Raw genomic sequence first — 72089 nt, forward strand, 5'->3', positions numbered from 1 at the left:
GTTTCCAACGTTGGCCTCAAAGCCCTTCAAATATCCACTTGCAGAATCTGCTAAAACAGTGTTTGAAAACTGCTCTATCAAAAGTATGGTTCACCCCCGTGAATTGAATGCACACATCAGAAAGAAGTTTCTGAGAATTCTTCTGTCTAGTTTTTATGTGAAGTTACTGCCTTTTCCTCATGAGCCTCAAAGCGATCCAAATATCCTCTTACAAATAATAGAAAAAGAGTTTTTTGAAAACTGTTCCTTCAAAAGAAAGGTTCCCCTTTTCTACTTGAATGCACACATCACAAAGAACTTTCTGAGAATGCATCTGTTTAGTTTTTATGTGTGGATATACTCGTTTCCAATGTAGACATCAAAACGCTCCGAATATCCAAATGCAGATTCTACAAAAAGAGCATTTAAAAACTGCTGTATCAAAAGAAAGGTTCAACACTGTGCGTTGAATGCACACATCACAAAGAAGTTTTTCAGAATGCTTCTGTCTAGTTTTTATGTGAAGATATCCCCTTTACCAACATAGACCTCAAAGTTCTCCAAATATACACTTGCAGATTCTGCAAAAACAGTGTTTGAAAACTGCTATATCAAAAGAATGGTTCAGCTCCGTGAGTTGAATACACACATCGCAAAGAAGTTTCTGAGAATGCTTCTGTCTAGTTTTTATGTGAAGATATTCCCGTTTCCAACATAGGCCTATAAGCGCAACTAATATCAACTTGCAGATAATATAAAAAGAGTGTTTCATTACTGCTCTATCAAAAGAAAACTTCAGGTCTCTGAGTTGAATGCACACATCACGAAGAAGTTTCTGAGAATGCTTCTGTCTAGTTTTTATGTGAAGATATTCCCTTTGCCCACATTGTAATCAAAGCGATCCAAATATCCACTTGCAGATTCAACAAAAAGAGGTTTTCAAAATTGTTCTATCAAAAGTAAGGTTCAACTCTGTTAGTTGAATGCACACATCACAGAATAGTTTCTGAGAATGCTTCAGTCCAGTTTTTTTGTGATGATATCACCGTTTCCAATGTAGGCCTCAAAGCGCTCCAAATATCCAATGATAGATTCTGCAAAAACAGTGTTTCAAAACTGCTCTATCAAAATAAAGGTTCAGCTCCGTGAGTTGAATGCACACATCACAAAGAAATTTCTGATAATGCTTCAGTCTAGTTTTCACGTGATGATATTCCCGTTTCCAACGTAGGCCTCAAAGCGCTCCAAATATCTACTTGCAGATACTGCAAAACAGTGTTTCTAAAATGCTCTATCAAAAGAAAGGTTCAACACTGTGAGTTGAATGCACCCATTACAAAGAAGTCTCTGAGAATGCTTCTGTCTAGTTTTTATGTGATGATATTCCCGTTTCCAACGTGGGCCTGAAAGAGCTCCAAATATCCACTTGCAGATTGTGCAAAAACAGTGTTTCATAACTGCTCTATCAAATGAAAGGTTCAACTCTCTGAGTTGAATACACACATCACAAAGAAGTTTCTGAGAATGTCTCTGACCAGTATTTATGTGAGGTTATTCCTTTTCCCCTATAGGCTTCAAACTGTTCCAAATATCCACATGGAAATAATTGAAGAAGGGAGTTTCAAAACTGTTACATCAAAAGAAACGTTCCACTCCGTTACTTCAATGCACACATCAGAAACTAATTTCTCAGAATGCTTCAGTCTAGTTTTCATGTGAATATTATTTCCTTTTCAACTATAGACCTCAAAGCACTAGAAATATCCACTTGCAGATTCTACAAAAAGACTGTATCAAAACTGCTCTATCAAAAGAAAGGTTCAACTCTGTGAGTTGAATGCACACATCAAAAAGAAGTTTCTGAGAATGCTTCTCTCTAGTTTTTCTGTAAAGATATCCCAGCTTCCAAAGTAGGCCTATAAGAGCTCCAAATATCCACTTGCACATTCTACAAAAAGAATGTTTCAAAACTTCTGTATCAAAAGAAATGTTCAGATCTCTGAGTTCAATTCACACTTCACAAAGAAGTTTCCGAGAATGCTTCTGTCTAGATTTTATGAAAAGATATTTCCTTTTCCACCATAGGTCTCATAGCACTCCAAATATCCACCTGCAGATTCTACAAAAAGAGTGTTCCAAATCTGCTCTATCCAAAGAGAGGTTCAACTCTGTGATTTGAATGCACACATCAAAAAGGAGTTTCTGTGGATGCTTCTGTCTAGTTTTTACATGAAGATATTCCCGTTTCCAACGTAGGCCTCAAAGCTTTGCAAATATCCACTTGCAGATTCTGCAAAAACATTGTTTGAAAATTGCTCTTCCAAAAGAATGGTTCAGATATGTGATTTGAATGCACACATCACAAAGAAGTTTCTGAGAATGCTTCTGTCTAGTTTTTATGTGAAGTTATTCCCTTTTCGCCATAGGCCAAAACGCGCTGCAAATATCCACTTGCAAATACTAGAAAAAAGTGTTTCAAAACTGTTCCCTCAAAAGAAAGGTTCCACTCTGTTACTTGAAGCACACATCACGAAGAAGTTTCCACGAATGCCTCTGTTTAGTTTTTATTTGAGGATGTACCCGTTTCCAAGGTAGGCATAAAAACGCTGTAAGTATCCACTTGTAGTTTCTGCAAAAACAGTGTTTGAAAACTGCTATATCAAAAGAAAAGTTCAACTCTGTGAATTGAATGCACACATCACAAAGAAGTTTCTGAGAAGGCTTCTGTCTATTTTTTATATGATGATATTCCCGTTTCCAATGCAGGACTCAAAGTGCTGCAAATATCCACTTGCAGATCTTGCAAAAACAGTGCTTCAAAACTGCTCTATCAAAAGAAAGTTTCAACTCTGTGAGTTGAAGGCACACATCACAAAGAAGTTTCTGAGAATCCTTCCGTCTAGTTTTTATTTAAAGATATTCCCGTTTCCACCGTAGGCCTATAAGCGCTCCAAATATCCACTTGCAGATTCTACAAAAAAGAGAGTTTCAAAACTGCTCTAGTAAAAGAAATATTCAGCCCTGTGAGTTAAATGCACACATTACAAAGAAGTTTCTGAGAATGCTTCTGTCTAGTTTTTATGGGAAGATATTTCCTTTTCCACCATAGGCCTCAAATCACTCCAAATATGCATCTGCAGATTCTACAAAAAGAGTGTTTCAAAACTTCTCTATCAAAAGAAATCTTCAACTCTCTGAGTTGAATGCACACATCACATAGAAGTTTCTTTGAATGCTTCTGTCTAGTTTTCATGTGAATATATTCCCATTTCAAAAGCAGACCACAAATCTCTTCAAATATCCACTTCTAGATTCTGCAAAAACAGTGTATGAAAACTGCTCTATCAAAAGAATGGTTCAGCTCTGTGAGTTAAATGCACACATCACAAAGAAGTTTCTGAGAATGCTGCTGTCTAGTTTTTAAGTGAAGATATTTCCTTTTCCACCATAGGCCTCAAAACACTCCAAATATCCAAGTGCAGATTCTGCAAAAACGGTGTTTGAAAACGGCTCTGTCAAAAGAGTGGTTCAGCTCAGTGAGTTCAATGCACACATCACAAACAAGTTTCTGAGAATGCTTCTGTCCAGTTTTTATGTCAAGTTATTCCCTTTTCACCATAGGTCTCATAGCACTCCAAATATCCTCTTGCAAATAATAGAAAAAGAGTGTTTCAAAACTATTCCATCAAAAGAAAGGTTTCACTCTGTTACTTGAACGCACACATTGCAAAGAAGTCTCTGATTATGCTTCTGTTTAGTTTTTATGTGATGATAAACCCCTTTCCAAGGTAGGCATCAAAACCCTCCAAATATCCACTCGCAGCTTCTGCAAAAACAGTTTTTGAAAACTGCTCTATCAAAAGAAAGTTTCAACTCTGTTAGCTGAATGCACACATCACAAAGATGTTTCTGAGAATGCTTCTCTCTAGTTTTTATGAGAAGATATTTCCTTTTCCACCATTGGACTCAAAGCACTCCAAATGTCCACTTACATATTCTGCAAAAAGAGTGTTTCAAACCTGCTCTATCAAAAGAAATGTTCAACTCTGTGAGTTGAATATATACATCACAAAGAAGTTTTTGAAAATGCATCCGTCTAGTTTTTATGAGAAGATATTTTCATTTACCCCTTAGGCCTCAAAGCATTCCAAATATCCACCTGCAGATTCAACAAAAAGAGTGTATCAAAACTGCTCTATCAAAAGAAACATTCAACTCTGTGAGATGAATTCACACATCTCTAAGAAGTTTCTGTGAATGCTTCTCTCTAGTTTTTATGTGAAGATATTCCTGTTTCCAACGAATGCCTCAAAGCGCTCCAAATATCCACCTGCAGATTCTGGAAAAAAAGTGTTTTAAAACTGCTCTATCAAAAGAAATATCAGCTCTTTGAGTTGAATGCACACATCACAAAGAAGTTTCTGACAACGCTTCTGTCTAGTTTTTAAGTGAAGATATTTCCTTTTCCACCATAGGCCTGAAAACACTCCAAATATCCACTTGCAGATTCTGCAAAAACAGTGTTTGAAAACTGCTCTAACAGAAGAAAGTTCAACTCTGTGGGTTGAAGGCACATATCACAAAGAAGTTTCTGAGAATGCTTCTGTGTAGTTTTTATGTGAAGTTATTCCCTTTTCCCCTTAGGACTCAAAGTATTCCAAATATCCACTTGCAAATAATAGAAAAAGAGTGTTTCAAAACTGTTCCATCAAAAGAAAGGTTTCACTCCTTTACTTGAATGCACACATCACAAAGAAGCTTCTGAGAATGCTTCTGTTTAGTTTTTATCTGATGATATACCCTTTTCCATCGTAGACAACAAAACGCACCAAATATCCACTTGCAGATGCTGCAAAAACAGTGATTCAAAGCTGCTCTCTCCAAAGAAAGGTTTAACTCTGTGAGTTGAATGCACACATCACAAAGAAGTTTCTGAAAAGGCTTCTGTCTAGTTTTTATGTGATGATATTCCCGTGTCCAATGTAGGACTCAAAGCACTCCAAATATCCACTTGCACATTCTGCAAAACCAGTGTTTGTAAACTGCTCTGTCAAAAGAAAGGTTCAGCTCTGTGAGTTAAATTCACACATCACAAAGAAGTTTCTGAAAATGCTTCTGTCTAGTTTTTATGTGAATATATTAACTTTTCCTCCATAGGCCTCAAAGCGCTCCAAATATACACTTGCCGATTCTACAAAAAGAGTGTTTCATAACTGCTGTATCAAAAGAAATGTTCAAGTCTGTGAGTTGATTGCACACATCACAAAGACGTCTCTGAGAATGCTTGTGTCTAGTTTTTATGTGAAGATATTCCCTTTTCTCCGTAAGGCCTCAAATCGCTCCATATATCCACCTGCAGATCCTACAAAAAGAGTGTCTCAAAACTGTTCCATCAAAAGAAAGGTTCCACTCTGTTGCTTGAATGCACACATCATGGAGAAGTTTCTGAGAATTCTTCTGTTAGTTTTTATGTAATGATATGCCTGTTTCCAACATAGGCATCAAAACGCTCCAAATATCCACTTGCAGATTCTGCAGCAGCACTGTTTGAAAACTGCTCTATCAAAAGAGAGGATCAGCTCTATGAGTTCAATGCACCCATCACTAAGAAGTTTCTGAGAATGCTTCTGTCTAGTTTTTATGTGAATATATTTCCTTTTCCACTATAGGCATCAAAGCAATCCAAATATCCACTTGCAGATTCAACAAAAAGAGTGATTCCAAACTGCTCTATCGAAAGAAAGGTTCAACTCTGTGAGTTGAATGGACACATCACAAAGTAGTTTCTGAGAATGCTTCTGTCTAGTTTTTATGTAAAGATATTCCCTTTTCCAACATAGGCCTATAAGCACTCCAAATATCCACTTGCAGATTCTACAGAAAGAGTGTTTCAAAAGTGTCACAAGAAAGGTTCAACTCTGTTAGTTAAATGCACACATCAAAAGAAGATTCTGAGAATGCTTCTTTGTAATTTTTATACGAAGATATTCCCGTTTCCAATGTAGAACCATAAAAGCTTCATATATCCACTTGCAGATTCTACAAAAGAGTGTTTCAAATCTGCTCTATCAAAGGAAAGGTACAACTCTGTGAGTTGAATGCACACATCACAAAGAAGTTTCTGAGAATGCTTCTGTCTAGTTTTTATGTGAATATATTCCCGTTTCCAACGTAGGCCTATAACCGATCCAAATATCCAATTGCAGATTCTACAAAAAAGAGTTTTTCAAAACTTCTCTGTCAAAGGAAATGTTCAGCTATGTGAGTTGAATATATAAATCACAAAGAAGTTTCTGAGATTACTTCAGTCTAGTTTTTATGTGAGTATATTCTCTTTTCCCCCATAGGCCTCAAACTGCTCACACTTTTTATGTGACGATATTTCCTGTTCCACTATAGGCAAAAAGCACTCCAATTATCCACCTGCAGATTCTAAAAAAGAGTGTTTCAAATCTGCTCTATCAAAAGAAATGTTCAACATTGTGAATTCAATGCACACATCAAAAAGATGTTTCTGAGAATGCTTCTGTCTAGCATTTATATGAAGATATTTCCTTTTCCACAATAGGCATCAAAGCACTCCAAATAGTCACTTGCGGATTCCACAAAAAGAGTGTTTCAAAATTTCTGTGTCAAAAGAGAGGTTCACCTCAGTGATTTGAATGCGCACATCACAAAGATGTTTCTGAGAATGCTTCTGTCTAGTTTTTATGTGATGATATGTCCATTTCCAAAATATCCCTCAATGCGCTCAAAATATACCTTGCAGACACTGCAAAAAATTGTTTCAAAACTGCTCTATCAAAAGAAAGTTTCAGCTCTGTGAGTTGAATGCACACATCCCAAAGAAGTTTCTGAGAATGCTTCTCTCTAGTTTTAATGTGATGATATTCTCCGTTCCAACGTAGACCTCAAAGTGCACAAAATATCCACTTGCACATTCTACAAAAAGAGTGTTTCAAAACTACTCTATCAAAGGAAATGTTCAACACTGTGAGTTCAGTGCACACATATCAAAGAAGTTTCTGAGAATGCTTCTGTCTAGTATTTATGTGAAGATGTTTCCATTTCCATAATAGGCCTCAAAGCCCTCCAAATATCCACTTGCAGATTCTACAAAAAGAGTGTTTCAAAACTGCTCTATCTAAAGAAAGGTTGAATTCTGTGATTTGAAGGCACACAACACAAAGAAGCTTCTTAGAATGCTTCTGTCTAGTTTTATGTGATGATATTCAGGTTTCCAACGTAGGATTAAAACAGCTCCAAATATCCACTTGCGTATACAGCAAAAACAGTTTTTCACAACTGCTCTATCAAAGGAAAGGTTCAGCACTGTGAGTTGAATGCACACATCACAAAGAAGTTTCTGAGAATTCTTCTGTCTAGTTTTTTTGTGATGTTATTCCCGTTTCCTACGTAGGACACAAAGCGCTCCAAATATTCACTTGCAGATTCTGCAAAAAGAGTGTTTCAAAACTGCTATATCAAAAGAAATGTTCAGCTCTGTGAGTTGAATTCACACATCACAAAGAAGTTTCTGAAAATGCTTCTGTCTTGTTTTTAAGTGAAGATACTCCCTTCTCCTCCTTAGGACTAGAAGTGCTCCAGATATCCACGTACAGATTGTACAAAAAGAGTATTTCAAAACTGTTTTATCAAAAGAAACTTTCGGCTCTGTTAATTCAATGCACACATCACAGAGAGGATTCTGAGAATGCTTCTGTCTAGTTTTTATGTGACGATGTTCCCGTTTCCAATGTAGGCATATAACCTCTCCAAATATACACTTGCAGAGTCTACAAAAAGAGTGTTTCATAACTGCCCTACCAAAAGAAAGGTTCAGCTCTGTGAGTTGAATGTACACATCAGAAAGGAGTTTCTGACAATGATTCTGTCCAGTTTTAATGTGAAGATATTTTCTATTGCACTATAGGCCTCAAATCACTCCAAATAGTCACTTGCCAATTCTACAAAAAGAGTGTTTCAAAACTGCTCTTTCAAAAGAAAGGTTCAACTCTGTGAGTTCAATGCAAACATCACCAAGAAAATTCTAAGAATGCTTCTCTCTGATTTTTAAGTGAAGATATTTCCTTTTCAACCATAGGCCTCGAAGCATTACAAATATCCACTTGCTGACTCTGCAAAAAGAGTGTTTCACAACTGCCCCATCAAAAGAAAAGTACAATTCTGTGAGCTGAATGCACACATCACAAAGAAGTTTCTGAGAATGCTTCTGTCTAGTCTTTATGTGAAGATATTTCCTTTTCCAACGTAGGCCTATAACCTCTCCAAATATCCACTTGCAGATTCTACAAAAAGAGTGTATAAAAACTGCTCTATCAAAAGAAAGTTTCAACTCTGCGATTTTAATGCACACGAAAAATAGAAGTTTCTGGGAATGCTTCTGTCCTATTTTCATGTGACGATATTCCAGTTTCCAACGTACGCCTCAAAACGCTCAAGATATCCACCTGCAGATTCTACAAAAAGTGTGTTTCAAAACTGTTCCATCAAAAGAAATTTTCAACTCTGTGAGATGAATACACATATCAAAATGAAGTTTCTGAGAATGCTTCTGTCTAGTTTTTGTGTGACGATATTCCCGTTTCCAACGTAGGCCTCAAAGAGCTCCAAATATCCACTTGTAGATTCTGCAAAAACATTGTTTCAAAACTGCTCTATCAAAAGAAAGTTTCAGCTCTGTGAGTTGAATGAACATATTACAAAGCAGTTTCTGAGAATTATTCTGTCTAGTTTTTGTGTGATGATATTCCGTTTCCAACGTAGGACAAAAAGCGCTCCAAATATCCACTTGCAGATTCTTCAAAAATAGTCGTCCAAAACTACACTATCAAAGGAAAGATTCACCTCTGTGAGTTGAATGCACACATCACAAAGAAATTTGTGTGAATGCTTGTGTCTAGTTTTTAAGTGAAGATATTCCCTTTTCCCCCACCGCTCTCAAAGCGCTCCAAATAACCACTTGCAGATTCTAAAAAAAGAGTGTTTCACAATCCTTCTATCAAAAGAAAGGTTCTAGTCTGTGAGTTGAATGCACACGTCACATAGAAGTTTCTGAGAATGCTTCTCTCTAGTTTTTATGTGATGATATTCTCGTTTCCAATGTAGGCCACAAAGCGCTCCAAATATCCACTTCCAGAATATGGAAAAATAATGTTTCAAAACTGCTCTATCAAAAGAAAGGTTCAGCCCTGTGAGTTGAATACACACATCCCAAAGAAGTTTCTAAGAATGCTTCTGTCTAGCTCATATGTAAAGATATTCCCGTTTCCAACGTAGGCCTCAAAGATGTTGAAATATCAGTTTGCAGATTCTGCAAAAAGAGTGTTTCAAAACTGCTATATCAAAAGAAATGTTCAGCTCTGTGAGTTGAATGCACACATCACAAAGAAGTTTCTGAGGATGCTTCTGTCTAGTTTTTGTGTGAAGGTATTTCCTTTTCCACCATAGGCCAGAAAGCACTCAAAATATCCACCTGCAGATTCTCTAAAAGAGTGTTTCAAAACTGCTCTATCAAAAGAAAGGTTCTACTCTATGATTTGAATGCACACATCTCAAAGAAGTTTCTGTGAATGCTTTTGTCTAGGTTTTATGTGAAGATATTCCTGTTTCCAACGTAGGCCTCAAAGCCCTCCAAATATCCACTTGCAGATTATGCAAAAACAGTGTTTGAAAACTATTCTATCAAAAGAATGCTTCAACTCTGTTGGTTAAATGAGCACATCACAAAGAAGTTTCTTAGAATGTTTCTGTCTAGTTTTTATGTGAAGATATTTCCTTTTCCACTATAGCCCTCAAAGCACTCAAGATATCCACCTGCAGAATCTACAAAAAGAGCATTCCAGAACTGCTCTACAAAAGAAATGTTCAACTCTGTGAGTTGAATGCACACATCACAAAAAAGTTTTTGAGAATGCTTCTTTCTAGTTTTTATGTGAAGACATTCCCTTTTCCCACAAAGGTCTCAAAGCTCTCCAACTATCCACCTGCTTATTCTACAAAATAGTGTTTCAAAACTGTTTTATGAAAAGAAAGGTTCAACTCTCTTAGTTGAATGTGCAAATCACAGGGAAGTTTCTGAGAATGCTTCTGTCTAGTTCTTTTGTGAAGTTATTCCCTTTTCCCTATAGACCTCAAATCGTTCCAATTATTCTTTTGCAAATAATAGAAAAAGAGTGTTTCAAAACTTTTCCATCAAAAGTAAGTTTCCACTCTGTTACTTGAATGCACACATCAAAAAGAAGTTCCTTAGAATGCTTCTGTTTAGTTTTTATGTGATGATATACCCATTTCCAACGTAGGCATCAAAACACTCCAAATATCCACATCCAGATTCTGCAAAAACCGTGTTTAAAAACTGCTCTATCAAAATAAACATTCAACACTGTAAGCTGAATGCACACATCACAAAGTAGTTTCTGCGAAGGCCTCTGTCTAGTTTTTATGTGATGATATTCCAGTTTCCCATGTAGGAATCAAAGCACTCCAATTATCCATTTGTAGATACTTCAAAAACTGTGTTTCAAAACTGCTCTATCAAAGGAAAGGTTCAGCACTGTGAGTTAATGCACACTTCACAAAGAAGATTCTGAGAATGCTTCTGTCTATTTTTTAAATGAAGATATTCCCTTTTCCCCATAGGCGTCATAGTACTCCATATATCCACTTGCAGATTCCACAGAAAGAGAGTTTCAGAGCTGTTATATCAAAAGAAATGTACAGCTCTGTGAGTTGAATACACCTATCACAAAGAAGTTTCTGGGAATTCTTCTGTCTAACTTTATGGGAATACATTTCCTTTTCTATTGTAGGCCTCAATTCACTCCAAGTATCCACTAGCAGATTCTACAAAAAGAGTGTTTCAAAACTACTCTAGCTAAAGATAGTTTCGTCTCTGTGAGTTTAATGCACATATCACAAAGAAGTTTTTGAGAATGCTTCTGTCTAGGTTTTATGTGAAGATATTCCCAATTCCAACACAGGCATATAACTGCTCCAGATATCCACTAGCAGATACTTCAAAAAGAGTGTTTCATAACTACTCTATCAAAAGAAAGGGTCAGTTCAGTGAGTGGAATGCACATATCACAAAGAAGTTTCTGAGAATGCTTCTATCTAGTTTTTATGTGATGATATTCTCCTTTCCAACGTAGACTTCAAAGCACTCCAAATATCCACTTACCGATTCTAGAAAAACAGTGTTTCAAAACTGCTCCATCAAAAGAAAGTTTCATCTCTATGAGTTGAATGCACACATCACAAAGAAGTTTCCGAGAATGCTTCTGTCTAGTTTTTAATCGAAGATATTTACTTTTCCAACATAGGCCTCAAAGCACTCCAAATATCCACCTTCAGATTCCACAAAAAGAGCGTTTCAAAACTGCTCTATCAAAAGAAATTTCAACTCCGTGGGTTAAATGCACACATCACAAAGAAGTTTCTGTGAATGATTCTGTCTATTTTTTATGTGAATATATTCCCGTTTCCAACGTAGGCCTGAAAGCTCTTCAAATATCCGCTTGCAGATTCTGCAAAAACAGCGTTTCAAAACTGCTCTATCAAAAGAAATGTTCAGCTCTGTGGGTTGAATGCACTCATCAAAAAGAAGTTTCAGAGAATGCTTCTGTCTAGATTTATGTGAAGATATTTCCTTTTCCACTACAGGCCTCAAAGCACTCCACATATCCACTTGCAGATTCTACAAAAAGAGTGTTACAAATTGCTCTGTCAAAAGAAATGTTCAACTCTGAATGCTGAACACATACATCACAAAAACATTTCTGAGAATGCTTCTGTCTAGTTTTTTTGTGAATATATTCCCATTTCCAATGTAGACCTCAAAGTTATCCAAATATCCACTTGCAGGTTCTACAAAAAGTGTGTTTCAAAACTGATCTATCAATATAAAGGTTCAAACCTGTGATTTGAATGCACACATCACAAAGAAGTTTCTGAGAATGCCTCTGTCTAGTTTTTATGTGATGATATCCCCGTTTCCAAAGTAGGCCTCAAAGCGCTCCAAATATCCACCCGTAGATTATTGAAAAACAGTGTTTCAAAAATGCTCTATCAAAAGAAAAGTTCAACTCTGTGAGTTGAATGCATACATCGCAAAAATGTTTCTGAGAATGCTTCTGTCTAGTATTTATGGGAAAATATAATCTTTTCCCCATTAGGCCCCAAAGCACTCCAAATATCTACTTGCAGATTCTACAAAAAGCGTGTTTCAAAATTGCTGTATCAAAAGAACGGTTCAACTCTGTGATTTGAGTACACACATCCTGAAGTAGATTCTGTGAATGTTTCTGTCTCGTTTTTATATGAACATATTCCCGTGTCCAATGAAGGCCTCAATGCTCTGCAAATATCCACTTGCAGATTCTGCAAAAACAGTGTTTGAAAACTGCTCTATCAAAAGAATTGTTCAGCTCTTTGAGTTGAATGCACACATCAAAAAGGAGATTCTGAGAATTCTTCTGTCTAGTTTTTATGTGACGTTATTCCCTTTTCCCCTATATGCATCGTGGCCCTCCAAATATGCACTTGCAAATAATAGAAAAAGAGTTTTTCTAAACTGTTCCATCAAAAGAAAAGTTCCACTGTGTTTCTTGGATGCACACATCACAAAGAAGTTTCTGACAATGTTTCTGTCTAGTTTTTATGTGAGGATATTTATTTTTCCACTATCGGCCTCAAAGCATTCCAACTCTCCACTTGCAGATTCTACAAAAAGAATGTTTCAAAACTGCTGTATCAAAGGAAAGGTTGAACTCTGTGAGTTAAATGAACACATCACAATCAAGTTTCTGCGAATGCGTCTCTCTAGCTTTTATGTGAAGATATTCCCGTTTGCAAAGTAGGCTCATAGGCGCTCCAAATATCCACTTGAAGATTCTACAAAAAGTGTTTCAAAACTGATGTATCAAAAGAAAGGTTCAGCTCTGTGAGTTGAATGCACACAGCACAAAGAAGTTTCTGTGAATGCTTCTATCTAGTTTTTATGTGAAGTTACTCCCGTTTCCAACGTAGGCCTCCAAGCTCTCCAAATATCCACTTCTAGATTCTGCAAAAGTAGTGTTTCAAAACTACTCTATCAAAAGAATGGTTCAGCTCTCTGAGTTGAATGCACACATCAAAAAGAAGTTTCTTAGAATGCTTCTGTCTAGTTTTTATGTGATGATAAAAAAGTTTCCATTGTAGGCCTCAAACCGCTACAAATATCCAAATGCAAATACTAGAAAAACAGTGTTTCAAAACTGCTCTATCAAAAGAAAGTTTCAGCAATGTGAGTCGAATGCACACATCTCAAAGAAATTTTTGAGAAAGCTCCTGTCTTGTTTTTAAATGAAGATATTTCCTTTTCCAAAACAGACCTCAAAGCATTCCAAATATCCACCTGCAGAGTCTAAAAAAAGAATGTTTCAAAACTTCTCTATCAAAAGGAAGTTCAATTCTGTGAGTTGAGTGCAAAAATCACAAAGAACTTTGTGAGAATGCTTATGTCTAGTTTTTATGTGTTGATATTACCGTTTCCATCATAGGTCACAAAGCACTCCAAATATCCACTTGCGGGTTCCAGAAAAACAGTGTTTCAAAACTGGTCAATCAAAAGAAAGGTTAAACTCTGTGAATTGAATGCACACATCACAAAAAAGTTTCTGAGGATGCTTCTCTCCAGTTTTTATGTGAAGATATTTCCTTTACCACTATAGGCCTGAAAGCAATCCAAATATCCACTTGCAGATTCTACAAAAAGAGTGTTCCAAACTGCTCTTTCAAAGAAAGGATCAACTCTGTGAGTTCATTGCACACGTCAAAGAAGTTTCTGATAATGCTTTTGTCTTGTATTTATGTGAAGATATAATCTTTTCCACAATAGGCCCCAAAGCACTCCAAATATCCCCTTGCAGATTCTACAAAAAGATTGTTTCAAAACTGCTCTATCAAAAGAAAGTTCAACTCTGTGAGTTGAATGCACAAATCTGAAAGAAGTTTCTGTGAATGCTTCTGTCTGGTTTTTATGAGAAGATATTCCTGTTTCCAATGTTCACCTCAAAGCTCACCAAAGATACACATTCAGATTCTGCAAAAACAGGGTTTCACAACTGCTCTATCAAAACAATGGTTCAGCTTTCTGAGTTGAATGCACACATCACAAAGGAGTTTCTGAGAATGCTTCTGTCTAGTTTTTATGGAAGCTATTCCCTTTTCACCATAGGCCTCCCAGCGCTCCAAATATCCACTTGCAAATACTAGAAAAAGAGTGTGTCATATCTCTCCCATCAAAAGAAAGGTTCCACTCTGTTACTTGAATGACCACATCAAAAAGAAGTTTCTGGGAATACTTCTGCTTAATTTTTATATGATGATATAACCTTTTCCAAAGTAGGCTTCAAAACGCTCCAAAAATCCACTTGCTGATTCTGCAAAAAAAGTGTTTCAAAACTGCTCTATGAAGGGAAATGTTCAGCTCTATGAGTTGAATGCACACATCACAAGGAAGTTTCTGAGAATGCTTCTGTCTAGTTTTTATGTGAAGATATTCCTGTTTCCAATGTAGACCTATAACCGTTCCAAATATCCACTTACTGTTTCCACAAAAAGAGTGTTTCATAACTACTCTATCAAAAGAAAGCAACAGGTCTGTGAGTTGAATGCACACATTCAAACGAAGTTTCTGAGAATGTTTCAGTCAAGTTTTTGTGTGAGGATATTTCCTTTTCCACTGTAGGCGTCAAAGCAATCCCAATATCCACTAGCAGATTCTAAAAAAAGAGTGTTTCAAAACTGCTCTATCAAAAGAAAGGTTCAAATCTGTGATTAGAATACAAACATAACAAGTAAGTTTCTGAGAATGCTTCTGTCTTGTTTTTATGGGATGATATTCCAGTTTCCAACTTAGGCCTCAAATTGCTCCAAATATCCACATGCAGATACTGCAAAAACAGTGTTTCAAAACTGCACTATCAAAAGAAAGATTCAGCTTTGGGAGTTGAATGCACACATCACAAAGAAGTTTCTGAGAATGCTTCTCTCTAGCTTTTATGTGAAGATATTCCAGTTTCCAAAGTAGGCCCAGAAGGGCTCCAAATATTCACATGCAGATTATACAAAAAGAGTGTTTCAAAACTGATGTATCAAAAGAAAGGTTTAGCTCTGTGCATTGAATGCACACATCACAAACAAGTTTCTGAGAATGCTTCCGTCTAGTTTTTATGAGATGATATTCCCGTTTCCAACGTAGGCCTCAAAGAGCTCCAAATATCCACTTGCAGATTCTGGAAAAACAGTGTTTCAAATCTGCTTTCACTAAAGAAAAATACACCTCGGTGAGTTGAATGCACACATCAAAAAGTAGTTTCTGAGAATGCTTCTGTCTAGTTTATAAGTGAAGATATTTCCTTTTCCACCATAGGCCTCAAAGCACTCCAAATATCAACCTGCATATTCCACAAAGAGTGTTTCAAAACTGCTCTATCAAAAGAAAGTTCAACTCTGTGATTTCAATGCACACATCACAAAGAAGTTTCTGTGAATACTTCTATCTAGTTTTTATGTGAAGATATTCCTTTTTCCAACGTAGGCCTCAGAGTTCTCCAAATATCCACTTGCAGATTCTGGAAAAACAGTGTTTCAAAACTGCTCTATCAAAAGAATGGTTCAGCTCTGTGAGTTCAATGCACACATCACAAAGAAGTTTCTGAGAATGATTCTGTCTAGCTTTAATGTAAAGATATTCCCGTTTCTAACGTAGACCTTTAGGCACTCAAAATATCCACTTGCAGATTCTAGAAAAATAGTGGTTCATAACTGCTCTATGAAAAGAAATGTTCAGCTATGTGTGTTGAATACACTCATCACAAAGAAGTTTCTGAGAATGCTTCTGTCTAGTTTTTATGTGTAGTTATTTCCTTTTCCACTAAAGACCTCAAAACGCTCCAGATATCCACCTGAAGAAACTACAAAAAGAGTGTTTCAAAACTGCTCAATCAAAAGAAAGTTTCAACTCCGTTAGTTGAATTCAAACATCACAAAGAAGTTTCTGAGAATGTTTCTGTCTAGTTTTTATGTGATGTTATTACCGTTTCCAATGTAGTCCTCAAAGCGCTCGTAATGTCCACTTGTGTATTCTACAAAAACAGTTTTTCAAAACTGCTCTAGCAAAAGAAAGTTTCAGCTCTGTGTGTTGAAGGCACACATCACAAAGAAGATTCTGAGAATGCTTCTGTCTAGTTTTTATGTGAAGATATTTCCTTTTCCAGCGTAGGCCTCAAAGCGCTCCACATATACACCTGCAGATACTACAAAAAGAGTGTTTTAAAACTTTTCTATCAAAACAAAGTTTCAACTCTGTTAGTTGAATGCACACATCAGAAAGAAGTTTCCGGGATTGCTTCTGTCTAGTTTTTATGTGATGATATTTCCATTTCCAACGTAGTCCTCAAAACCCTCCAAATATTCACTTGCAGATTCTGCAAAAGCAGTGTTTCAAAAATGCTCTAGCAAAAGAAAGTTTCAGCTCTGTGTGTTGAAGGCACACATCACAAAGAAGTTTCTGAGAATGCTTCTGTCTAGTTTTTATATGAAGATATTTCCTTTTCCAATACAGGCCTCAAAGCACTCCAAATATCCAATTGCAGATTCTACACAAAGAGTGTTTCAAAACTGCTCCATCAAAAGAAGATTTCAACTATGGGACTTGAATGCACGCATCACAAACAGGTTTCTAAGAATGCTTCTGTCTAGTTTTCATGTGAAGATATTCTTTTTTCCCCAATAGGCCTCAAAGCGCTCCAAATATCCACATGCAGATTCTACAATTAGAGTGTTTCAAAACTGTTCTATCAAAAGAAATGTTCAATTCTGTGAGTTGAATGGACACAAGACAAAGAAGTTTCTGAGAATGCTTCTGTCTAGTTTTTATGTGAAGATAGTCTTGTTTCCTAGATAGGCCTGAAAGTGCTGCAAATATCCACTTATAGATACTACAAACAGAGTGCTTCATAACCGTTCTACCAAAAGAATGATTCAGCTCTGTGAGTTGAATGCACACATCACAAAGAAGTTTCTGAGAATGTTTCTGTCTGGTTTTTATGTGAAGATAGTCCTGTTTCCTAGATAGGCCTGAAAGCGCTCCAAATATCCACTTGCAGCTTCTGCAAAAAGAGTGTTAAAAAACTGGTTTTTCAAAAAAAAATTCAGGTCTGTGAGTTGAATGCACACATCACAAAGAAGTTTCTCAGAATGCTTCTGTCTAGTTTGTATCTGAAGATATTTCCTTTTAAACTATAGGCCTCAAAGCACTCCAAATATCCACTCGCATATGCTACAAAGAGAGTGTTTCAAAACTCCTCTATCAGAAGAAAGGTTCAACATTGTGAGTTGAATGCACACATCACAAAGAAGTTTCAGAGAATGTTTCTGTCTAGTTTGTATCTGAAGATATTTCCTTTTCCACTATAGGCCTCAAAGCACTCCAAATATCCACTTGCATATTCTACAAAGAGAGTGTTTCGAAACTGCTCTATCAGAAGAAAGGTTCAACTCTGTGAGTTGAATGCACACATCAAAAAGAAGTTTCTGAGAATGCTTCTGTCTCGTTTTTATGTGAAGATATTCCTCTTTCTAACGTAGTCCAATAACCGCTCCAAATATCCCCATTTAGATTTTACAAAAAGAGTGTTTAATAACTGCTCTATAAAAAGAAAGGTTCAGCTCTGTGAGTTGAATGCTCAAGTCACAAAGAAGTTTCTGAGAATGCTTCTGTCTAGTTTCTAAGTTATTTCCTTTTCAACAATAGGCCTAAAATTACTTCAAATATCCACTTGCAGATTCTATAAAAAGAGTGATTCAAAACTGTTCTATCAAAAGAAAATTCAGCATTGTGAGTTGAATGCACACATCACAAAGGAGTTTCTGAGAATGCTTCTGTCTGGTTTTTATGTGAAGATATTCCCTTTTACACCATAGGCCTCAAAGCGCTACAAATATCCACTTACAGATTCTACAAAAGGAATATTTCAAAACTGTTCTATCAAAAGAAACTTTCATCCCTGTAAGTTAAATGCTCACATTAGAAACAAGTTTCTGGGAATGCTTCTGTCTAGTTTTTATGTGAAGACATTCCCGTTTCAAACATAGGCCACAAAGCGCTCCAAATATCCAATTGCAGATTCTGGAAAAACAGTATTTCAAAACTTCTCTATCTAAAGAAACTTTCAGCACTGTGAGTTGAATGTGCACATCACAAAGAAGTTTCTGAGAATGTTTCTATCTAGTTTTTATGTGGACATATTTCCATTTCCACTATAGACCTCAAAGCACTCCAAATATCCATTTGCAGATTCTACAAAAAGAGTGCTCCAAAACTACTCTATCAAAAGAAAGGCTCAACTCTGTGAGTTGAATGCACACATCACAGAGAAGTTTCTGAGAATGCTTCTGTCTAGTTTTTCTGTCATGATATTCTCGTTTCCAACGTAGGCCTCAAAGCGCTCCAAATATCCAATTTCAGATTCTGCAAAAACAGTGTTTCAAAACTGTTCTATCAAAAGAAAAGTTCAACCCTGTAAGTTGCATGCACACATCACAAATTAGTTTTTCTGAATGCTTCTGTCTAGTTTTTATGTATAGGTATTCCCTTTTCCACCATGGGCTTCAAAGCGCTAAAATTATCCACATGCAGATTCTACAAAAATAGTGTTTCAAAACTGTCTTATCAAAAGAAATGTTTAATTCTGTGAGTTGAATGCACACATCACCAAGAAGTTTCTGAGACTGTTTTTGTCTAGTTTTTATGTGAAGATATTTCCTTTTCCACTATAGTTCTCAAAGTACTCCAAATATCCACTTGCAGATACTTCAAAAAGAGAATTTCAAAACTGCTCTATCAAAAGAAAGATTCAACTCTGTGAATTGCATGCAGACATCACAAACAAGTTTCTGAGAATGCTTTGATCTAGTTTTTATGTGAAGATATTCCCTTCTCCACCATAATCCAGAAAAAGCTCCAAGTATCAACATAAAGATTCTCCAAAAAGGATGTCTCAAAACTTTTCTATCAAAAGAAAGATTCAACACTGTGAGTTGAATGTGCACGTCACAACGAAGTTTCTGAGAATTCTTCTGTCTAGATTTTGTGTGATGACAATCCCATTTCCAACGTAGGACATAAAGCTCTCCAAATATCCACTTGCATATTCTGCAAAACCAGTGCTTCAAAATGGCTCTATCAAAAGAAAAGTTCAGCTCTGTGAGTTGAATGCACACATCACAAAGAATTTTCTGTGAATGCCTCTGTCTAGTTTTTATGTGCACATATTCACTTTTCCCCCACAGGACTCAAAGTGTGCAAAATATCCACTTACAGATTCTACAAAAAGAGTATTTCAAAACTCTTATATCAAAAGAAAGGTTCCATTCTATTATTTGCATGCACACATCACAAAGAAGTTTTTGAGAATGCTTCTGTCTAGTTTTTCTGTGAAGATATTCCCTTTTCCAACGTAAGCCTCAAAGCTCCTCAAATATTAACTTGCAGATTCTGCAAAAACAGTGTTTCAAAACTCTATCAAAAGAAAACTTAAAATCTGTGAGTTGAATGCACACAGCACAAAGGAATTTCTGTTAATACTTCTGTCTAGTTTTTATGTGAAGATATTCCAGTTAACAACATAGATCAATAAGCGCTCCAAATATCTACTTGCAGAATCCACAAAAAGAGTGTTTCATAACTGCACTATCAAAAGAAATATTCAGCATTGTGAGTTGGATGCACACACCATATAAGAGTTTCTGAAAATGCTTCTCTCTAGTTTTTATGTGAAGATATTTTTTTTTCCACTGTAGGCCTCAAAGCACTCCATATATTCACTTGCAGATTCTCTGAAAAGAGTGTTTCAAAACTGTTCTATCAAAAGAAATTTCAACTCTGTGAGTTGAATGCAAATATCACAAAGAAGTTTCTGAGAATGCTTCTGTCTAGTTTTTATGTGATGATAATCCCATTTCCAATGTTGGCCTATAAGCACTCCAAATTTCCACTTGCAGATTCTATTCAGCTCTTTGAGTTGAATGCACACATCTCAAAGAAGTTTCTAACAGTGCTTCTGTGTAGTTTTTATGTGAAGATATACCTTTTTCCCCCATAGGCCTCAAAGCACTCCAAATATTCACTTGCAGATACTTCAAGAAGAGTGTTTCAAAACTGCTCTACCAAAAGAAAGGTTCAAATCTGTGAGATGAATGCACACATCACAAACAAGTTTCTGAGAATGCGTTTGTCTAGTTTTTATGTGAAGATATTCCCTTTTCTCCCATAAGCCACAAAAAGCTCCAAATATCCACATACAGATACTCCAAAAAGAGTGTCTCAAAACTATTCTATCAAAAGAAATGTTCAACTATGTGAGTTGAATGTACACATCACAACAAAGTTTCTGAGAATGCTTCTTTCTAGATTTTATGTGATGATAATCCCGTTTCCAACATAGGACACAAAGCGCTCCAAATATCCACTTGCAGATTCTGCAAAAACAGTGTTTCAAAACTGCTCTATCAAAAGAAAAGTTCACCTCTGTGAGTTGAATGCACACATCAAAATGAAGTTTCTGTGAATGCCTCTGTCTAGTTTTTATGTGAACAAATTCCCTTTTCCCCCACTGGCCTCAAAGCACTCAAAATATCCACTTACAGATTCTACAAAAAGAATGTTTCAAAACTGTTCTATCAAAAGAAGGTTCCACTCTATTAGTTGTACGTGCACATCACAAAGTGATTTCTGCGAATGCTTCTGTCTAGTTTTTACGTGATGATATTCCCGTGTCCAAAGTATGCCTCAAAGCTCCTCAAATATTCACTTGCAGATTCTGCAAAAACAGTGTTTCAAAACTGTTCTATCAAAAGAAAAGTTCAACTCTGTGAGTTGAATGCAGAAATCACAACGGAATTTCTGGAAATGATTCTGTCTTGTTTTTATGTGAAGATATTCCTCTTTCCAACGTAGACCAATAAGCGCTCCAACTATCCACTTGCAGATTCTACAAAAAGAGTGTTTCATAAATGCTCTATCAAAGGAAATGTTCAGCATTGTGAGTTGAATGCACACACCACAAAGTAGTTTCTGAGAATGCTTCTGTTTAGATTTTATTTGAAGATATTTCCTTTTTCCACTATAGGCCCCAAAGCACACCACATATTCACTTGCAGATTCTCCAAAAAGAGTTTTTAAAAACTGCTCTATCAAAAGAAATTTCTACTGTGTGAGTTAAATGCACGCATAACAAAGAGGTTACTGAGGATCCTTCTTTCCAGTTCTTATGTGATGATAATCCCGTTTCCAACGTAGGACTATAAGCACTCCAAATATCCACTTCAGATTCTACAAAAAGCGTGTTTCCTAACTGCTCTATCAAAAGGAATGTTCAGCTCTGTAAGGTGAATGCACACATCACAAAGAAGTTCCTGAGAAAGCTTCTGTCTATTTTTTTATGTGAAGATATTCCCTTTTCCCCATAGGCCTCAAAGCACTCCAAATATCCACCAGCAGATTCTTCAAAAAGTGTGTTTCAAAACTGCTCTATCAGAAGAAAGGTTCAACTCTGTGAGTTGAATGCACACATCAAAAATAAGTTTCTGTGAATGCATCTGACTAGTTTTTTTTATTTATTTATTTACTTATTTATTTATTTATTTATTATTATTATACTTTAAGTTTTAGGGTACATGTGCAAAATGTGCAGGTAAGTTACATATGTATACATGTGCAATGCTGGTGCACTGCACTTACTAACTCGTCATCTAGCATTAGTTATATCTCCCAATGCTATCCCTCCCACTTCCCCCCACCCCACAACTGTCCCCAGAGTGTGATGTTCCCCTTCCTGTGTCCTTGTGTTCTCATTGTTCAATTCTCACATATGAGTAAGAATATTCAGTGTTTGATTTTTTGTTCTTGCGATAGTTTACTGAGAATGATGATTTCCAATTTCATCCACGTCCCTACAAAGGACAAGAACTCATCATTTTTTATGGCTGCATAGTATTCTATGGTGTATATGTGCCACATTTTCTTAATCCAGTCTATCATTGTTGGACATTTGGCTTGGTTCCCAGTCTTTGCTATTGTGAATAATGCCACAATAAACATACGTGTGCATGTGTCTTTATAGCAGCAGGATTTATAGTCCTTTGGGTATAGGCCCAGTAATGGGATGGCTGGGTCAAATGGAATTTCTAGTTCTAGATCCCTGAGAAATCGCCACACTGACTTCCACAAGGGTTGAATTAGTTTGCAGTCCCCATCAGTGTAAAAGTGTTCCTATTTCTCCACATCCTCTCCAGCACCCATTGTTTCCTGACTTTTTAATGATTGCCATTCTAACTGGTGTGAGATGGCATCTCATTGTGGTTTTGATTTGCATTTCTCTGATGGCCAGTGATGGTGAGCATTTTTTCATGTGTTTTTTAGCTGCATTAATGTCTTCTTTTGAGAAGTGTCTGTTCATGTCCTCCACCCACTTTTTAATGGGGTTGTTTGTTTTTTTTCTTGTAAATTTGTTTGAGTTCATTGTAGATTCTGGATATTAGCCCATTGTCAAATGAGTAGGTTGCGAAAATTTTCTCTTTTATATCCTTGAGCAGTGGTTTGTAGTTCTCCTTGAAGAGGTCTTCATGTCCCTTGTAAGTTGGATTCCTAGGTATTTTATTCTCTTTGAAGCAATTGTGAATGGGAGTTCACTCATGATTTGGCTCTTTGTCTGTTGTTGGTGTGTAAGAATGCTTGTTAGTTTTGGACATTGATTTTGTATCCTGAGAATTTGCTGAAGTTGCTTATCAGGTTAAGGTGATTTTGGGCTGAGATGATGGGGTTTTCTAGATGTACAATCATATCATCTGCAAACAGGGACACTTTGACTTCCTCTTTTCCTAGTTGAATACCCATTATTTCCTTCTCCTGCCTAATTGCGCTGGCCAGAACTTCCAACACTATGTTGAATAGGAGTGGTGAGACAGGGCATCCCTGTCTTGTGCCAGTTTTCAAAGGGAATGCTTCCAGTTTTTGCCCTTTCAGTATGAAATTGGCTGTGGGTTTGTCATAGATAGCTCTGATTATTTTGAGATATATCCCATCAATACCTAATTTATTGAGAGTTTTTAGCATGAAGCATTGTTGAATTTTGTCAAAGGCCTTTTCTGCATCTATTGAGATAATCATATGGTTTTTGTCTTCGGTTCTGTTAATATGCTGGATTACATTTATTGATTTGCATATATTGAACCAGCCTTGCATCCCCGGGATGAAGCCCACTTGATCATGGTGGATAAGCTTTTTGATGTGCTGCTGGATTTGGTTTGCCAGTATTTTATAGAGGATTTTTGCATCAATATTCATCAAGGATATTGGTCTAAAATTCTCTTTTTTGGTTGTGTCTCTGCCCGGCTTTGGTATCAGGATGATGTTGGCCTCATAAAATGAGTTAGGGAGGATTCCTTCTTTTTCTATTGATTGAAATAGTTTAGTTTCAGAAGGAATGGTACCAGTTCCTCCTTGTACTTCTGGGAGAATTTGGCTGTGAATCCATCTAGTCCTGGACTTTTTTTGGTTGGTAAGCTATTGATTATTGCCACAATTTCAGCTCCTGTTTTTGATCTATTCAGAGATTCAACTTCTTACTGGTTTAGTTTTGGTAGCTTATATGTGTCGATGAATTTATCCATTTCTTCTAGATTTTCTAGTTTGTTTGCATAGAGCTGTTTGTAGTATTCTCTGATGGTAGTTTATATTTCTGTGGGATCGATGGTGATATCTCCTTTATCATTTTTTATTGCATCAATTTGATTCTTCTCTCTTTTCTTCTTTATTAGTCTTGCTAGTGGTCTAACAATTTTATTGATCGTTTCAAAAAACCAGCTCCTGGATTCATTGATTTTTTGAAGGGTTTTTTGTGTCTCTATTTCCTTCAGTTCTACTTTGATTTTAGTTTTTTCTTGCCTTCTGCTAGCTTTTGAATGTGTTTGCTCTTGCTTTTCTAGTTCTTTTAATTGTGATGTTAGGGTGTCAATTTTGGATCTTTCCTGTTTTCTCTTGTTTGCATTTAGTGCTATAAATTTCCCTCTACACACTGCTTTGAATGCATCCCAGAGATTTTGGTGTGTTGTGTCTTTGTTCTCATTGGTTTCAAAGAACATCTTTATTTCTGCCTTCATTTTGTTATGTAACCAGTAGTCATTCAGGAGCAGGTTGTTCAGTTTCCATGTAGTTGAGCAGTTTTGAGTGAGTTTCTTATTCCTGAGCTCTAGTTTGATTGCACTGTGATCTGAGAGATAGTTTGTTATAATTTCTGTTCTTTTCCATTTGCTGAGGATAGCTTTACTTCCACGTATGTGGTCAATTTTGGAATAGGTGTGGTGTGGTGCTGAAAAAAATGTATATTCTGTTGATTTGGGGTGGAGAGTTCTGTAGATGTCTATTAGGTCCGCTTGTTGCAGAACTGATTTCAATTCCTGGGTATCCTTGTTGACTTTCTGTCTCGTTGATCTGTCTAATGTTGACAGTGGGGTGTTAAAGTCTCCCATTATTAATGTGTGAGAGTCTAAGTCTCCTTGTAGGTCACTCAGGACTTGCTTTATGAATCTGGATGCTCCTGTATTGGGTGCATATATATTTAGGATAGTTAGCTCTTCTTGTTGGATTGATCCCTTTACCATTATGTAATGGCCTTCTTTGTCTCTTTTGATCTTTGTTGGTTTAAAGTCTACTTTATCAGAGACTAGGATTGCAACTCCTGCCTTTTTTTTGCTTTGCATTTGCTTGGTAGGTCTTCCTCCATCCTTTTATTTTGAGCCTATGTGTGTCTCTGCACATGAGATGGGTTTCCTGAATACAGCACACTGATGGGTCTTGACTCTTTATCCAATTTGCCAGTCTGTGTCTTTTAATTGGAGATTTTAGTCCATTTACATTTAAAGTTAATATTGTTATGTGTGAATTTGATCCTGTCATTATGATGTTAGCTGGTTATTTTGCTCATTAGTTGATGCAGTTTCTTCCTAATCTCAATGGTCTTTACATTTTGGCATGATTTTGCAGTGGCTGGTACTGGTTGTGCCTTTCCATGTTTAACGCTTTCTTCAGGAGCTCTTTTAGGGCAGGTATGGTGGTGACAATCTCTCAGCATTTGCTTCTCTGTGAAGTATTTTATTTCTCCTTCACTTATGAAGCTTAATTTTGCTGGATATGAAATTCTGAGTTGAAAATTCTTTTCTTTAAGCATGCTGAATATTGGCCCCCACTCTCTTCTGGCTTGTACAGTTTCTGCCAAGAGATCCACTCTTAGTCTGATGGGCTTCCCTTTGAGGGTAACCCGACCTTTCTCTCTGGCTCTCCTTAACATTTTTTCCTTCATTTCAACTTTGATGAATCTTACAATTATGTGACTTGTAGTTGCTCTTCTCGAGGAATATGTTTGTGGAGATCTCTGTATTTCCTGAATCTGAATGTTGGCCTGCCTTACTAGATTGGGAAGTTCTCCTGGATAATATCCTGCAGAGTGTTTTCCAACTTGTTTCCATTCTCCCCGTCACTTTCACTTACACCAATCAGACGTAGATTTGCTCTTTTCACATAGTCCCATATTTCTTGGAGGCTTTGCTTGTTTCTTTTTATTCTTTTTTCTCTAAACTTCCCTTCTCACTTCATTTCATTCATTTCATCTTCCATCATTGATACACTTTCTTCCAGTTGATCACATCGGCTCCTGGGGCTTCTGCATTCTTCACGTAGTTCTCGAGCCTTGGTTTTCAGCTCCATCAGCTCCTTTAAGCACTTCTCTGTATTGTTTATACTAGTTATACATTTTTCTAAGTTTTTTATTTAAAGTTTTCAACTTCTTTACCTTTCGTTTGAGTATCGTCCCGTAGCTCGGAGTTATTTCATTGTCTGAAGCCTTCTTCTCTCAGCTTGTCAAATTCATTCTCCGTCCAGCTTTGTTCTATTGCTGGTGAGGAACTGCGTTCCTTTGGAGGAGGAGAGGTGCTCTGCTTTTTAGAGTTTCCGATTTTTCTGCTCTGTTTTTTCCTCATCTTTGTGGATTTATCTACTTTTGGTCTTTGATGATGGAGAAGTACAAATGGGTTTTTGGTGTGGATGTCCTTTCTGTTTGTTAGTTTTCCTTCTAACAGACAGGACACTCAGCTGCAGGTCTGTTGGAGTACTCGGTCATGTGAGGTGTCAGTCTGCCCCTGCTGGGGGGTGCCACCCAGTTAGGCTGCTCGGGGGCCACTTGTCAGGGAGCCACTTGAGGACCCAGTCTGCCCGTTCTCTGATCTACAGCTGCATGTTGGGATAACCACTTCTCTCTTCAAAGCTGTCAGACAGGGACATTTAAGTCTGCAGAGGTTACTGCTGTCTTTTTGTTTGTCTGTGCCCTACCCCCAGATGTGGAGCCTACAGAAACAGGCAGGCCTCCTTGAGCTGTGGTGGGCTCCACCCATTTCGAGCTTTCTGGCTCCTCTGTTTGCCTAAGCAAGCCTGGGCAATGGCGGGCACCCCTCTCCCAGCCTCACGGCCACCTTGCACTTTGATCTCAGACTGCTGTGGTAGCAATCAATGAGGCTCCATGGGCATAAGACCGTCTGAGCCAAGTGTGGGAAGTAATCTCCTGGTGCGTCTTTTTCTAAGCCCGTCAGAAAAGCGCACTATTAGGGAGGGAGTGACCCGATTTTCCAGGTGCCTTGTGTCACCCCATTCTTTGACTAGGAAAGGGAACTCCCTGACCACTTGCACTTCCCGAGTGAGGGAATGCCTCCCCCATCTTCGGTTCGCACACGGTGTGTGCACCCACAGACCTGCACCCACTGTCTGTCACTCCCTAGTGAGATGAACCCAGTACCTCAGATGGAAATGCAGGAAGCACCAGTCTTCTGCGTTGCTCACACTGGGAGCTGTAGACCGGAGTTGTTCCTATTCGGCCATCTTGGCTCCCGACCACTTCTGACTAGTTTTTATGTGAAGATATTCCTGTTCCCAACGTACGCCTCAAAGCTCTCCAAATATCCACTTGCAGATTCTCCAAAAACAGTGTTTCAAAACTCCTATATCAAAAGAATGGTTCAGCTCTGTGAGTTGAATGCACACATCACAGAGAAGTTTCTGAGAATGCTTGTATCTAGTTTTTATGTGAAGATATTCCCTATTACACCGTAGGACTGAAAGCACTCCAAATATCCAATTGCAAATACTACAAAAAGACTGCTTCAAAACTCTTCCATCAAAAGAAAGGTTCCACTCTGTTTCTTGAATGAACACATCACAAAGAAGATTCTTAGAATGCTTCTGTTTAGTTTTTATGTGATGATATACCCGTTTCCAACGTAGGTCTCAAAGCGCTCCAATTATCCACTTGCAGATCTTGTAAAAAGAGTGTTTCAAAACTGCTCTATCAAAAGAGGGGTTCAACTCTGTGAGTTGAATGCACACATTTCAAAGAAGTTTCTCAGAATGCTTCTTTCTAGTTTTCAGGTGATGATATTCCAGTTTCCAACGTAGGACTCAAATCGCTCCAAATATCCACCTGCAGATTCTGCAAAAACAGTGTTTCAAAACTGCTCTATCAAAAGAAAGGTGCAGCTCTCTGCATTGAATGCCCACATCACAAAGAAGTTTCTGAGAATGCTTCTGCCTAATTTTTAAGGGAAGATATTTATTTTTCCTCTATAGGTCTGAAAGGACTCCAGATATCCACTTGCAGATTCTACAAAAAGTGTGTTTCTTAACTGATCTTTCAAAAGAAACGTTCGACTCTGTGAGTTGAATGCACAATCACAAACAAGTTTCTGAGAATGCTATTGTCTAGTTTTTATGTGCAGATATTCCCTTTTCCATCGTAGGCCTATAACAGCTCCAAATATCCACTTGCAGATTCTACAAAAAGAGTGTTTCAAAACTGCTCTATCAAAAGAAACGTTCAGCTCTGTGAGATGAATGCACACATCACAATGGAGTTTCTGAGAATGCTTCTGTCTAGAATTTATGTCAATATATAACCTTTTACCCATATGCCTCCAAGCGCTCCAGATATCCAACAGCAGATACTACAAAAAGAGTGTTTCAAAACTGTTCTATCAAAAGACAGTTTCAACACAGTTAGTTGAATGCGCACATCAGAAAGAAGTTTCTGAGAATGCTTCTGCTTAGTTTTTATGGGAAGATATTCCCTTTTCCCCTATAGGCCCCAAATCGCTCCAGATATCCAGCTGCAGATTCTACAAAAAGAGTATTTCAAAACTGTTCTATCAAAAGAAAGTTTCAATTCTGTTAGTTGAATGCACACATCAAAAAGAAGTTTCTGAGAATGCTTCAGTCTAGTTTTTAAGTGAAGATATTTCCTTTTCCACTATAGGCCTCAAAGCATTTCAAATATCCACTTGCAGATTCTACAAAAGAGTGTTTCAAAACTGCTCTTTCAAAAGAAACGTTCAACTCTGTGGGTTAAATGCACACATCACAAAGAAGTTTCTGAGAATGCTTCTGTCTAGTTTTTATATGAACATGTTCTCATTTCCAATGTAGATCTATAAGCGTTCCAAATATCCACTTGCAGATATTACAAAAATAGTGTTTCAAAACTGCTCTATCAAAAGAAACGTACAGCTCGGTGAGTTGAATGCACACATCACAAAGAAGTTTCTGAGAATGCTTCTGTCAAGTTTTTCTGTGAAGATATTTCCTTTTCCACTCTAGTCCTCAAGTCACTCCAAATATCCACTTGCAGATTCTACAAAAAGATTGTTTCAATACTGCTATATCAAAAGAAAAGATCATCTCTGTGAGTTGAATGCAAACATCACAAAAAAGTTTCTGAGAATGCTTCTATCCAGTTTTCCTTTGAAGATAATCCCTTTTCTAACTTAGGCTTATAAGCACCCCAAATATCCCCATGCAGATTCTACAAAAAGAGTGTTTCATAACTGTTCTATCAACAGAAAGGTTCAGCTCTCTGAATTGAATGGACACATCACAAAGAAGTTTCTGAGAATGCTTCTGTCTAGTTTTTATGTGATGATATTCCCGTTTCCAATGTAGGCCTCAAAGCGCTCCAAATATCTACTTGCAGATTGTGTAAAAACAGTGTTTGAAAACTGCCTTATGAAAAGAAATGTTCAGCTCTGTGAGTTGAATGCACACATCACAAAGAGGTTTCTGAGAATGCTTCTGTTTAGTTTTTTTGTGAAAATATTTCCTTTTCCACTATAGGCCACAAAGCACTCCAAATATCCATTTGCAGATTCTACAAAAAGAGTGTTTCAATACTGCTCTATAAAAAGAAAGGTTCAACTCTGTTAGTTGAATGCACACATCACAATATACTTTCTGTGAATGCTTCTGTCTAGTTTTTAAATGCAGATATTCCCGTTTCCAATGTAGCACTAAAAATTCTTCAAAAACAGTGTTTCAAATCTGCTCTATCAAAAGGAAGTTTCAGCTCTTTCAGTGGAATGCACACAGCACAAAGAAGTTTCTGGGAATGTTTCTGTCTAGTTTTTATGTGAAAATACTCCCTTTTCCCACATAGGCCTCAAATTGCTCCAAATATCCACTTGCAAATTCTATAAAAAGAATGTTTCAAAACTGTTCCATCAAAAGAAAGGTTCCAATCTGTTGCTTGAATGCAAACATCACAAAGAAGTTTCTGAGAATGCTTCTGTCTAGTTTTTATGTGATCGTATTCCTGTTTCCAACTTAGACCTAAAAGTGCTTTAATTATCCACTTGCAGATTCCGCAAAAACAGTGTTTCCAAACTTCTCTATAAAGGAAAGGTTCAATTCTTTTACTTGAATGCAAAAATCAGAAAGAAGTTCCAAAGAATATTTCTGTCTAATTTTTATGTGATGATATTCCTGTTACCAAAGTAGGTCTCAAAGCCCTACAATTATCCACTTGCAGATTCTGCAAAAACAGTGTTTCAAAACTTCTCTATCAAAAGAAAGGTTCATCTCTGTGAGTTTAATACACACATCACAAACAAGTTTCTGAGAATGACTCCATCTACTTTTTATGTGAAAATATTCCCTTTACCCCATAGGACCCAAAGTGCTCCAAATATCCAAATGAAGATTGTTCAAAAAGGGTGTTTCAAAACTGTTCTCTCAGAAGAAACGTTCACCTCTGTGAGTTGAATGCACATATCACAAAGTAGTTTCTGAGAATGCTCCTGTCTAGTTTTTACCTAATGATATTCCCGTTTGCAACGTAGGCCTCAAAGCACTCAAAATATCCACTTGCAGATTCTGCAAAAACAGTATTTCACAAATTCTCTAACAAAAGAAAGCTTCAGCTCTGTGAGTTGAAAACACACATCAGAGAGAAGTTTCTGAAAAAGCTTCTCTCTAGTTTTTATGTGAAGATAGTCTCATTTCCCCCAAAAGTCTCAAAACCCTCCAAATATCCCATTTGCAGATTCTACAAAAAGAGTGTTTCAAAACTGTTGTATCAAAAGAAAGGTTCAGCTCTGTGAGATGAATGTGCACATTACAAAGAAGTTTCTGAGAATGCTTCTGTGTAGTTTTTATGTGACGATATTCCCATTTCGAACATAGGCTTCAGAGGGCTCCAAATATCCACTTCCAGATTCTTGAAAAACAGTATTTCAAAGATGCTCTATGTACAGAAATGTTCAGCTCTGTGAGTTGAATGCACACATCATGAAGAAGTTTCTGAGAATTCTTCTATCTAGTTTTTATGTGACGATATCCCCGTTTACAACGTAGGTCTCAAAGCGCTCCAAATAGCCAATTGCAGATACTGCAAAAACAGCGTTTCAAAACTGCTCTATAATAAGAAAGGTTCAGCTCTGTGACTTAAATGCAGACATCACAAAGAGGTTTCTGAGAATGCTTCTGTCTACTTTTATATGATGGATATTCCCGTCTCCAACGGAGGCCTCAAAGCGCTAAAAATATCCATTTGCAGATTCTGCAAAAACAGTGTTTCAAAACTACTCTATCAAAAGAAAGGTTCAACTGTGTGAGTTGAATGCACACATCACAAAGAAGTTTCTGAGAATGCTTCTGTCTAGTTTTTATATGAAGATGTTTTATTTTCCACTGTAGGACACAAAGCACTCCAAATACCCACTTGCAGATTCTACAAAAACGGTGTTTTGAAACTGCTCTATCAAAAGAAAGTTTCAACTCTGTGAGTTGAATGCACAGATCACAAAGCAGTTTCTGTGAATGCTTCTGTCTGGTTTTTATGTGAAGATATTCCCGTTTACAACGTAGGCCTATACGCGCTCCAAATATTCACTTGCAGATTCTACAAAAAGAGTGTTTCATTACTGCTCTATCAAAAGAAATGTTCACCTCTGTGAGTTGAATGCACTCATCACAAAGAAGTTTCTGAGAATGCTTCTGTCTAATTTTGATTTGAAGATATTTCCTTTTCCATTGTGTGACTCAATGGACTCCAAATATACAGCTGCAGATTCTACAAAAAGAGTGTTTCAAAACTGCTCTATCAAAAGAAATGTTCAGCTCTGTTAGTTGAATGTACACCTCACAAAGAAGTTTCTGAGAATGCTTCTGCCTACTTTTATATGATGATATTCCCATCTCCAATGCAGGACTCAAAGCGCTAAAAATATCCATTTGCAGATTCTGCAAAAACAGTGTTTCAAAACTACTCTATCAAAAGAAAGGTTCAGCTCTGTGAGTTGAATGCACACATCAAAAAGAAGTTTCTGAGAATGCTTCTGTCTAGTTTTTATATGAAGATATTTTCTATTCCACTGTAGGACACAAAGCACTCCAAATACCCACTAGCAGATTCTACAAAAAGAGTGTTTCAAAACTGCTCTATCAAAAGAAAATTTCAACTCTGTGAGTTGAATGCACAGATCACAAAGCAGTTTCTGTGAATGCTTCTTTCTGGTTTTTATGTGAAGATATTCCGGTTTCCAACGTAGGCCTATAAGCACTCCAAATATCCACTTGCAGATTATACAAAAAGAGAGTTTCATTACTGCTCTATCAAAAGAAATGTTCACCTCTCTGAGTTGAATGCATACATCACAAAGAAGTTTCTGAGAATGCTTCTGTCTAATTTTGATGTGAAGATATTTCCTTTTCCATTGTGGGACTCAATGGACACGAAATATACAGATGCAGATTCTACAAAAAGAGTGTTTCAAAACTGCTCTATCAAAAGAAAAGTTCAACTCTGTGAGTTGAATGTGCACATCACAAAGAAGTTTCTGACAATGATTCTGTCTAGTTTTTATGTAAATATATTCCAGTTTCCAACGTAGGCCTATAAGAGCTATAAATATCCATTTGCAGATTCTACAAATGGAATGTTTCATAACTGCTCTATCAAAAGAAATGTTCAGCTCTGTGAGTTGAATACACACATCACTAAAAAGTTTCTGAGAATGCTGCTGTCTAGTTTTTATATAAAGATATTCCCGTTCCAATAGTAGGCCTATAAGCGCTCCAAATATTCACTTGCAAATTTTACCAAAAGAGTTTCATAACTGCTCTATCAAAAGAAGTGTTCAGCTCTGTGAGATGAATCCACACTTCACGAAGTAGTTTCTGAGAATGCTTCTGTATGTTTTTTATGAGAATATATTCCCTTACCCCCATAGGCCTCAAAGTGCTCCACATATCCACCTGCAGATACTGCAAAAAGAGTGCTTGAAAACTGTTCTATCAAAAGAAAGTTTCACATCTGTTAATTGAATTCACATATCACAAAGAAGTTTCTGAGAATGCTTCTTTCCAGTTTTTATGTTTAGATATTCCCTTTCCCTCAATAGGCCTCAAAATGCTACTAGTATCCCCTTGCAGATTCTAAAAAAAAGAATGTTTCAAAACTGCTCTATCAGTAGAAATGTTCAACTTTGTGAGTTTTATGCACACATCACAATGTAGTTTATGAGAATGTTTCTGTCTAGTTTTCATGTGAAGATATTTTCTTTTGCATTATAGGCCTCAAAGCAATCCAAATATCCACTTACAGATTCTACAAATAGAGTGTTTCAAAACTGCTCTATCAAAAGAAAGTTTAAACTCTATGAGTTGAATGCTCACATCGCAAACATGTTTCTGAGAATGCTTCGGTCTAGATTTTATGTGAAGATATTGCCTTGTCATACATAGGCCCATAAGTGCTTCAAATATCCACTGGCAGATTTTACAAAAAGAGTGTTTAAAAACTGGTCTATCAAAAGAAATGTTCAGCTCTCTGAGTTGAATGCACATATCACAAAGAAGTTTCTGGGAATTCTTCTGTCTAGTTTTTATGTGAAGATAGTTCTTTTTCCCCAAGAGGCCAAAAATCGCTCCAAATATCCACTTGCAGATTCTATTAAAATAGTGTTTCATCATTGTTCTATCAAAGGAAAGGTTCAACTCTATTAATTGAATGCACATATCACAAAGAAGTTTCTGAGAATGCTTCTGTCTAGTTTTTATGTGATGATATGCCCATTCCCAAAGTAGGCCTCAAAGCGATCCAAATATCCACTTGCAGAATCTGGAAAAACAGCGTTTCAAAACTGCTCTATCAAAAGAAATGTTCAGCTCTGTGAGTTGAATTCACACATCACAAAGAAATTTCTGAGAATGCTTCTGTCTAGTTTCTATGTGATGATATTCCCGTTTCTAACGTAGGCCTCAAAGCGCTCCGAATATCCACTTGCAGATTCTGCAAAAATAGTTTTTCTAAACTGCTCCATCAAAAGAAAGGTTCAACTATGTGAGTTGAATGACACATCACAAAGGAGTTTCTGAAAATGCTTGTGTCTACTTTTTATGTGATGATATTCGCGTTTCCAATATAGGCCTCAAAGCTCTCCAAATATCCACTTGCAGATTCTGCAAAAACAGTGTTTCAATACTGCTCTAACAAAAGAAGGTCCAGCCCTGTGAGTTGAATGCACACATCAAAAAGAAGTTTCTGAGAATGCTTCTGTCTAGTTTTTATGTGATCATATTCCCATTTACAACGTAGGCCTCAAAGCACTCCAGATATCTACTTGCAGAATCTGGAAAAACAGTGCTTCAAAACTGCTCAATCAAAAGAAATGTTCAGCTCTGTGAGTTGAATGCACACATCACAAATTAGTTTCTGAGAATAATTCTGTCTAGATTTTATGTGAAGATTTTTTTTTTTCCCACATAGGCCTCTAGACGCTCCAAATATCCACTTGCACATATTACAAAAAGTGTTTTAAAACTGTTCAATCAAAAGAATGCTTCAACTCTGTTAGTTGAATACAAACATCACAAAGAAGTTTCTGAGAATGCCTCTGACAAGTTTTTATGTGATGATATTCCCGTCTCCAAGGTAGTCCTCAAAGCGCTACAGATATCCAGTTACAGATTCTGCAATAATAGTGTTTCAAATCTGCTCTATCAAAAGAAAGATTCAGCTCTGTGAGTTGAACTCACATATCACAAAGCATTTTCTGAGGATGATTCTCTCTTGTTTTTGTGTGATGATATCCGCGTTTGCAACGAAGGCCTAAGAGCGCTTAAAAATCCACTTGCAGATTCTGAGAAAACAGTGTTTCAAATCTGCTCTATCAAAAGAAAGATTCAGCTCTGTGAGTTGAAGGCACAAATCACAAAGATGTTTCTGAGAATGCTTCTGTCTACTTTTTATGTGAAAATATTTCCTTTTCCTCTATGGGCCTCAAAGCACTCCAAATATCCACTTGCAGATTCCACAAAAATAGTGTTTCATAACTGCTCTAACAAAAGAAACGTTCATCTGTGTGAGTTGAATGCACACATCATGAAGAAGTTTCTGTGAATGCTTCTGTCTAGTTTTTATGTGAATATATTTCTTTTTCCACAATAGGCCTCAAAGCACTCCAAATATTCACTTGCAGATTCGGCAAAAAGTGTGTTTCAAAACTGATCTATCAAAAGCAAGTTTCAACACTGTTACTTGAATGCACCAGTCACAAACAAATTGCTGACAATGCTTCTGTCTAGTTTTTATGTGAAGATATACCCGTTTCCAACTTAGGCCTGTTAGCACTCAAAATATTCACTTGCAGATTCTACTAAAACAGTGTTTCTGAACTGATCTATCAAACTAAATGTTCAGCTCTGTGAGTTGAATGCACACATCACAAAGAAGTTTCTGAGAATGCTTCTGTCTATTATTTACATGAAGATATTTCCTTTTCCCTGTAGGCCTCAAAACATACAAAATATTCACTGGCAGATTCCACAAAAACTGTGTTTCAAAACTGTTCTACCAAAAGAAAGGTTCAACTCTGTGAGTTGAATTCACACATCACAGAAAAGTTTCTGAGAATGCCTCTGTCTGTTATTTATGTGAAGATATTTCCTTTTCCCCTGTAGGCCTCAAAGAACACAAAATATTCACTTGCAGATTCCACAAAAACTGTGTTTCAAAACTGTTCTATCAAAAGAAGGGCTCGAATTTGTGAGGTGAATTCACACATCACAAAGAAGTTTCTGAGAATGCTTCTGTCTACTTTTTATGTGATGATATACCCGTTTCCAATGTAGGCCTCAAAGCTCTCCAAATATCCACTTGCAGAGTCTGCAAAAACAGTGTTTCAAAACTGCTCTATCAAAAGAAAGGTTCGGCTCTGTGAGTTGAATGCATACATCACAAAGAAGTTTCTGAGAATGCTTTTGTTTAGTATTTATTTGAAGATATTCCCTTTTCCCCCATGGGCTTAAAAGCGCTCCAAATATCCACTTCCAAATTCTGCAAAAAGAATGTTTCAAAACTGTTGTATCAAAAGAAAGCTTCCACTCTGTTACTTGAATGCACACATCCCAAAGTAGTTTCTGAGAATGCTTCTGTTTAGTTTTTATGTGATAATTTTCCTGTTCCCAACGTGGTCCTCAAAGAGATCCGAATATCCACTTGCAGACTTTGCAAAAACAGTGTTTCTAAACTGCTCTATCAACAGAAAATTTCAACTCTGTGAACTGAATGCACACATCACAAAGAAGTTTCTGAGAATGCTTCTGCCTTGTTTTTATGTGATGGTATTCCCTTTTCCATCGTAGGCCTTAAAGTGCTCAAAATATCCACTTGCAGATTCTGCAAAAACTGTGTTTCAAAACTACTCTACAAAAAGTATGGTTCAGCTCTGTGAGTTGAATACAGACATCGCAAATAAGTTTTTGAGAATGCTTCTGCCTAGTTTTTGTGTGAAGATATTCCCTTTTCCCACATAGGCTTCAAAGCGCTCCAGATATCCACTTGCAGATCCTACAAAAAGAGTGTTTCAAAACTTTTCTATCAAAAGAAGATTCAATACTGTTAGTTGAATGCACACATCACAAAGATGTTTCTGAAAATACTTCTCTCTAGTTTTTATGTGATGATATTCCCGTTTCCAACGTAGGCCTCAAAGCGCTCCAAATATACACTTGCAGATGCTGCAAAAACAGTGTTTTAAAAATGCTCTATCAAAAGAAAAGTTCAGCTCCGAAAGCTGAATGCACATGTCACAAAAATGTTTCTGAGAATGCTTCTGTCTAGTTATGTGAAGATATTCCCTGTTCCCCAATAGGCCTAAAATCGCTCCAAATATCCACTTGCAGGGTTCTATAAAAACAGTTTTAAAAAACTGCTCTATCAAAAGAAAGGTTCAACTCTGTGTGTTGAATGCAAAAATCACAAATAAGATTCTGAGAATGCTTCTGTCTAGTTTTTATGTGAAGATATTCCCGTTTCCAACGTAGGCCTATAAGCGCTCCAAATATCCACTTGCAGATTCTACAAAAAGATTATTTCATAAGTGCTCTATCAAAGGAAATTTTCAGCTTTTTGTGTTGATTGCACACATCACAAAGAAGTTTCTGAGAATGCTTCTGGCTATTATTTATGTGAAGATATTTCCTTTTCCACTATGGGTCTCTAATCACTCCAAATATCCCTTTGTAGATTCTGCAAAAAGAGTGTTTCAAAACTGCTTCTTCAAAAGAAAAGTTTAATTCTGTGAGTTGAATGCACCCATCCCTAATAAGTTTCTGAGAATGCCTCTGTCTAGTTTGTATGTGAAGATATTCTCGTTTCCAACATAGGCCTATAAGCACTCCAAATATCCACTTGAAGATTCTACAAAAAGAGTGTTTCAAAACCCCTCTTTCAAAAGAAATGTTCAGCTCTGTGAGTTGAATGCGGACTTCACAAAGAAGTTTCTGAGAATGCTTCTGTCTAGTTTTTATGTGAAGATATTCCCTTTTCCCCTATATACCTCAAAGCTCTCCACATATCCACTTGCAGATTCTACAAAAAGAGTGTTTCAAATCTGCTCTATCAAAAGAAATGTTCATCTCCGTGAGTTGAATGCACACATCACAAGGAAGTTTCTGAGAATGCTTCTGTCTAGGTTTTACGGGAAGATATTCCCATTTCCACATAGGCATATGAGCGCTCTAAATATCCACATGCAGATTCTACAAAAAGAGTGTTTGATAACTGCTCTATCAAAAGAAATGTTCAGCTTTGTCAGTTGAATGCATACAACTCAAAGAAGACTCTGAGAATGCTTCTGGCTAATACTTATATGAAGATATTTCCTTTTCCACTATAGGCCTCAAAGCCCTCCAAATATTCACTTGCAGATTTATCAAAATGGTGTTTCAAAACTGCACTATCAAAAGAAAGGTTCAACTCTGTGAGTTGAATGCACCCATCACAAAGAAGTTTCTGAGAATGCTTCTGTCTTGTTTTTATGTGAAGATATTCTCATTTCCAATGTAGGCCTATAAGCACTTCAAATATCCACTTGAAGATTCTACAAAAAGCGTGTTTCAAAACTCCGTTTTCAAAAGAAATGTTCTCTCAGTGAGTTGAATGCAGACATCACAAAGAAGTTTCTGAGAATGCTTCTGTCTAGTTTTTATGTGTTGATATTCCCTTTTCGACTAGTCCTCAAAGGGCTACAGATATCCACTTGCAGACTGTACAAGAAGAGTGCATCAAAATTGTTCTATCAAAAGAAAGGTTCAACACTGTTAGTTGAATGCACACATAACAAAGATGCTTCTAGGAGTACTTCTCTGTATTTCTTATGTGAAAATATTCGTTTTCCCCTAGGCCTTAAAGCGCTCCATATATCCACTTGCAGATTCTGCAAAAACAGAGATTCAAAACTGCTCTATCAAAAGAAATGTTCAGCACTGTAAGTTGAATGCACATATCACAAAGAAGTTTTTGAGACTGTTTCTGTCTAATTTTTATGTGAAGATATTCCCTTTATCCCATATGCCTCAAAGCGCCCCAAATATCCATTTGCAAATTCTACAAAAAGAGAGTTTCAAAACTGTTCCTTCAAAAGAAATATTCCACTCTGTTACTTGAATGCACACAACAAAAGGAAGTTTCTGAGAATGCTTCCGTCTAGTTTTTATGTGAAGATATTTCCTTTTCCACTATAGGCCTCAAAGCACCCCAAATATACACTTGCAGATTCTGCAAAAAGTGTTTCAAAACTGCTGTATCAAAAGAAACTTTCAACTCTTTGAGTTAAATGCACACATCACAAAGAAATTTCTGAGAATACTTCTGTCTAGTTTTTATGTGAATATATTCCTGTATCCAACGTAGGCCTATAAGTGCTCCAAATACCCATTTGCATGTTCTACAAAAAGAGTGTTTTGTAACTGCTCCATCAAAAGAAGTGTTCAGCTCTGTGAATTGAAAGCACACATCACAAAGAAGTTTCTGAGAATTCTTCTGTCTAATTTTTATGTGATGATATTCCCGTTTAAACCTAGGCTTATAAGCGCTCCAAATATCCACTTGTAGGTTCTACAAAAAGAGTGTTTCAAAACTGCTGTATCAAAAGAAAGGTTCATCTCCGTGTGTTGAATGCAAACCTTAAAAAGTAGTTTCTGAGAATGTTTCTGTCTAGTTTTTAGGTGAAGATATTCCCGTTTCCAACTTAGGCCTGTAAGTGTTCCAAATATCCACTTGCTGATTCTACAAAATTGTATTTCATAACTGCTCAATCAAAAGAAATGTTCAGCTCTGTCAGTTGAATGTACACATCACAAAGAAGTTTCTCAAAATGCTTCTGTCTTATTTTTATGTGAAGATATTTCCTTTTCCACTATAAGCCTCAAAGCACTCGAATTATCCACTTGCAAATTCTACAAAAAGAGTGTTTCAAAACTGCTGAATTAAAAGAAAGGTTCAACTCTGTGAGTTGAATGCACGCTAAAAAAACAGGTTTCTGAGAATGCTTGTGGCTAATTTTTATATGAAGATATACCCGTTTCCAACGTAGGCCTATAAGCACCCCAAATATCCACTTGAAGATTCTATAAAAAGAGTGTTTCAAAACTCCTCTCTGAAAAGAAATGTTCAGCTCTGTGAGTTGAATGCAGACATCTCAAAGTAGCTTCTGAGAATGCTTCTGTCTAGTTTTTATGTGAATATATTCCCTTTTCCCCCTAGTCCTCAAAGGGCTACAGATATCCATTTGCATATTCTACAAGAGGAGTGCATCAAAACTGTTCTATCAAAAGAAACGTTCAACACTGTTAGTTGAATGCACACATCACTAAGATGTTTCTGGGAATGCGTCTGTGTATTTCTTATGTGAAGATATTCCTTTTTCCCCTAGGCCTCAAAGTGCCCCAAATACCCACTTGCAGATTCTGCAAAAGCAGTGCTTCAAAACTGCTCTATCAAAAGAAATGTTCAGCTCTGTAAGCCGAATGCACATATCGCAAATAAGTTTTTGAGAATGTTTCTGTCTAGTTTATATGGGAAGATATTCCCTTTTACCACATATGCCTCAAAGCGCTCCAAATATCCACTTTCAAATTCTACAAAAAGGGTGTTTCAAAACTGTTCCTTCAAAAGAAATATTCCACTGTGTTACTTGAATGCACACATCACAAGGAAGTTTCTGAGAATTCTTCTGTCTAATTTTTATGTGAAGATACAACATTTTCCACTATAGGCCTCAAAGCACTCCAAATACACACTTGCAAATTCTGCAAAAAGAGTGTTTCAAAACAGCATTATCAAAAGGAAGGTTCAACTCTGTGAGTTGAGTGCACCCATCACAAACAAGTTTCTGGGAATGCTTCTGTCTAGTTTTTATGTGAAGATATTCCCGTTTCCAACGTAGGCCTATAAACAATCCAAATATGCACTTGCAGATTCTACAAAAAGAGAGTTTCAAAACTCCACTCTCAAAAGAAATGTTCAGCTCTGTGAGTTGAATGCAGACATCACAAAGGAGTTTCTGAGAATGCTTCTGTCTAGTTTTTATGTGATGATATTCCCTTTTACCCCTAGGACACAAAGGGATCCAGATATCTAATTGCAGATTCTACAAGAAGAGTGTGTTAAAACCGTTCTTTCAAAAGAAACGTTCAACTCTGTTAGTTGAATGCACACATCACAAAAATGTTTCTGAGAATGCTTCTGTCTAATTTTTATGTGATGATATTCCCGCTTCCAACATAGGCCTCAAAGCGCTCCAAATATTCACATGTAGATACTTCAAAAAGAGTGTTGCAAAACTATTCTATCAAAAGACAAGTTCAGCTCTGTGGGTTGAATGCACACATCACAAAGAAGTTTCTGAGAATGTTTCTGTCTAGTTTTTATGTGAAGATATTCCCTTTTCCCCCACAGGCCTCAAAGCGCTCCAAATAGTCACTTCTAAATTCTACAAAAAGTGTGTTTCAAAACTGTTCCATCAAAAGAAAGATTCCACTCTGTTTCTTGAATGCACACATCACAAAGAAGTTTACGAGAATGCTTCTGCCTAGTTTTTATGTGTTGATATTCCCGTTTCCATTGTAGGCCTCAACGTGCTCGAAATATCCACTAGCAGATTCTGCAAAAACAGTGTTTCAAAACTGCTCCATCAAAGAAAGGTCCAACTCTGTGAGTTGAATGCACACATCACAAAGAAGTTTCTGAGAATGCTTCTTTCTAGTTTTTATGTGATGATATTCCCGTTTTCAAAGCAGCACTCACAGCGCTCCAAATAGCCACTTGCAGATTCTGCAAAAACAGTGTTTCAAAAGTGCTCTATCAAAAGAAAGGTTCAGCTCTGTGAGCTGAATGCACACATCACAAAGAAGTTTCTGAGAATGATTCTGTCTAGTTTTTATATTTAGATATACCCTTTTTCCCAATAGGCCTCAAAGCGCTGCAGATACACACTTGCAGATTCTACAAAAAAGAGTGTTTAAAACTGCTCTATTAAAAGAAACTTTCAACCCTGAGACTTGAATGCACACATCGCAAAGAAGTTTCTCAGAATCTTCTGTCTAAGTTTTATTTGAATATATTTCCTTTTCCACTATAGGCCTCAGAGCACTCAAAATATTCACTTGCAGATTGCACAAAAGGACTGTTTCAAAACTGCTCTATCAAAACAAAGCTGAACTCTGTGAGTTGAATGCACACATCACAAACAAATTTCTGAGAATGTTTCTGTCTAGTTTTTATGTGAAGATCCAACGTAGGCCTATAAGCGCTCCAAATATCTACTTGCAGATTCTACAACAAGAGTTTTTCAAAACTGCTCCATCAAAAGAAATGTTCAACTCGTGAGTTGAATGCCCACAACACAAAGAAGTTTCTGTGAACGATTCTGTCTGGTTTTTATGTGAAGATATTCCCATTTCCAACGTAGGCCTAAAGTCACTCCATATATCCACATGCAGATTCTACAAAAAGAGTGTTTCATAACTGCTCTATCAAAAGAAATTTTCAGCTTTGTGAGTTGAATGCAAACATCACAAAGAAGTTTCTGATAATGCTTCTGTCTAGTATTTATGTAAAGATATTTTCTTTTCCTCTATACACTTCAAAGCACTCCAAATATTCACATCTAGATTCACCAAAAAGAGTGTTTCAAAACTACTCTATCAAAGAAAGGTTCAACTCTGTGAGTTGAATGCACACATCACAAACAAGATTCTGAGTATGCTTCTGTCTAGTTTTTATGTGAAGATATTCTTGTTTCCAACGTATGCCTATAAGCGATCCAAATACCCACTTGCAGATTCTACAAAAAGATTGTTTCAACAATGCTCTATCAAAAGAAACGTTCAGCTCTGTGAGTTGAATGCACACATCACAAAGAAGTTTCTGAGAATGATTCTATCTAGTTTTTCTGTGAAGATATTTTCCCTTCCCCCATATGCTTCAAAGCACTCCAAATATACACTTGCAAATTCTACGAAAAGGGTGTTTCAAAACCATTCTTTCAAAAGAAAGATTCCACTCTTTTACTTGAATGCACACATGAAAAAGCAGTTCCTCAGACTGCTTCTGTCTAGTTTTTATGTGAAAATATTCCCTTTTTCCCCACAGACCTGAAAGCGCTCCAAATAGTCACTTGTAAATTCTACAAAAAGTGTGTTTCAAAACTGTTCCATCAAAAGAAAGATTCCACTCTGTTACTTGAATGCACACATCACAAAGAAGTTTCTGAGAATGTTTCTGTCTAGTTTTTATGTGAAGATATTCCCGTTTCCAACGTAGGCCTATAAGCAATCCAAATATGCAGTTGCAGATTCTACAAAAAGAGAGTTTCAAATATCCTCTCTCAAAAGAAATGTTCAGCTCTGTGAGTTGAATGCAGACATCACAAAGAAGTTTCTGAGAATGCTTCTGTCTTGTTTTTATTTGTTGATATTCCCGTTTCCAACATATGCCTCAAAGCGCTCCAAATATCCACTTGCAGATTCTGCAAAAACAGTGTTTCAAAACTGCTCTATCAAAAGAAACGTACAACTCTTTGAGTTGAATGCACACATCACAAAGGAGTTTCTGACAATGCTTCTGTCTAGTTTTTATGTGAAGATATTCCAGTTTCCAACATAGGCCTATAAGAGCTCCAAATACCCATTTGTAGGTTCTACAAAAAGAGTCTTTCATAATTGCTATATCAAAAGAAATGTTGAGCTCTGTGAGTTGAATGCACACATCACAAAGAAGTTTCTGAGAATGCTTCTGTCTAATTTTTATGTGAAGATATTCCTGTTTCAAACGTAGCCTTATAAGCGCTCCAAATATCCACTTGCAGGTTCTACAAAAAGAGTGTTTCAAAACTGCTGTATCAAAAGAAAGTTCAACTCTGTGCGTTGAATGCACCCATCAAAAACAAGTTTCTGAGAATGCTTCTGTCTAGGTTTTATGTGAAGATATTCCCATTTCCAACGTAGGCCTGTAAGCAATCCAAATATGCACTTGCAGATTCTACGAAAAGAGAGTTTCAAAACTCCTCTCTCAAAAGAAATGTTCAGCTCTGTGAGTTGATTGTAGACATCACAAAGAAGTTTCTGAGAATGCTTCTGTCTAGTTTTTATGTGATGATATTCCCTTTTACCCCCAGGCCTCAAAGGTCTCCAGATATCCACTTGCAGGTTCTACAAGAAGGGTGTGTCAAAACCGTTCGTTCAAAACAAACGTTCAACTCTGTTAGTGGAAAGCACACATCACAGAAATGTTTCTGAGAATCCTTCTATGTAGTTTTTATGTGATGATATTCCCGCTTCCAAAGTAGGAATCAAAGCGCTCCAAATATCCACTTGCAGATACTACAAAAAGAGTGTTTCAAAACTGTTCTGTCAAAAGACAGGTTCAGCTCTGTGAGTTGAATGCACACATCACAAAGAAATTTATGAGAATGCTTCTGTCTAGTTTTTATGTGACGATTTTCACCTTTCCCCCAGAGGCCTCAAAGCACTCCAAATAGCCACTTGTAAATTCTACAAAAAGTGTGTTTCAAAACTTTTCCATGAAAATGAAGATTCTACTCTGTTACTTGCATGCACACATTGCAAATAAGTTTATGAGAATGCTTCTGCCTCGTGTTTATATGTTGATATTCCCATTTCCATTGTAGGCCTCAACGTGCTCGAAATACCCACTTGCAGATTCTGCAAAAACAGTGTTTCAACACTGCTCTATCAAAAGAAAGGTTCTCCTCTGTGAGCTGAAGGCACAAATCACAAAGAAGTTTCTTAGAATGCTTCGGTCTAGTTTTTATGTGTTGATATTACCATTTCCGTAGCAGCACTCAAAGCACTCCAAATATGCACTTGCAGATTCTGCAAAAACAGTGTTTCAAAAGTGCTCCATCAAAAGAAAGATTCACCTCTGTGAGCTGAATGCACACATCACAAAGTAGTTTCTGAGAATGCTTCTGTCTAGTTTTTATATTTAGATATTCCCTTTTTCCCCATAGGCCTCAAAGCGCTGCAAATATCTACTTGCAGATTCTACAAAAGAGTGTTTCAAAACTGTTCTATTAAAAGAAACTTTCAACTCTGTAAGTTGAATGCAGACATCACAAAGAAGTTTCTCAGAATGCTTCTGTCAAGTTTTTATTTGAATATATCTCCTTTTCCACTATAGGCCTCAAAGCACTCCAAATATTCACTTGCAGAATCAACAAAAGGAGTGTTTCAAAACTGCTCTATCAAAACAAAGTTGAACTCTGTGAGTTGAATGCACTTATCACAAATAAGTTTCTGAGAATGTTTCTGTCTAGTTTTTATGTGAAGATATTCCTGTTTCTAACGTAGGCCTATAAGCGCTCCAAATATACACTTGCAGATTCTACACAAAGAGTGTTTCAAAACTGCTCCATGAAAAGAACTGTTCAGCTTCGTGAGTTGAATGCTCACATCACAAAGAAGATTCTGTGAATCCCTCTGTCTAGTTTTTATGTGAAGATATTCCCGTTTCCAACGTAGGCCTATAGTCTCACCATATATCCACATACAGATTCTATGAAAAGAGTATTTCAAAACTGCTTTATCAGGAGAAATGTTCAGCTTTGTGAGTTGAATGCACACACCACAGAGAAGATTCTGATAATGCTTCTATCTAGTATTTATGTAAAGATATTTCCTTTTCGTCTATAAACTTCAAAGCACTCTAAATATTCACATCCAGTTTCACCAAAAAGAGTGTTTCAAAACTACTCTATCAAAAGAAAGGTTCAACTCTGTGAGTTGAATGCACACATCACAAACAAGTTTCTGAGTATGCTTCTGTCTAGTTTTTATGTGAAGATATTCTTGTTTCCAACGTAGGCCTATAAGCGCACCAAATATCCACTTTCAGATTCTACAAAAAGAGTGTTTCAACACTACTCTATCAAAAGAAATGTTCAGCTTTGTGAGTTGAATGTACATATCATAAAGTAGTTTATGAGAATAATTCTGTCTAGTTTTTATGTGAATATATTATCTTTTTCCCCGTATGCCTCAAAGCACTCCAAATATCCACTTGCAAATTCTACAAAAAGAGTGTTTCAAAACTGCTGTATCAAAAGAAAGGTTAAACTTTGTGACTTGAATCAACCCATCACAAACACGTTTCTGATAATGCTCCTCTCGAGTTTTTATGTGAAGATATTCCCTTTTCCAATATAGGCCTGTAAGCGATCCAAATATCCACTTGCATTTTCAACAAAAAGAGTGTTTCAACACTGCTCTATCAAAAGAAATGTTCAGCTATGTGAATTGAATGAACACATCACAAAGAAGTTTCTCAGAATCCTTCTGTCTAGTTTTTATGTGAAGATATTCCCTTTTTCCCCATAGGCCTCAAAGCGTTCCAAATATCCACTTGCATATACTACAAAAACAGTGTTTAAAAACTGTTCCATTAAAAGAAAGGCTCAAGTTTGTGAGTTGAATGCACACATCACAAACTAGTTTCTGAGAATGCTTCTGTCTAGGTTTTATGTAATGATATTCCCCTTTCCAACGTAGACCTAAAAGCTCTCCAAATATCTACTTGCAGATTCTTCAACAATAGTGTTTCAAAACTGCTCTATCAAGAGAAAGGTTCAGCTCTGTGAGTTGAAAGCACACATCACAAGGAAGTTTCTGAGAATGCTTTTGTGCAGTTTTTATGTGAAGATATTCCCTTTCCCCCATAGACCTGCAATCTCTTCAAGTATCCACTTGTTAATTCTAAAAAAAGAGTGTTTCAAAACTATTCTATCAAAAGAAAAGTTTCACTCTGTTACTTGAATGCTCACGTCACAAAGAAGTTTCTGAGAATGCTTCTGTCTAGTTTTTATGTGATGATATTCCCGTTTCCAACGTTGCCCTCAATGATCTCCAAATATCCTCCTGTAGATTCTGCAAAAACAGTATTTCAAAACTATTCTATCAAAAGAAATCTTCAGGTCTGTGAGTTGAATGCACACATCACAAAGTAGTTTCTGTGAAAACTTCTGTCGAGTTTTTATGTGAAGGTATTCCCATTTTCAACGTAGGCCTATAAGCGTTCCAAATATCCACTTGCACATTCTACAAAAAGAGTGTTTCAAAACTGTTCTATCAAAAGAAAGGTTCAACTCTGATAGCTGAAAGCACACATCAAAAGAAGATTCTGAGAATGCTTCTGTCTACTTATAATGTGATGATATTCCCTATTCAAACGTAGGCCTCAAAACGCTCCAAATATCCACTTGCAGATTCTACAAAAATAGTTTTTCAAAGCTGCTCTATCAAAAGAAAGGTTCAACTCTGTCAGTTGAATGCACTCATCACAAAGTAGTTTCTGAGAATGCTTCTATCATGTTTTTATATGATGATATTCCCCTTTACATCGTAGACCTCAAAGCTCTCCAAATATCCACTTGCAGACAATGCAAAAACAGTGTTTCAAAACTGCTCTATCAGAAGAACGTTTCAGCTCTGTGAGTTGAATGCAGACATCACAAAGAAGTTTCTGAGAATTCTTCTGTCTAATTTTTATACTTAGATATTCACTTTTTTCCCATAGGCCTCAAAGTGCTCCAAATATCCACTTGCAGAGTCTACAAAAAGAGTGTTTCAAAACTGCTCTACCAAAAGAAATGTTCAGCTCTGTGAGTTGAATGGACACATCACAAAGAAGTTTCTGAGGATGCTTCTGTCTAGTTTTCACTTTAAGATATTCGCTTTTCCAATATGAGCCTCTAATCGCTCCAAATATACACTGGCAGGTTCTAAAAAAAGAGTGTTTCAAAACTGTTCTATCAGAAGAAAGGTTCAACTCTATGATTTGAATGCACACATTACTAAGAAGTTTCTGAGCATGCTTCTGTCTAGCTTTTAGGAGATGATATTCCCATTTCCAAAGTAGGCCTCTAAGTTCTCCAAATATCCACTTACAGATTCTACAAAAAGAGAATTTGAAAACTTTTCTATCAAAAGGAACTTTGAACACTGTGAGTTGAATGCGCACATCAGAAAGAAGTTTCTGAGAATGCTTCTGTATATTTTTTATGTGATGCTATTCCCATTTCCAATAGAGGTGTCAAAGTATTCCAAATATCCACTTGCAGATTCTGCAAAAAGAGTGTTTCAAAACTGCTCTATCAAAAGAAAGTTTCAGCTCTGTGATTTGAATGCGCACATCACAAAGATATTTCAAAGAATGCTTCTTCTAGCTTATGTGAAGATATTTCCTTTTCCCCTATAGGCCTCAAAGCACTGCAAATGTCCATTTGCACATTCTACAAAAAGATTGTTTCATTACTTCTCCGTCAGAAAAAATGTTCAACTCTGTGAGTTGAATGCACACTTCACAAAAAAGTTTCTGAGAATGATTCTGACTAGTTTTTATGTGATGATATTCCCGTTTCCAACGTAGGCCTCAAAATTCCCCAAATATCCACTTGCAGATGCAGCAAAAACAGTTCTTCTAAACAGCTCTATGAAAAGAAAGGTTCAGCTCTGTGAGTTGAATGGACACATCACAATGATGTTTCTGAGAATGCTTCTGTCTAGTTTTTATGTAAAGATATTCCCGTTTCCAACATAGGCCTATAAGCTGTCAAAATATCCACTTGCAGATTCCACAAAAAGACTGTTTCATAACTGCTCTATCAAAAGTAAGGTTCAGCTGTGTGAGTTGAATGCACACATCAGAAGCAGGTTTATAAGAATTCTTCTGTCTAGTTTTTATGTGAAGATATTCCCGTTTCCAACGTAGGCCTATAAGCGCTCAAAATATAAAGTTGCAGATTCTACAAAAAGAGAATTTCATAACTGCTCTCTCAAAAGGACAGTTCAAATCTGTGAGCTGAATGCACACATCACAAAGAAGTTTCTCAGAATGCTTCTGTCTCATTTTTACGTGAAGATATTCCCTTTTCCAACATAGGCCTCAAGGCAATAAAAATATCCACTTGCAGATTCTACAAAAGAGTGTTTTAAAATTGCTCTGTTCAAAGAAAGGTTCAACTCTTTGTTTTGAGTGCATGCATCACAAAGAGGTTTCTGAGAATGCATCTGTCTAGTTTTTATGTGAAGATATTTCCTTTTCCAATATAGGTCTCAAAGTACTCTAAATATCCACTTGCAGATTGTACAAAAAGAGTGTTTCAAAACTGCTCTATCAAAAGAAAGGTACAAATCTGTGAGTTGAATGCATACATCTAAAACAAGTTTCTGAGAATGCTTCTGTCGAGTTTTTATGTGAAGATATTCTCTTTTGCCCCATAGACCTCAAAGCGCTCCAAATATCCACTTGCAGATTTTACAAAAAGAGTGTTTCAAAACTGTTATATTATAAGAAATGTTCAACACTGTTAGTTGAATGCACACATCACAAAGGAGTTTCTGAGAATGCTTCTATCTAGTTTTTATGTGATGATATTCCCGTTTCCAACGTAGGCCCCAAAGAGCTCCATATATCCACTTGCAGACTGGATATATGGAAAAACACTGTTTCAAAGTTTTGAAACACTGTTTCAAAACTACTCTGTCAAAAGAAATGTTCAGCACTGTGATTTGAATGCACACATCATAAAGAAGTTTCTCAGAAACAAATACTAAGAATAAAGGGGAAAACAAATACAGGAGATACTCAACAAGTATGTGTTACCTTTCAGCTTCCTAATAAATTATAAAATTTTCAGTCATATTAAATGGATAGAGGATATACAAAACAGTAAATCATCTTGAAAAGGTCTTGATATCCAATATACAGGTATACCTTGAAGACACTGCCTGTTTTGTTCCAGACCACTGCAACAAAGCAAATATTACAATAAAGTGAGTCAAAATAAAAAAAAAAAAAAGAAGTTTCTCAGAATGCTTCTGTCCAGTTTTTATGTGAAGATCTTTCCTTTTCCACTATAGGCCTCAAATCACTCCCAATATCCACTTGCAGATTCTACAAAACCAGTTTTTCAAAACTACTCTATCAAAAGAAAGGTTCAACTCTGTGAGTCGAATCCACACATGACAAATAAGTTTCTGAGAATTCTTCTGTCTAGATTTTAGGTGAACATATTCCCGTTTCCAATGTAGGCCTCTAAGCGCTCAAAATATCCTCTTGCAGATACTACAAAAAGAGTGTTTCAAAACTGCCCTATCAAAAGAAATGTTCAGCTCTCTGAATTGAATGCAGACGTCTCAAAGAAGTTTCTGAGAATGCTTCTGTCTAGTTTTTATGTGAAGATATTCCCTTTTCCCTTCTGGGCCTCACAGCGTTCCAAATATCCCCTTGCAGATTGTACAAAAAGAGTGTTTCAAAACTGCTGTATCAAAAGAAAGGTTCAGCTCTGTGAGTTGAATGCACTCATTATAAATAAGTTTTTGAGAATGCTTCTGTCTAGTTTCTATGTAATGATATTCTCGTTTCCAACGTAGGCCTCAAAGTGCTCCAAATATCCACTTGCAGATTCCACAAAAACAGTGTTTCAAAACTCGTCAATCAAAAGAAAGATACAGCTGTGTGAATTGAATGCACACATCACAAATAAATTTCGAAGAATACTTCTGTCTGGTTTTCATGTGAAGATATTTCCTTTTCCTCTACAGGCCTCAAAGCCCTCAAAATATCCACTTGTAGATTCTTCAAAAAGAGTGATTCGCAACTGCACTATCAAAAGAACAGTTCAAATCTACGAGTTAAATGCACACATCTCAAAGTAGTTTCTGAGAATGCTTCTGTCTAGTTTTTATGACGTCTATGTTTCCAACGTAGGACTCAAAGCACTCTAAATATCTTCTTGCAGATTCTGGAAAAACAGTGTTTCAAAACTGCTCTTTCAAAAGACTTATTCAGCACTGTGAGTTGAATGCACACATCATAAAGAAGTTTCTGAGAATGTTTCTGTCCAGTTTTAATTTGAAGATATTTCCTTTTCCACTATAGGCCATAAAGCACTCCAAATATCCACTTGCAGACTCTACAACAAGAGTGTTTCAAAACTGCTCTATCAAAAGAAATGTTCAGCTCTGTGAGTTAAATGGATCCATCAAAAGAAGTTTCTGAGAATGCTTCTGTCTAGTTTTTATGTGAAGATATTCCCTTTTCCCCCATAGGCCTCAAAGCGCTCCAAATATCCACTTGTAGATTCTACAAAAAAGAGTGTTTCAAAATTTTATATCAAAAGAAAGGTCCAACTCTGTATTTTGAGTACACACATCACAAAGAAGTTTCTTAGAATGCTTCTTTCTAGTTTTAATGTGATGATATTCCCGTTTTCAAAGTAGTACTCAAAGTTTGCCAAATATTCACATGCAGATGCAGCAAAAACAGTGTTTCTAAACAGCTCTATCAATAGAAGGGTTCAGCTCCGTGAGTTCAATGCACAAATCACAAAGATGTTTCTTAGAGTGCTTCTGTCTAGTTTTTATGTAAAGATATCCCCGTTTCCAACATAGGCCTATAAGCTCTCAAAATATCCACTTGCAGATTCTACAAAAAGACTGTTTAATAACTGCTCTATCAAAAGTAAGGTTCAGCTCTGTGAGTTGAATGCACACATCACAAAGAAGTTTCTGAGAATTCTTCTCTCTAGTTTTTATGTGAGGATATCACCGTTTCCAACGTAGGCCTATAGGCACTCAAAATATCAACTTGCAGATTCTACAAAAAGAGAGTATCATAACTGCTCTCTGAAAAGGAAGGTGCAACTCTGTGAGTTGAATGCACACATCACAAAGACGTTTCTGAGAATGCTTCTGTCTAGTTTTTATGTGAAGATATTCACTTTTCCAACACAGGTCTGAAGGCGCTCCAAATATCCACTTGCAGATTCTACAAAAGAGTGTTTCAAAACTGCTCTGTTGAAAGAAAAGTTCAACTCTGTGTTTTGAGTGCACACATCACAAAGAAGTTTCTGAGAATTCTTCTGTCTAGTTTTTATGTGAAGATATTCCCTTTTCCAATATACTCCTCAAAGTATTCCAAATACCCATTGCAGATTCTACAAAAAGAGTCTTTCAAAACTGCTCTATCAAAAGAAAGTTACAAATCTGTGAGTTGAAAGCACACATCTAAAATCAGTCTCTGAGAGTGCTTCTGTCGAGTTTTTATGTGATGGTATTCCCTATTACCTCATAGATCCCAAAGCGCTCCAAATATCTACTTGCAGATTCTATAAGAAGAGTGTTTCGTAACTGTTATATCAAAAGAAATGTTCAACACTGTTAGTTGAATGCACGCATCACAAAGGAGTTTCTGAGAATGTTTCTATCTAGTTTTTATGTGATGATATTACCGTTTCCAACGTAGGCCACAAAGCGCTCCAAATATCCACTTGCAGATTCTGGAAAAACAGTGTTTCAAAACTGCTCTATCAAAAGAAATATTCAGCACCCTGATTTGAATGCACACATCATAAAGTAGTTTTTGAGAATGCTTCTGTCCAGTTTTTATGTGAAGATATTTCCTTTTCCTCTATAAGCCTCAAAGCACTCCAAATATCCACTTGCAGATTCTACAACAAGAGTTTTTCAAAACTGCTCTATCAAAAGAAAGGTTCAATTCTGTGAGTTGAATGCACAAATAATGAACACGTTTCTAAGAATCCTTCTGTCTAGATTTTATGTGAACATATTCCCGTTTCCAACGTAGGCCTCTAAGTGCCCGAATTATCCACTTGCACATTCTACAAAAAACGTGTTTCAAAACTACTCTATCAAAGGAATTGTTCAGCTCTTTGAATTGAATGCACTGGTCACAAAGAAGTTTCTGAGAATGATTCTGTCTAGTTTTTATGTGAAGATATTCCCTTTTCCCTTTTGTGCCTCACAGCGTTCCAAATATCCCTTTGCAGATTCTACAAAAAGAGTGTTTCAAAACTGCTGTATCAAAAGAAAGGTTCAGCTCTGTGAGTTTAATGCACACATTATAAAGAAGTTTCTGAGAATGCTTCTGTCTATTTTTTATGTAATAATATTCTCGTTTCCAACCTAGGCCTCAAAGCACTCCAAATATCCACTTTCAGATTCTGAAAAAAAAAATTGTTTCAAATCTCCTCAATCAAAAGAAGGATACAGCTCTGTGAGTTGAATGCACACATCACAAAGGAGTTTCAGAGAATGCTTCCATCTAGTTTATATGTGATTATATTCCCGTTTCCAACATAGGCCCCAAAGCGCTCCAAATATCCACTTACAGATTCTGGAAAAACAGTGTTTCAAAACTTCTCTATCAAAAGAAGTGTTCAGCACTGTGAGTTGAATGCATACATCATAAAGAAGTTTCTGTGAATGCTTCTGTCCAGTTTCAGTTTGAAGATATGTTCTTTTCCACTATAGGCCTCAAAGCACCCCAAATATCCACTTGCAGATTCTACAAAAAGACTGTTTCAAAACTGCTCTATCAAAAGAAATGTTCAGCTCTATGAGTTGAACCGACCCAGCAAAAGAAGTTTCTGAGAATCCTTCTGTCTAGTTTTTATGTGAAGATATAACCTTTTCCCCCTAGGTCTCAAAACTTTCCAAATATCTACTTGTGGATTCCACAAAAAGAGGGTTTCAAAACTTATATATGAAAAGAAAGTTTCAACTCTGTGTTTTGAGGGCACACATCGCAAAGAAGTTTCTTAGAATGCTTCTGTCTAGTTTTATTGTCATGATATTCCCGTTTTCTATGTAGGCCTGAAAGTTCCCGAAACATCCTCTTGCAGATGCAGCAAAAACAGTGTTTCTAAACAGCTCTATCAAAAGAAAGGTTCAGCACTGTGATTTGAATGCACACATCATGAAGATGTTTCTGAGAATGCTTCTGTCTAATTTTTATGTAAAGATATTCCCGTTTCCAGCATAGGCCTATAAGCTCTCAAAATATCCACTTGCAGATTCTACAAAAAGACTGTTTCATAACTGCTCTATCAAAAGTAAGGTTCAGCTTCGTGAGTTGAATGCACACATCACAAACATACTTATGAGAATTATTCTGTGTAGATTTTATGTGAAGATATTCCCGTTTCCAATGTAGGCCTATAAGCACTCAAAATATCAACTTTCAGATTCTACAAAAACAGAGTTTCATAACTGCTCTATCAAAAGGAAGGTTGAAATCTGGGAGTTGAAGGCACACATCACAAAGAAGTTTATGAGAATGCTTCTGTCTAGTTTTTATGTGAAGATATTCCCTTTTCCAACATAGGCCTCAAGGAGCTCCAAATATCTACTTGCAGATTCTACAAAAGAGTGTTTCAAAAAGGCTCTGTTGAAAGAAAGATTCAACTCTGTGTTTTGAGTGCACACATCACAAAGAAGTTTCTGAGAATTCTTCTGTCTAGTTTTTAGGTGAAGATATTTCCTTTTCCAACATAGGACTGAAAGTACTTCAAATATCCACTTGCAGATTCTACAAAAAGAGTGTTCAAAACTGCTCTATCAAAAGAAAGGTACAAATCCGTGAGTTGAATGCACGCATGTAAAACAAGTTTCTGAGAATGCTTCTGTCGAGTTTTTATGTGAAGATATTCCCTTTTACCCCAGAGACCTTATAGTGCTCCAAATATCCACTTGCAGATTCTACAAAAAGAGTGTTTCATAAATGTTATATCAAAAGAAATGTTCAACTCTGTTAGTTGAATGCACACATCACAAAGGAGTTTCTGAGAACGCTTCTATATAGTTTTTATATGAAGATATTACCGTTTCCAACGTAGGCCTCAAAGTGCTCTAAATATCCACTTGCAGATTCTGGAAAAACAGTGTTTCAAAACTGCTCTGTCAAAAGAAATTTTCAGCACTGTGATTTGAATGCACGCATCATAAAGAAGTTTCTGAGAATGCTTCTGTCAGGTTTTTATGTGAAGATGTTTCCTTTTCCACTATAGGCCTCAAAGCACTCCAAATATCCACTTGCATATTATACAAAAAGAGTTTCTCAAAACTGCTCTATCAAAAGAAAGCTTCAACACTGTGAGTTGAATGCACACATGTCAAACAAGTTTCTGAGAATGATTCTGTCTAGATTTTATGTGAACATATTCCCGTTTTCAACGTAGGCCTTTAAGCGCTCGAAATATCCACTTGCAAATTCTACAAAAACAGTGTATCAAAACTGCTCTATCAAAAGAAATGTTCTGCTCTCTGAATTGAATGCACACGTCACAAAGAAGTTTCTTAGAATGCATCTGTCTAGTTTTTATGTGAAGATATTCTCTTTTCCCTTTTGGGACTCAAAGCGTTTCAAATATCCCCTTGCAAATTCTACAAAAAGAGTGTTTCAAAACTGCTCTCTCAAAAGAAAGGTTAAGCTCTGTGAGTTGAATGCACACATTATAAAGAAGTTTCTGAGAATGCTTCTGTCTAGTTTTTATGTGAAGATATTCCTTTTTCCAACGTAGACCCCAAGGCACTCCAAATATCCACTTGCAGATTCAACCGAAGAGTGTTTCAAAACTGCTCTGTTCAATGAAAGGTTCAACTCTGTGTTTTGAAGGCACACAACACAAAGAAGTTTCTGAGAATGCTTCTGTCTACTTTTTATGTGAAGATATTTCCTTTTCCAATATAGGCCTCAAAGCACTCCAAATATCCACTTGGAGATTCTACAAAGAGTGTTTCAAAACTGCTCTATCAAAAGAAAGGTACAAATCCGTGAGTTGAATGCATACATCTAAAACAAGTTTCTGAGAATGCTTCTGTCGAGTTTTTATGTGAAGATATTCCCTTTTAGCCCATAGACCTCAAAGCGCTCCAAATATCCACTTGCAGATGATAGAAAAAGAGTGTTTCATAACTGTTATATCAAAAAAAATGTTCAACTCTGTTAGTTGAATGCACACATCACAAAGGAGTTTCAGAGAATGCTTCCATCTAGTTTATATGTGATTATATTCCCGTTTCCAACATAGGCCCCAAAGCGCTCCAAATATCCACTTACAGATTCTGGAAAAACAGTGTTTCAAAACTGCTCTATCAAAAGAAATGTTCAGCACTGTGATTTGAATGCACACATCATAAAGAAGTTTCTGAGAATGCTTCTGTCCAGTTTTTATGTGAAGATATTTCCTTTTCCACTATAGGCCTCAAAGCACTCAAAATATCCACTTGCAGATTCTACAAAAAGAGTTTTTTGAAGCTGCTCTATTAAAAGAAAGGTTCAACTCTGTGAGTTGAATGTGCACATGACAAACAAGTTTCTAAGAATGCTTCTGTCTAGATTTTATGTGAACAAATTCCTGTTTCCATCGTAGGCCTATAAGCGCTCGAAATATGCACTTGAAGATTCTACAAAAAGAGTGTTTCAAAACTGCTCTGTCAAAGGAAATGTTCGGCTCTCTGAATTGAATGCACCCATCTGAAACAAGTTTCTGAGAATGCTTCTGTCTAGTTTTTATTTGAAGTTATTCCCGTTTCCAAAGTAGGTCTCAATGCGTTCCAATTATCCACTTGCAGATTCTGCAAAAAGAGTGTTTCAGAACTGCTCTTTGAAAAGAAATGTTCAGCTCTGTGAGTTGAATGCACACGTGACAAACAAGTTTCTGAGAATGCTTCTGTCTATTTTTTATTTGACGATATTTCCATTTCCAACCTGGGCCTATTAGCTCTCCAAGTATCCACTTGCGAATTCTATAAAAATAGTGTTTCAAAACTGCTCTATGAAAATAAATATTCAGCTGTCTGTGTTGAATGCACACATCACAAAGAAGTTTCTGAGGATGCTTCTGTATTGTTTTAAAGTAAAGATATTCCCGTTTGCAACGTAGGACACAATGTGCTGCAACTATCCACTTGCAGATTCTGCAAAAACAGTGTTTCAAAACTGCTCTATCAAAAGAAAGGAACAGCTCTGGGGATTGAATCCACATATCACAAAGAAGTTTCTGAGAATGCTTCTGTCTAGTTTTTATTTGAAGATATTCCCTTTTCCCCCATGAGGCCTCAAATCACACCAGATATCCACTTGCAGATTCTACGAAGAGAGTGTTTCAAAGCTGTTCTATCAAAAGAAAGTTTCAACTCTGTGAGATGAATGCACACATCACAAAGAAGTTTCTGGGAATGCTTCTGTCTAGTTTTTATGTGATAATATTACCCTTTCTAATATTATGTGATAATATTACCCTTTTTATGCCTAAAAGCGCTCAAAATATCCACTTGCAGATTCTGCAAAAACAGTGTTTGACAACTGCTCTATCAAAAGAAAGGTTCAACTCTGTGATGTGAATGCATAGGTCATAGAGAAGTTTCTGAGAATGCTTCTGTCTAGTTTTTATGTGATGATATTACCGTTTCCAACGTAGGCCTCAAACGCTCAAAATATCCACTTGCAAATTCTGGAAAAACTATTCTATCAAAAGAAATGTTCAGCACTGTGAGTTGATTGCACACATCTTAAAGAAGTTTCTGAGAAGGCTTCTGTTAAGTTTTTAGGTGAAGACATTTCCTTTTCCAATATAGGCTTCAAAGCACTCCAAATATCCACTTGCAGATTCCACAAAAAGAGTGTTTCAAAACTCATCTATCAAAAGAAGATTTCAACTCTGTGAGTTCTATGCACACATCACAAACAAGTTTCTGCAATGTTTTCTGTCTAGATTTAATGTGAAGATATTCCCGTTTCCAACGTATGTCTATAAGCGATCCAAATATCCATATTCAGATTCTACAAAAAGAGTGTTTCAAAACTGTTCTATCAGAAGAAAGGTTCAACTATGTTAGTTGAATGCACACATCCCAAAGAAGTTTCTGACAATGCTTCTGTCTAGTTTTTATGTGATGATAAGCCCTTTTCCAAAGTAGGCCTTATAGCTCTCCAAATATTCAATTGCAGATTCTGCAAAACAGTGTTTCAAAACTGCTGTATCAAAAGAAAGTTCTGCTCTGTGAGTTGAATGCCCACAACACAAAAATGTTTCTCTGAATGCTTCTCTCCAGTTTTTATGTGAAGATATTCCCTTTTCCCCCAAAGGCCTCAAAGCGCTTCAGGTGTCCACCTGGAGATTCTACAAAAAGAGTTTTTCAAAACTATTATGTTGAAAGAAACTTTCTACTCTGTTAGTTTAATGCACACATCACAAAGAAGTTTCTGAGAATGCTTCTGTCTAGTTTTTATTTGATGATATTCCATTTTCCAACGTCGGCCTCAAAGTGTCCAAATATTCACTTGCAGAGCACAGTTTCAAAACTGCTCTATCAAAAGAAAGGTTCAGATCTGTGAGGCGAATGCCCACATCACAAAGAAGCTTCTGACAATGCTTCTGTGTAGTTTTTATGTGAAGATATTCTCTTTTCCCCCATAGGACCCAAAGCCCTCCAAATATCCTCTGGAGATTCTGCAAATAGAGTGTTTCAAAACTGCTCTATCAAAAGAAACTTTCCGCTCTCTGTGTTGAATGCACACATCAAAAAGAAGTTTCTGAATATGATTCTGTCTAGTTTTTATGAGAAGATATTTCCTTTTCCACTATAGGACTCAAAGCACTCCAAATATCCACCTGCAGATTCTACAAAAAGAGTGCTTCAATACTGCTCTATCAAAAGAAAAATTCAACTCTGTGAGTTGAATGCAGACATCACAAACAAGTTCCTGAGAATACATCTGTCTTGATTTTATGTGAAGATATTCCCATTTCCAACCAAGGCCTAGAAGCGCTCAAAATATTCACTTGCAGAATCAAACAAAAAGAGTGTTTCAAAATTGCTCTATCAAAAGAAAGTTTCAACACTGTGAGTTGAATGCTCCCATCAGAAAGAAGTTTCGGAGAATGCTTCGGTGTTGTTTTTATGTGAAGATATTCCCGTTTCCAACGTAGGCCTATAAGCACTCCCAATATCCCCTTCCAGATTCTAAAAAAAGAGTTTTTGAAAACTCCTCTATCAAAATAAATATTCAGCTCGGAGAGTTGAATGCACACATCACAAAGAAGTTTCTGAGAATGCTTCTGTCTAGTTTTTATGTGATGATAAGACCGTTTCCAACGTAGGCCTCAAAGTGCTCCAAATATCCACTTGCAGATTCGGCAAAAACAGTGTTTCAAAACTACTCTATCAAAAGAAAGGTTCAACTCTGTGAGTTGAATGCACACATCACAAAGAAGTTTCTGTGAATGATTCTGTCTAGTTTTTAAGTGAAGACATTCCTGTTTCCAATGTAAGACTATAAACGCTCCAAATATCCACTTGCAGATTCTACAAAAAGAGTGTTTTATAACTGCTCTATCAAAAGAAGTGTTCAGCTTTGTGAATTGAATGCACACATTGAAAAGAAGTTACTGAGAATGCTTCTGTCTGGTTTTCATGTGAAGATATTTCCTTTTCCTCTACAGGCCTCAAAGCCCTCAAAATATCCAGTTGCAGATTCTTTAAAAAGTGTGATTCACAACTGCTCTATCAAAAGAATGGTTCAACTATGAGTTGAATGCACACATCACAAAGAAGTTTCTGAAAATTCTTTTGTCTAGAATTTTTGTGAAGCTATTCCCTTTTCCCCCGTAGGCCACAAAGCGTTCCAAATATCCACTTGTAGATTACACAAAAAGAGTGTTTCAAAACTGTTCTATCAAAGGAAAGGTTCAAATCTGTTACTTGAATGAACACATCAAAAAGTAGTTTCTGAGAATGCTTCTGTCTAGTTTTTATGTGAAGATATCCCTTTTTCCCCCTTAGTCCTGAAAGCGCTTCAGATATGCACTTGCAGATGCTGCAAACACTGTGTTTCAAAATTACTCTATCAAAAGAATGGTTCAGCTCCTTGAGTTGAATGCACACATCACAAAGAAGTTTCTGAGATTGCTTCTGTCTAGTTTTAATGGGAAGATTTCACCTTTTCCCCCAAAGGCCTCACGGCGCTCCAAATATCCACTTGCAAATTCTACCAAAAGAGGGTTTCAAAACTGTTCTATCAAAAGAAAGGTTCCACTCTGTTACTTGAATGCACACATCACAAACATGTTTCTGAGAAGGCTGTGCCTGGTTTTTCTATGATGATATTCCCATTTCCAACGTAGGCCTCAAAGCACTCCAAATATCCACTGGCAGAATCTGTAAAAACAGTGTTTTTAAACTTCTGTATCAAAAGAAAGGTTCAACCCTGAGGGTTGAATGCCCACATCACAAAGAAGTTTCTGAGAATGCTTCTGTCTACTTTTTATGTGATGATATTCTCGTTTCCAACGTAGGCCTCAAAGCGCTTCAAATATGGACTTGCAGATACTGCAAAGCATTGTTTCAAAACTCGTCTATCAAAATAAATGTTCAGCTCTCTGAGTTGAATGAACACTTCACAAAGAAGTTTCTGAGAATGCTTCTGTCTAGTTTTTATGTGAAGATATTCTAGTTTCCAGTGTAGGCCTCAAAGCTCTCCAAATAACCACTTGCAGATTCTGCAAAAACAGTGTTTGAAAACTGCCCTATAAAAAGAATCGTTCAGTTCTGGGAGTTGAATGCACACATCATAAAGAAGTTTCTGAGAATGCTTCTGTCTAGTTTTTATGTGAATATGTTCCCTTTTACCACATAGGACTCAAAGCGCTCCAAATATCCACTTGAAATACTACAAAAAGAGTGTTTCAAAACTTTTCCATCAAAAGAAAGGTTTCACTCTGTTACGTGAATGCAAACATCACAAAGATGTTTCTGAGAATGTTTTTAATTTTTATATGATGCTATACCCGTTTCCATCGTAGGCCTCAAAGCACTCCATATATCCACTTGCAGATTCTGCAAAAACAGGGTTTCAAATCTGCTCTATCAAAAGAAAGGTTCAACTCTGTGAGTTCAATGCACACATCCCAAAGTAGTTTCTGAGAATACTTCTGTCTATTTTTTATGGATGATGTTCCCGTTTCCAATGCAGGACCCAAAGAGCTCCAAATATCCAATTGCCGATTCTACAAAATAGTGTTTCAAAACTGCTCTATCAAAAGAAATATTGAACTCTGTGAGTTGAATGCACACCTCACAAAGTAGTTTCTGAGAATGTTTCTGTCTACTTTTTATGTGAACATATCTCTTTTTCCCCTATAGGCCCGAAAGCCCTTCAGATATCCACTTGCAGATTCTGGAAAAAGAATGTTTCAAAACATCTCTATCAAAGAAATGTTCAGCTCTGTGAGTTGAATGCACATGTCACACAGAAGTTTCTGAGAACGCCTCTGTCAAAATTTTATTTGAAGATATTCCCTTTTCCCCCATATGCTGGAAAGCGTTCGAAATATCCACTTGCAGATTCTACAAAAAGAGTGTTTCATAACTGCTCTCTTAAGATAAAGGTTCAGCACTGTGAGTTGAACGCACACATCACAAAGAAGTTTCTGAGAATGCTGCTGTCTAGGTTTTATGTGAAAATATTGACTTTTACACCATAGGCCTCAAAGCGCTCCAAATATCCACTTGCAGATTATAGAAGCAAAGTGTTTCGAAACAGCTCCATCAAAAGAAATGTTCAGCTCTGTGAAATGAATCCACACATCACAAAGAAGTTTCTGAGAATGCTTCTGTCTAGATTTTATGTGAAGAAATCCCCTTTCACCCCATAGTCCTCAAAGTGCTCCAAATATCCACTTGCAAATTCTACAAAAAGAGGGATTCAAAACTGTTCTATCAAAAGAAAGGTTCAACTCTGTAAGTTGAATGCACACATGACAATGTAGTTTCTGAGAATGCTTCTGTCTAGTTTTTATTTGATGATATTCCGTTTTCAAACATAGGTTTCAAAATTCTTTGAAAACAGTGTTTCAAAACTGCTGTATCAAGAGAAAGGTTCAGCTCTGTGAGTTGAACGCACACAACACAAAGAAGTTTCTGAGAATGCTTCTGTCTAGTTTTTATGTGATGATATTTCCGTTTCCAAAATAGGCCATGAAGCGCTCCAAATATCCACTTGCGGATTCTGGAAAAACAGTGTTTCAGAACTTGTCTAACAATAGAAAGTTCAGCTCTGTGAGTTGAAGACACACATCACAATGAAGTTACTGAGAATGCTTCTTTCTAGTTTTTATTTGATGATATTCCATTTTCCATCATAGGCCTCAAAGCTCTCCAATTATCCACTTGCAGCTACTGGAAAAACAGAGTTTCAAAAATGTTCTATCAAAAGGAAGGTTCTGGTTTGCGTGTTGAATGCACACATTACTAAGCAGTTTCTGAGAATGCTTCTTTCTAGTTTTTATGTGAAGACATTCGCTTTTCCCCCATAGGCCACAAAGCGCTCCAAATAACCACCTGCAGATCCTACAAAAAGAGTGTTACAAGACTGTTCTATCAAAAGAAAGGTTCAACTCTGTGAGTTGAATGCACACATCACAAATATGTTTCTGAGAATGCTTCTATCTAGTTTTTATGTGATGATATTCCCGTTTCCAATGTAGGACCCAAAGTGCTCAAAGTATCCACTTGCTGATTCTACAAAAAGAGTATTTCAAAACTTGTCTATCAACAGAAATGTTCAGCTCTGTGAATTGAATGCACACATCACAAAGAAGTTTCTAAGAATGCTTCTATGTAGTTATTATGTGAAGATATTTCCTCTTACACTACAGGCCTCAAAGCGCTCCAAATATCCACTTGCAGATTCTACAAAAAGAGTGTTTCTAAACTGCTCTATCAAAGGAAAGGTTCAACTCTGTGAGTTGAATGCAGATATCACAAAGAAGTTTCTGAGAATGCTTCTGTCTAATTTTTATGTGATGATATTCCCGTTTCCAACTGGGGTCTCAAACGGCTCCAAATATCCACTTGCAGATTCTAAAAAAACCATGTTTCAAAAGTGCTCTATCAAAAGAAAGGTTCAACTCTGTGAGTTGAATACACACATCACAAAGTATTTTCTGATCATGCTTCCGTCTAGCTTTTCTGTGAAGATATTCCCGTTTCCAACGTAGGCCTATAAGCATTCCAAATATCCACTTGTAGATTTTACAAAAAGAGTGTTTCATATCTGCTCTATCAAAAGAAATGTTCAGCTTTGTGAATTGAATGGACACATCATAAATAAGTTTCTGAGAATGCTTCTGTCTAGTTTTTACGTGAAGATATTCCCGTTTCCAACGTAGGCCTATAAACGCTCCAAATATCGATTTGCAGATTCTACACAAAGAGTTTTTCAAAACTGCTCTATCAACGGAAATGTTTAGCAATGTGCGTTGAATACACACATCACAAAGAGGTTTCTTAGAATGCTTCTGTCTAGTTTTTATGTGAAGATAATCCCTTTTCCCCAATAGGCCTCAAAGCACTCCGGGTATCCACCTGCAGATTCTACAAAAAGAGGGTTTCAAACCTGTTATGTGTAAAGAAACTTTCAACTCTGTTAATTGAATGCAGACATCACAAAGAAGTTTCTGAGAATGCTTCTGTCTAGTTTTTATGTGATTATATTCCAGTTTCCAACGTAGGCCTCAAAGCGCTCCAAATATTTACTTGCAGATTCTGCAAAAACTGTTTCAAAACTGCTCTATCAAAAGAAATGTTCAGTTCTGTGAGTTCTATGCACACATCACAAAGAAGGTTCTGACAATGCTTCTGTCCAATTTTTATGTGAAAGTATTCCCTTTTCCCCCGTAGGCCTCCAGGCGCTTCAAATATCCACTTGCAGTTTCTGGAGAAACAGTGTTTCAAAACTGCTCTATCAAAAGAAAGTTCAGCTCTGTAAGTTAAACGCACACATCAAAAAGGAGTTTCTGAGAATGCTTCTTTCTAGTTTTTATGTGAAAATATTCCCGTTTCCAACGTAGGCATATAAGCACTCCAACTATTCACTTCCAGAATTTACAAAAAGAGTGTTTCAAAACTCCTCTGTCAAAAAAATATTCAGCTCTGTGAGTTGAACGCACACATCACAAAGAGGTTTCTAAGAATGCTTCTGTCTAGTTTTTATATGAAGATATTTCCTTTGCCTCTACAGGCCTCAAAGCACTCAAAGTATCCTCCTGTAGATTCTACAAAAACAGTGTTTCAAAACTGCTCTACCAAAGGAAAGGTTCAATTCGGTTACTTGAATGCACACATCTAAAAGAAGTTTCTGAGAATGTTTCTGTCTAGTTTTTATGTGATTATATTACCATTTCCAATGTAGGCTTCAATGTTCTCCGAATATCTGCTTACAGATTCTGCAAAAACTTTGTTTCAAAACTGCTCTATCAAAAAAAAGGTTCAACTGTGTGAGTTGAATGCACACATCACAAAGAAGATTCTGAGAATGCTTCTGTGTAGTTTTTATGAGAAGATATTCCCTTTTCCCCATAGGCCTCCAAGCACTCCAAATATCCACTTGCAAATTCTTCAAATAGAATATATCTAAACTGTTCCATCAAAAGAAAGCTTCCACTGTGTTACTTGAATGCACACATCACAAAGAAGTTTTGAGAATGCTTCAGTCTAGTTTTTATATGAAGATATTTAATTTTCCACTATAGGTCACAAAGCACTTCAAATATCCTCTTGCAGATTATGAAAAAAGAGTGTTTCTAATCGACTCTATCCAAAGAAGGGTTCAACACTGTGAGGTGAATGCACACATCACAAACAATTTTCAGAGAATGTTTATGTCTGGTTTTTATGTGAGGATATTCCCTTTCACACCATAGGCCGCAACACGTTCCAAATATCCACATGCAGATTCTACAAATAGAGTGTTTCAAATCTGTTCCATCAGAAGAAAGGTTCAACTCTATGTGTTGAATGCACGCATCACAAGGAAGTCTGTGAGAATGCTTCTGTCTAATATTTATGTGATGATATTCCCGTTTCCAAAATAGGCCTCAAAGCTCTCCAAATATCCACTTTCAGGTTCTGCAAAAAAGTGTTTCAAAACTGCTCTATCAAAATAAATGATCAGCTCTTTGAATTGAATTCACACATCACAAAGAACTTTCTGAGAATGCTTCCGTCCAGTTTTTATGTGAAGATAATCCCATTTCCCTCATAGGCCACAAAGTCCTTCAAATATCCACTTTAAAATTCTACAAAATGAGTGTTTCAAAACTGTTCTATCAGAAGAAATGTTCCACACTATTACTTCAATGCACACATCACAAATAAGTTTCTGAGAATGTTTCTGTCTAGTTTTTATGTGATGATATTCCCGTTTCCAACGTAGGCCTCAAAGCGCTCCAAATATCCACTTGCAGATTCTGCAAAACCAGTGTTTCAAATCTCTTCTATCAAATAAAGTTTCAACCCTGTGAGTTGAATGCACTCATCATAAAGAAATTTCTGAGAATGCTTCTGTCTGGTTTTTATGTGAAGATATTCCCTTTTCCCCATATGTGTCAAAGCGCTCCAAATATCCCCTTACAGATTCTAGAAAAAGAGTGTTTCAAAGCTGCTCTATCAACATAAAGGTTCAGCTCTGTATGTTGAATGCACACATCACAAAGAAGTTTCTGAGGATGCTTCTGTCTACTTTTTATGTGATGATGTTCCTTTATCCAACGTAGGCCTCAAAGTGCTCCAAATATTCACTAGCATATTCTGCAAAAACAGTGTTTCAAAACTACTCTATCAAAAGAAAGGAGCAGCTCTGTGAGTTGAATGCACACATCACAAAGAAGTTTCTGAGAATGCTTCTGTCTAGTTTTTAAGGGAAGATATTTCCTTTTCCACTGTAGACCTCAAAGCACTCCAAGTATCCACTTGCAGATTCTACAAAAAGAGTGTTTCAAAACTGCTCTATCAAAAGAAAGGTTCAGTTCTGTGAGGTGAATGCACACATCACAAAGAAGTTTCTGAGAATGCTTCCGTCTAGTTTTCATGTGATGATATATTAGTTTCCAACTTAGGTCTCAAAGCGCTCTAAATATCCACTTGCAGTTCCTGCAAAAACCGTTTTTCAAAACTGCTCTATCAATAGAAATATTCAGCTCTATGTGTTGAATGCAAACACCACAAAGAAGTTTCTGAGAATGCTTCTGTCTATTTTTTATGTGAAGATATTTCCTTTTCCTCTATAGACATGAAAGCACTCTAAAAATCCACTTACATATCCTACAAAAAGAGTGTTTCAAAACTGCTCTATCAAAAGAAAGGTAAAATTCTGTGAATTTAATGCACACATCACAAAGAAGTTATTGAGAATGCTTCTGTCTAGTTTTTAAGTGAAGATATTTCCTTTTCCACTATAGGCCTCAAAGCACTCCAAATATCCAATTGCAGATTATTAAAAAAAAGACTGTTTCAAAACTGCTCTATCAAAAGAAAGTTCCACTCTGTAAGTTGAATGCACACATCGCAAACAAGTTTATGAGAATGCTTCTGTCTAGTTTTTATGTGAATTTATTGCCGTTTCCAATGAAGGCCTATAATCGCTCCAAATATCCACTTGTGGATTCCTCAAAAAGAGTGTTTCAAAAGTGTTCTATGAAAAGAAACGTTCCACTCGGTTACTTGAATGCACACACCACAAAGAAGTTTCTGAGAATGCTTCTGTCTACTTTTTATTTGATGAAATCTCCGTTTCCAACGTAGGACTCAAAGTGCTCCAAATATCCGCTTGCAGATTCTGCAAAAACAGTTTTTCAAATATGATCTCTCAAAAGAATGTTTCAGCTCTGTGAGTTGAATGCACACATGCAAAGAAGTTTCTGAGAATGCTTCACTCTAGTTTTTAGGTGACGAAGTACCCGTTTCCAATGTAGGTCTCAAAGCGCTCCAAATATCCAATTGCAGATTCTTGAAAAACAGTGTTTCAAAACTGCTCTAACAAAAGAAATGTTCAGTTCTGAGAGTTGAATGCACACATCACAAAGAAATTTCTGAGAATGCTTCTGTCTAGATATTTTGGGAATATATTAAATTTCCCACCATAGGCAATAAAGCACTCCTAATATCCACTTGCAGATTCTACAAAATGAGTGTATCAAAACTATTCTATCAAAAAAAAGTTCAACTCTAATAGTTGAATGCACACATGACAAAGAAGTTTCTGAGAATCCTTCTGTCTAGTTTTTATGTAATGATATGGCCGCTGCCAACTTAAGCGTCAAAGCTCTCCAAATATTCACCTGTAGATTCTGCAAAAACAGTGTTTCAAAACTGCTCTATCAAAAGAAAGGTTCACGTCTGTGAGCTGAATGCACACACCACAAAGAAGTTTCTGAGAATGCTTCTGTCTAGTTTTAGTGTGAAGATATTCCCTTTTTCCCCATAAGCATCAAATCACTACAAATATCCACTTGCAAATTCTACAAAAAGAGTGTTTCAAAAATGTTCTATGAAAAGAAAGGTTCCAATCTGTTCCTTGAATGCACACATTACAAACAAGTTTCTGAGAATGCTTCTGTCTAGTTTTTATGAGGAGATATTCTCGTTTCCAACGTAAGCCTCAAAGCACTCTAAATATCCACTTGCAGATACTACAAAAAGAGTGTTTCATAACTACTCTATCAATAGAAATGTTCAGTTTTGTGAGTTGAATGCACATATTCCAAAGAAGTTTCTGAGAATTCTTCTGTCTAGTTTTCATATGATGATATTCTCTTTTCCAACATAGGCCAAAAAGCACTCCAAACATCCACTTGTAGATTCTAAAAAAGAGTGTTTCATAACTGCTCTATCAAAAGAAATGTTCAGATTCGTGAGTTGAATGCACACATCACGAAGATATTTCTGAGAATGCTTCTGTCTAGTTTTTATGTGAAGATATTTCCTTTTCCACTATAGGACTCGAAGCCCTCCAAGTATTCACTTGCCGATTCTACAAAAAGAGTGTTTCAAAACTGCTCTATCAATAGAAGTTTCAACTCTGTGGGTTGAATGCAAATATCACAAAGAAGTTTCTGAGAAAGCTTCTGTCTAGTTTTTATGTGAAGATATTTCCTTTTCCATTATAGGCCTCAAAGCACACAAAATATCCACTTGCAGATCCTACAAAAAGAGTGTTTCAAAAGTCCTCTATCAAAAGGAAGGTTCAACTCTGTGATTTGAATGCACACATCACAAAGAAGTTTCTGACAATTCTTCCGTCTAGATTTTATTTGATGATATTCCCTTTTCCAACATAGGCCCCAAAGCGCTCCAAATATCCACATACAGATACTGTAAAAACACTGTTTCAAAACTGCTGTATCAAAAGAAAGGTTCAGCTCTGTGATTTGAATGCACACATCAAAAAGAAGTTTCTGAGAATGCTTCTATCTAGTTCTTAAGTGATGATATTCCCGTTCTCAATTTAGACCTCAAAGCGCTTCAAATATCCACTTGCAGACTCTGGAAAAACAGTGTTTCAAACTGCTCCATCAAAAGAAAGGTTCAGCTCTGTGAGTTGAATGCACACATCACAAGCAAGTTTCTGATAATGCTTCTGTCTAGTTTTTATGTGAAGATATTTCCTTTTCTACTATAGGCAACAAAACACTCCACATATCCAATTGCAGACACTAGAAAAAGAGTGGTTTAAAACTGCTCTAGCCAAAGAAAGGTTCAAGTCTGTGAGTTGAAAGCACACATCACAAAGAACCTTCTGAGAATGCTTCTGTCTAGTTTTTATGTGTAGATATTCCGGTTTCCAATGTAGGCCTCAAAGCGCATATATCCACTTGCAGATTCAGCAAAAAAAGAATTTCTAAACTGCTCTATCAAAAGAAAGATTCAACTCTGTGAGTTTAATGCGAGAATGCTTCTGTCTAGTTTTTATGTGATGATAATCCCATTTCCAACATAGGCATCAGAGCGCTCCAAATATCCATTTTCAGATTGTGCAAAAACAGTGTTACAAAACTGCTCTATCAAAAGAAAGGTTCAGCTCTATGAATTCAATGCACACATCACCAAGATGTTTCTGCGAATGCTTCTGTCTAGTTTTTATGCGAAGATTTTTCCTTTTCCATTGTAGGCCCCAAAGCAATCCGAATATCCACTTGCAGATTCTACAAAAAGTGTGTTTCATAACTGCTCTATCAAAAGGAAGGTTCAACCCTGTGAGGTGAATGCACACATTACAAAGAAGTTTCAGAAAATGCTTCTGTCTAGTTTTTATGTGATGATATTCTCATTTACAATGTAGGCCTCAAAGTGCTCCAACTATCCACTTGCAGAATCTGCAAACACAGTGTTTCAAAACTGTTCCATCAAAAGACAGATTCACCTCTTGAGTTGAATGCACACATCACAAAGAAGTTTATGAGAATGCTTCTGTCAATTTCTTATGTGAAGATATTCCCTTTTCCTCCATAGGCCTAAAAGCACTCCAAATATCCACTTGCAGATTGTACAAAAAGAGTGTTTCAAAACTGTTCTATCAAAAGAAGGGTTCAACTCTGTAAGGTGAATGCACACATCAGAAAGAAGTTTCTTGGAATGATTCTGTCTAGTTTTTATGTGATGATATTCCCGTTTCCAATGTAGGCCTGAAAGTGCTCCAAATATCGGCTTGCAGATTCTGCAAAAACTGTGTTTCAAAACTGATCTGACAAAAGAAAGGTTCAGCTCTGTGAGCCGAATGCACACATCACAAAGAATTTTCTGTTGATGCTTTTTTCTAGTTTTTATGTAAAGATTTTCCCATTTCCAAAGTAGGCCTATAAGCGCTCCAAATATCCACTTGCAGATACTATGAAAAGAATGTTTCATAACTTCTCTATCAAAAGAAATGTTCAGCTCTGTGAGTTGAATGCACACACCACAAAGAAGTTTCTGAGAATGCTTCTGTCTGGTTTTTATGTGAACATATTTCCTTTGAACGATAGGCTTCAAAGCACTCCAAATATCCATGTGAATATTCTACAAAAATATTGTTTCAATAGTGCTCTATCATAAGAAATACTCAACTCTTTGATTTGAATGCAAACGTCACAAAGAAGCTTTTGAGAATGCTTCTGTCTAGTTTTTCTGTGAAGGTAGTCCCGTTCCCAACGTAGGCTTTTAACCACTCCAAATATCCACTTGAAGATTCAACAAAAAAGAGTGTTTCTAAACTGTTCTATCTAGAGAAAAGTTCAACTCCGTTAGTTGAATGAACACATCACAAAATAGTTTCTGAGAATGCTTCTGTCTAGTTTATAAGTGATGATATTCCCCTTTCCTACATAGGCCTTAAAGCCCTCCAAATATCCACTTGCAGATTCTACAGAAAGAGTGTTTCAAAAGTGCTCTATTGAAAGAAAGGTTCAGCCCTGTGAGATGAATGCAAACATTACAAAGAAGGTTCTGAGAATGCTTCTGTCTAGTTTTATATGATAATATTCCCATTTACAACGTAGGCCTCAAAGGGCTCCAAATATCCACTTGAAGATTCTGCAAACATAGTGTTTCAAAACTGCTCTATCAAAAGAAAGATTCGGCTCTGTGAGGTGAATGTACACATCACAAAGAAGTTAATGATAACGCTTCTGTCTAGTTTTTATGTGAAGATATTCCCTTTTCCTCTATAGGCCTCAAATCGCTCCAAACATCCACTTGCAGATTCTACAAAAAGGGAGTTTCAAAACTTTTCTTTCAAAAGAAAGGTTCAACTCTGTTAAGTGAATGCACACATCAGAAAGTAGTTTCTCGGAATGCTTCTGTCTAGTTTTTATGTGATGATATTCTCGTTTCCAATGTAGGCCTCACAGCACTCCAAATATCCAGTTGCAGATTCTGCAAAAACAGTGTTTTAAAACTGATCTGTCAAAAGAAATGTTCAGCTCTGTGAGTTGAATGCACATCTCACAAAGAAGTATAAGTTCATGCTTCTGTCTAGTTTTTATGTGAAGATATTCCCATTTCCAAAGTAGGCCTATAAGATCTCCAAATATCCACTTGCAGATCCTACAAAAAGAGTGTTTCATAACTGCTCTATCAAAACAAATGTTCAGCTCTGTTTGTTGAACGCACACATCACAAAGAAGTTTCTGAGAATGCTTCTAATTTTTATGTGAAGATATTACCATTTCAACTATAGGCTTTAAAGCACTCCAAATATCCACTTGCAGATTCTACAAAAATATCATTTCAATAGTGCTCTATCAGAAGAAATGCTCATCTCTTTGATTTGAATGCACACATCACAAAGAAGTTTCCGAGAATGCTTCTGTCTAGTATTTATGTGAAGATAGTCCCGTTCCCAACGTAGGCCTATAACCGCTTCAAATATCCACTTGAAGATTCTGCAAAAAGAGTGTTTCTACATTGTTCTATCAAGAGAAAGGTTCAACTCCGTTAGTTGAATGAACACATCACAAAGAAGTTTCTGATAATCCTTCTGTCTAGTTTTTATGGGAATATATTTCCTTTTCCACCATAGGCCTCAAACAACTCCAAATATAAACTTACAGATTCTACAAAAAGAGTTTTTCAAAACTGCTTCACCAAAAGAAATGTTCAACACTGTGATTTCCATACACACATAACAAACATATGTCTGAGAATGCGACTGTCAACTTTTTATGTGAAGAGAGTCCCATTGCCAATGTAGGTCTGAAAGCGTTTCAAATATCCACTCATAAATACTACCATAAGACTTTTTCAAAACTTTTCTATCAAAAGAAATGTTCATATCTGTTAGTTGAATGAACATATGTCAAAGAAGCTTCTGAGAATGTTTCTGTCTAGTTTCTATGTGATGATACTCCTCTTTAACCCATAGGCCTCAAACTCTCCAAATATCGACTTGCAGATTCTCCAAAAAGAGTGTTTCAAAACTGTTCTATGAAAAGAAAGGTTCAACTCTGTTAGGTGAATGCACACATCAGAAAGCAGTTTCTTGGAATGCTTCTGTCTAGTTTTTATATGATGATATTCCCATTTCCAACATAGGCCTCAAAGTGCTCCAAATATCCACTTGCAGATTTTGCAAAAACAGTGTTTCAAAACTGCTCTATCATAAGAAAAGTTCAGCTCTGTTAGTTGAATGCACACATCACAAAGAAGTTTATCAGAATGCTTCGGTCTAGTTTTTATGTGAAGGTATTTCCTTTCACACTACAGGCCTCAAAGCACTCGAAATATCCCTTTGCAGATTCTGCAAAGAGTGTTTCAAAACAGCTCGATCAAAAGTAAGGTTCAACTCTGTGATTTGAATGGGCACAACACAGAGATGTTTCTGGGAATAATTCTGTCTAGTATTTATGTGATGATATTCCCATTTCCACTGTAGGCATCAAAGCCCTCCAACTATCCACTTATAGATTCTGCAAAAACAGTGTTTCAAATCTGCTCTATCAAAAGAAATGTTCACCTCTGTGAGTTGAATGTACATATTGCAAAGAAGTTTCTGAGAATGCTTCTATCTAGTTTTTATGTGAAGATATTCCCTTTTCCCCCATAGGCCACAAATCGCTCCAAATATGCACTTGCAGATTTTGCAAAAGCAGTGTTTCAAAACTGCTGTATCAAAAGAAAGTTTCAGCTCTCTGAGTTGCATGCACACATCACAAACAAGTGTCTGAGAATGCTTCTGTATAGTTTTTATGTGAAGATATTCCCGTTTCCAAGGGAGTCATCAAAGTGCTTCAGTTATATTCTAGCCGATTACGCAAAAACAGTATTTCAAAACTGCTTTATAAAAGAAAAGTTCAACTCTGTGAGTTGAATGCACACATCACAAAGAAGTTTCTGAGAATGCTTCTGTCTAGCTTTTATGTGAAGATATTTCCTTTTCCACTACAGGCCTCAAAACACTCCAAATATCCAACTGTAGATTCTCCAAAAAGAGTGTTTCAACACTGCTCAACCAAAAGAAGGTTTCATCACTGTGAGTTGAATGCACACATCACAAACTAGTTTCTGAAAATGCTACTTTCTAGATTTCATGTGAAGATATTCCCTTTTCCCCCCTTAGGCCTCAAAGCGCTCCAAATATCCACATGCAGATTCCACAAAAAGAGTGTTTCAAAACTGTTCTTTCAGAAGAAAGGTTCTACTCTGTGAGTTGAATGCACACATCACAACGACGTTTCTGAGAATGCCTCTCTCT

The sequence above is a fragment of the Pongo abelii genome, chromosome 4, assembly GCF_028885655.2.
Source record: "Pongo abelii isolate AG06213 chromosome 4, NHGRI_mPonAbe1-v2.0_pri, whole genome shotgun sequence".
NCBI classification, from domain to species: Eukaryota; Metazoa; Chordata; class Mammalia; order Primates; family Hominidae; genus Pongo; species Pongo abelii.